This window comes from Pseudophryne corroboree, chromosome 3 (assembly GCF_028390025.1).
Source record: "Pseudophryne corroboree isolate aPseCor3 chromosome 3, aPseCor3.hap2, whole genome shotgun sequence".
NCBI lineage: Eukaryota > Metazoa > Chordata > Amphibia > Anura > Myobatrachidae > Pseudophryne > Pseudophryne corroboree.
Genome location: NC_086446.1, coordinates 502,432,936 through 502,505,024, shown reverse-complemented (window position 1 = coordinate 502,505,024; position 72,089 = coordinate 502,432,936). Strand labels below are relative to the sequence as shown.

At 47.8% G+C, this 72,089-nt stretch overlaps 2 protein-coding genes across 3 annotated transcripts in view; one reads left to right on the top strand and one right to left on the bottom strand.

Annotated features, from left to right (window-relative positions):
- The window catches only part of TRIM16 (tripartite motif containing 16), a 59,817-nt gene extending 57,926 nt beyond the window's left edge, over positions 1–1,891 (bottom strand). The window contains exon 1 of one of the 2 annotated variants that reach the window (XM_063961016.1): positions 1,031–1,891. In XM_063961016.1, the coding sequence (XP_063817086.1) occupies positions 1,031–1,555 (525 nt within the window). In that variant the 5' untranslated portion in view covers positions 1,556–1,891. The remainder of the gene's footprint in view (positions 1–1,030) is intronic. The other variant, XM_063961017.1, reaches the window with a different exon arrangement.
- A 23,664-nt stretch (positions 1,892–25,555) lies between these two features.
- LOC135057320 (E3 ubiquitin/ISG15 ligase TRIM25-like) lies at positions 25,556–61,552 on the top strand. Its single transcript, XM_063963210.1, has 2 exons — positions 25,556–26,803; positions 61,304–61,552. Exons 1-2 carry the CDS (start codon positions 25,556–25,558, stop codon positions 61,550–61,552), a joined length of 1,497 nt encoding a protein of 498 aa, XP_063819280.1.
- Positions 61,553–72,089: the final 10,537 nt, after the last annotated feature.

Below are 72,089 nucleotides of genomic sequence, written 5' to 3'. Positions count from 1 at the left end.
CTTTGGATGTGTCAGTGATTAGGCTTCAGCCTGCCCTATACTATTAATATGATCATTTTGAACCAACCAGTTGAGCTTCATAATTGAAGTTTTATGTTTGGTAAACAGATACCTATGCAACAAAGACATTCAAATACACTAATCTGCCACACGAAATTAACACAGTCCCGTTGTTTCTTGCAACTAATTTAAGATATGGGGGCTTATTTATAAGGGTTTGGGGTTTTTGTTTTTTGTTGTAAATACAATTATGTAGAAACAGCAGTTTCTGTATAATTTGTTTGAATTGTTGCTATGTAAGACATAATAATAATAATAATAATAATAATAATAAATAACAATAGCCTAAAGCATTAGATTTCACAGAAAACTCCAGCAGACAGTTCATTAGGGCTGCAGATAACAGTCCCCATTAGTTTACAGCATCTTCAGATAGAGTCTAAACAGCTTTTAGCCTATAGAGCAGGGATGGGGAACCTTAGGCTCTCCAGCTGTTGTTGAACTACACATATCAGCATGCCCTGCTACAGTTTTGCTATTTGGCTATGCTAAAACTGTTGCAGAGCATAATGGGATGTGTAGTTCAACAACAGCTGGAGGGTTGGAGGTTCCCCATCCCTGCTATAGAGGCACATGAGAGGATTCTTCCGATCCCACTCTGGCAGCCATTGGCTGGCTGCAGAAACGGACACTGTGCGCATGCGCTGTGTCAAGTTCCACAGTGGAATCTTTCATATTATAATATGCCAGAGAAGTAACTCACAGGGACAGCGGTTATCACTAGCGTTTCCACATGTGTAACAGGAACATTAGGAATAATGAATAGGTCCCTACAGGTTTTAAAAGACAATACACATATACAATTCCGTAATAGTTCTCACTATGAATAAAAGGCATTTATTGTTGTAAACCATTTCAACATAACAAGTGAAAGCAGAGACGGGTGCTGGAAAATGTTATAAATTAAAGCAGTAAGCGACAGACACACAGGGGAGGTAGATAAAGTGCAAACTACTGTAGTGGGGTTTACCTCCAACTGCTTCCGTGCTTCAGCGCAAGAGATGGGGTGATGATCTTTGTGGCTCTCCTCTGTGCACTCCTCACAGACACACATCAGGTCCACCTTACAGAACCACTCCAGTGGCTTGTTATGAGTGCTGCAAATTCCCAAGTCTATATCATTCCCAGGGTGCACCAGCTGGTGAGAGTGCAGTTTGGGATTATCTAAGTGGGGTCTGAGGTGCGTGCTGCAGTAATTGACCATGCAGGTAAGACACGTTTTCACAGCTCTCACCTTTTCCTCCAAGCAGAAATCACACAGGATTGTGTCAGCATCAATATCTTCTATAGGCGTTTTGTCTGCAGGAGTACGTACTTTTCCTGAATCCCCAGCTGTTGAACCATTAGCAGCAGGGATTATCACTGAGGACAGTCCTGCTATGGAGTGACTTTTACAGGTTTTAGTCACTATCTGGTCTTCTTTCTGTGCCGTGGATGAGAATTCTACACAGCTTTGGCATTTGGAAAAGCTCCTGGTAGAAACTGTGTCAGCCATGTTCAAGAAACTCACCCAGCTCCAGTGAGTAACTTTTCTGCTGCTGCCTCTGACTATCCTGCAGGATGTCAGGTTTCAGAAAAAGCCACACCTCACTGAGCAACCTTGCCAGAGGCAGTTAACTGTGTGCTAGCTAGTTACACATTACTCTGCGCTTCTCATTAAGGTCCTGTTTCTCAGGCAAAGTACGTCATTTTTATAAACTATGATTCTCTAATTCATTTTGCGGAATAACCGCTGGTGATTTTTGTTTTGTTTTTATGACTTAACAAAACGAAAGCACTGTAATTAGTGTTCGTCAAATTTTCTGCTTTGTTTTTCCATTATCACCTTCAATGCCCAAGGGAGTCCTATTGACTCTTTGTTATATCGTCCTACATATCTTCAAAATTTGGATGAATAATGTCAGTGTACAGATGTGTCCAATTACATCTAGCCTCCCTGCTCGTTAAACAGCCCTTCTAGTCTCTCCATGCTGTGGCGTGCATCGATAGCACCAAGCACCTTTTCGTGCAACTTTTTTCATTAAAATGGGTCTTAGGGGTCTATTTACTAAGCCTTGGATGGAGATAAAGTACCAGCCAATGAGCTCCTAGCTGTCATTTTTCAAACACAGCCTGTAACATGGTAGTTAGGAGCTGATTGGCTGGTACTTTATCTCCATCCAAGTCTTCGTAAATAGACCCCTAATTCACAAAACAATGTGAATATGATGCACAAGCAGCTTTTGCTGATAAAATGATATGCGGTATGCCTATTTTTGGACCGCGCTGCAGCAACCATTGGTGATTTCATGCTGACGAAGTTACTCCCCTTTATATGGCTGATACAGAGTTGAGCAAACTCTCATATGTGGAGTGTATCTTGTGTGAATTGCCACTGCTCATGCAAATGCATTTCAATCACATCTACACTTATGACCAAATAATGGGGGTGTGATGGCCCTTCTTACATTGGCATAGTTCAATAAGGGCATGATCATGCAAATGTGGCCCATAATGATCAGCAGTGGTGGAACTAGTGAGTAGTGGACCCATGTGCAATAATGTTTTGGGCCCCGTGCACCCCCACACAAAAAAAAAATTAAACAATTTATATTCTACTGTATATAATTTGGAGTAAGCTTCACTGTTGTTACCGGGAGGTGTGCCTGCATAATGTACAGTATATTAGAACATATTCCTCTGGCTGTCCCGAGCAAACTGCCAACATACTTCCACTCTCCCACACCACTCTAATTATCTCACTAGGTAGGGTGACCTAGGGGGCAGATGTACTAAGCCTTGAAGAGTTATAAAGTACCAACCAAGCGGCTCCTGTCACATGGCAGTTAGGAGCTGATTGGCTGGTACTTTATCTCTCTCAGGGGCAGATTTATTAAGCTTGGTGAAGTGATAAATTGGAAGGTGATATTAGGACCAGCCAGTCAGCTCCTAACTGTCATTTTTCAAACCCAGCCTGTGACATGATAGCTAGGATCTGATTGGCTGATGCTTTATCACCTTCCACTTTATCACTTCACCAAGCTTAATAAATCTGCCCCTCAATTTTATCATTCTCCAAGGCTCAGTACATCTCCCCCATAGGCCTGAACAGAGGCTCTTCCACAACACTGGCTGATAATTGCCACATAAAAAAAAGACAGCTGCAGCTGTGCATCGGGCTCCACATGCAGTGTTTGCTCAGGTGAAAAAGGACAGACGAGTGGAACAGGAAAAAACAGTAAGGGATGGTATGCACGTAGATGGGGGGTGCACAATGTGGATACAGTGGGAGAGAGAAGAGAGACTGACACTGGGGTAGATGAGAGGAAGACAGGGAGAGATAGGAGGAACAAAGAGAAGAAAAGTACAGTGGGAGATGGGAGGAACACAGGGGGAAGAACAGGCAGAGAAAATAGAAATACTGTGGAGATGGGAGGAACACGAAGGGGTGGGGGCGACATGGTGAGATGGGAGAAAGACAGGGAGATAGGAGGACAATAAGGGAAATGGGAGGCTCATCAATAGTAGAGTAGCTGTCACAGACGTTTTGCTCAGGTAAACAGGGAGAGCCGGAAGGAATGGAAAAGAAGTTAGAACAGGAAGAGATGGGAGGACCACAGGGGTGATGGGAGCTCCTCCCTGTTCCACAGGGTGAATAACAGGGTGAGGCAAGAGGAACACAGGGGGAGATGGGAGGAAAGAGAATGAAAAAAGTCCAAAGTATATACAGTACATACACAAAATAACAGTGACTGCCAGAGAATAACAGCCTTTGTTTTCCCACAGGGGAAAACTCCTTATGAAGTTTATTGGCAATCTGCCCCTGCTTACAGCCCTCTATTTAAAAAAAAAAAAATGTGCAAAACGACAGGTGGGCGTGCCCTCTCCCCCATACCCCTGAATACGACACTGCCTGTGTCCTGCCCAGCTTACGGGTGTGGTATTGAAGGTCGACCACACTTAGGTCGATAGTGTCTGGGTCGACAGGGTTTCTAGGTCGACAGGTCAAAAAGTCAACATGAGTTTTGTAATCTTTTTTGGTGTCGTTTTTGCCGTACAGTGTCCGTGAACCCCAATTTGTGCACCGTGTCCCCTCGCATGGCTCGCGCGCTTCGGGCAGGGGGGGTCATTCTGCAGTCATTCGTGGTGGTGCGATCGGGTGAGAACTACGCATGCGCCGTTAGGCAGAGGTGGGCGCTGGGCGGAGGGGTTGGCACAGTGGCATTTGGCTGCCATTTTCGGGACACGGTGCGACCAATGCAGGCGCCAGCCGCAGTGGCTGCTTGACGTCACACGCAGCCGTTGCGACCCAGGGCAGTGATGAGTAACTCCCGGCCAGCTGCAGTGCAATGCTTTTGTACTTGTGCAGGGGGAAGGGAGGCACCCGCCCCACCCCCCACACATGTCTGTGTAAGCGATTGTAGCTGTGCTAAATTTAGCACAGCTACAATCAACTCGGAATGACCCCCAAGGTTACAGTTCCCAATCGTAGTCCATGTGGATCGTAAACTATGAAAAAGTTTAAAAAAAAGAATAAAAATGTGAAAAACTCATGTCGGCCTTTTGACCTGTCAACCTACAACATGTCGACCTAGAGACCCTGTTGACCTAGTTACTAGTCTTGTCGACCTAGAGACCGAATACCCCAGCTTCCTGCTCCATAAGATTGTGGGGCTGCTGGAGAGTGTGGGGGCTACCTGTGCCGGCTCAGGGCCTGATTCATCAAGGATTGCAAATGCAAAGCCGATCGCAAATCAGATGAACATCGCAACCATCGGTCGCGATGTTCATATGCAATGGCAGGCTGAGTAAGCTTCAGCTTACTCGGCCTTGCCGTCGCAGTGCGGCTTGCGGGACCAAGGAAACTGTGACTCATGACGCAGTCCTTGGCCTCATCACTCCCGGAAACTGGGGCAATACACCCCCGTTTTCCCGAACGGCGGCTGCCCGCGAACGCCTCTGCCTGTCAATCAGGCAGAGGCGTTCGCATATGTATGACGCGACCACAGGACCCGTTCTGCACATGCGCAGAACGTGTCCTGTGCATGTGCAGTTTCCCCACCATAGGGATACGGAACATAGGATCGCATAAGCAATCCGTAATGAATCAGGCCCTCAGAGAAAGATGAGAGACATGAGACCGAATAATGCAGGAGAGCTGAAGGCCGCTATTGAAGCATCCTGGTCTTCCATAACACCTCAGCAGTGCCACAGGCTGATAGAATCCATGCCACTCCGCATTGAGGCAGTAATTCATGCAAAAGGGGCCCAAACCAAGTACTGAGTACATATGCACGATTATACTATTCAGAGGGATGACATTTCTGTATTTAAAATCCTTTTTTTATTGACTTTATGTAATAATCTAATTTTCTGAGATTTTGGATTTGGGGTTTTCGTAAGCTGTAAGCCAAAATCATCAAAATTATTACAAATAAAGTCTTGGAACTATCTCACTTTGCATGTAAAGAGTCTATATAATAGATTAGTTTCACCTTTTAAGTTGAATTACTGAAATAAATGAACTTTTGCACGATATTCTAATTTTCTGAGTTTCACCTGTATAGTATACACAGAGCTGCCCCAGTTTCCTATTATAGGCTACTAGCCTGGCTAAAGGGAGCCCAATATCGGATCGGTCCAGCACACCATTCATATCAAATATACTTAATTCTCAAAGTATTTACAGAATTTGATTTGCCTTGAGATCTCCAAAATGTTCCTGTAAAGGAAGCATATAAATCCACTGGAGATCATGCAGCTTGAAGCGCACCAGCAGTCTTGCAGGTCATCAGCAATGAAACCCCAGCTACACTTCATGTCCCTGCGATGACAGCTATTTAATAAGTAGGGTTACTACCTTCTTTTCTCTGACGTCCTAGTGGATGCTGGGAACTCCGTAAGGACCATGGGGAATAGCGGCTCCGCAGGAGACTGGGCACATCTAAAGAAAGCTTTAGGACTATCTGGTGTGCACTGGCTCCTCCCCCTATGACCCTCCTCCAAGCCTCAGTTAGATTTTTGTGCCCGACCGAGCAGGGTGCAATCTAGGAGCTCTCCTGAGCTTCTTAGAAAAAGTTAGTTTTAGGTTTTTCTCTATCGTCCTAAGTGGATGCTGGGGTTCCTGAAAGGACCATGGGGAATAGCGGCTCCGCAGGAGACAGGGCACAAAAAAGTAAAGCTTTACTAGGTCAGGTGGTGTGCACTGGCTCCTCCCCCTATGACCCCCCTCCAGACTCCAGTTAGATTTTGTGCCCGAACGAGAAGGGTGCAATCTAGGTGGCTCTCCTAAAGAGCTGCTTAGAGAAAGTTTAGTTTAGGTTTTTTTCTTTACAGTGAGTCCTGCTGGCAACAGGATCACTGCAACGTGGGACTTAGGGGGAAAGTAGTAAACTCACCTGCATGCAGAGTGGATTTGCTGCTTGGCTACTGGACACCATTAGCTCCAGAGGGATCGAACACAGGCCCAGCCGTGGAGTCCGGTCCCGGAGCCGCGCCGCCGACCCCCTTGCAGATGCTGAAGCGTGAAGAGGTCCGGAAACCGGCGGCTGAAGACTCCTCAGTCTTCATAAGGTAGCGCACAGCACTGCAGCTGTGCGCCATTTTCCTCTCAGCACACTTCACTGGGCAGTCACTGAGGGTGCAGAGCGCTGGGGGGGGGCGCTCTGAGAGGCAAATATAAACCTTATACAAGGCTAAAAATACCTCACATATAGCCCATAGGGGCTATATGGAGATATTTAACCCCTGCCTGACTGGAAAAATAGCGGGAGAAGAACCCGCCGAAAAAGGGGCGGGGCCTATCTCCTCAGCACACGGCGCCATTTTCTGTCACAGCTCCGCTGGTCAGAACGGCTCCCAGGTCTCTCCCCTGCACTGCACTACAGAAACAGGGTAAAACAGAGAGGGGGGGCACATTAATGGCTATATATATATATATTAAAGCAGCTATAAGGGAGCACTTAATATAAGGATATCCCTTGTATATATAGCGCTTTGTGGTGTGTGCTGGCAGACTCTCCCTCTGTCTCCCCAAAAGGGCTAGTGGGTCCTGTCTTCATTAGAGCATTCCCTGTGAGTTTGCGGTGTGTGTCGGTACGTGGTGTCGACATGTATGAGGACGATATTGGTGTGGAGGCGGAGCAATTGCCAAATATGCAGATGTCACCCCCCAGGGGGTCGACACCAGAATGGATGCCTTTATTTGTGGAATTACGTGATGGTTTATCTTCCCTTAAACAGTCAGTTGAGGACATGAGGCGGCCGGACAATCAATTAATGCCTGTCCAGGCGCCTCAAACACCGTCAGGGGCTGTAAAACGCCCTTTGCCTCAGTCGGTCGACACAGACCCAGACACGGGCACTGATTCCAGTGACGACGGTAGAAATTCAAACGTATTTTCCAGTAGGGCCACACGTTATATGATTTTGGCAATGAAGGAGACGTTACATTTAGCTGATACTACAGATACCGTAAAACAGGGTATTATGTATGGTGTGAAAAAACTACAAACAGTTTTTCCTGAATCAGAAGAATTAAATGACGTGTATGATGAAGCGTGGGTTGCTCCTGATAAAAAGTTGATAATTTCAAAAAAGTTATTGGCATTATACCCTTTCCCGCCAGAGGTTAGGGCGCGCTGGGAAACACCCCCTAAGGTGGACAAGGCGCTCACACGCTTATCCAAACAAGTGGCGTTACCCTCTCCTGAGACGGCCGCACTTAAGGATCCATCAGATAGAAAGATGGAAGTTATTCAAAAGAATATATACACACATGCAGGTGTTATACTACGACCAGCTATAGCAACTGCCTGGATGTGCAGTGCTGGAGTAGTTTGGTCAGAATCCCTGATTGAAAATATTGATACCCTAGATAGGGACAATGTTTTACTGTCGTTAGAACAAATAAAGGATGCATTTATCTATATGCGTGATGCACAGAGGGATATTTGCACACTGGCATCTCGGGTGAGTGCTATGTCCATTTCAGCCAGAAGAGCCTTATGGACACGACAGTGGACAGGCGATGCGGATTCAAAACGTCACATGGAGGTTTTGCCGTATAAAGGGGAGGAGTTATTTGGAGTTGGTCTATCAGACTTGGTGGCCACGGCTACTGCCGGGAAATCCACTTTTTTACCTCAAGTCACTCCCCAACAGAGAAAGGCACCGACCTTTCAACCGCAGCCTTTTCGCTCCTACAAAAATAAGAGAGCAAAGGGCTTGTCGTACCTGCCACGAGGCAGAGGAAGAGGGAAGAGACACCAACAGGCAGCTCCTTCCCAGGAACAGAAGCCCTCCCCGGCTCCTGCAAAAACCTCAGCATGACGCTGGGGCCTCTCAAGCGGACTCGGGGACAGTGGGGGGCCGTCTCAAAAATTACAGCGCGCAGTGGGCTCACTCGCAGGTAGACCCCTGGATCCTGCAGATAATATCTCAGGGGTACAGGTTGGAATTAGAGACGGATCCTCCTCATCGTTTCCTGAAGTCTGCCTTACCAACCGTCTCTTCCGAAAGGGAGAGGGTGTTGGAAGCCATTCACAAGCTGTACGCTCAGCAGGTGATAGTCAAAGTACCCCTATTACAACAAGGAAAGGGGTATTATTCCACTCTATTTGTGGTACCGAAGCCGGATGGCTCGGTAAGGCCTATTCTAAATCTGAAGTCCTTGAACCTCTACATAAAAAAGTTCAAGTTCAAGATGGAGTCACTCAGAGCAGTGATAGCGAACCTGGAAGAAGGGGACTTTATGGTATCCTTGGACATCAAGGATGCGTATCTACACGTTCCGATTTACCCCGCACACCAGGGGTACCTCAGGTTCATTGTTCAAAACTGTCACTATCAGTTTCAGACGCTGCCGTTCGGATTGTCCACGGCGCCTCGGGTCTTTACCAAGGTAATGGCCGAGATGATGATTCTTCTTCGAAGAAAAGGCGTATTAGTTATCCCATACTTGGACGATCTCCTAATAAGGGCAAGGTCCAGAGAACAGCTGGAGACAGCTTTAGCACTATCTCAAGAGGTGCTAAGACAACACGGGTGGATTCTGAATATTCCAAAATCCCATTTAATCCCGACAACTCGTCTGCTGTTCCTAGGAATGATTCTGGACACGGTTCAGAAAAAGGTTTTCCTTCCAGAGGAAAAAGCCAAGGAGTTATCCGATCTGGTCAGGAACCTCCTAAAACCAGGAAAAGTGTCAGTACATCAATGCACAAGAGTCCTGGGAAAAATGGTGGCTTCTTACGAAGCAATTCCATTCGGCAGATTCCATGCAAGAATATTCCAAAGGGATCTGTTGGACAAATGGTCAGGGTCGCATCTGCAGATGCACCTGCGAATAACCCTGTCACCAAAGACAAGGGTGTCACTTCTGTGGTGGTTGCAGAAGGCTCACCTATTAGAAGGCCGCAGATTCGGCATTCAGGATTGGATCCTGGTGACCACGGACGCCAGCCTGAGAGGCTGGGGAGCAGTCACACAAGGAAGAAACTTCCAGGGAGTATGGACGAGTCTGGAAAAGTCTCTTCACATAAACATTCTGGAACTAAGAGCAATCTACAATGCTCTAAGCCAGGCGGAACTTCTCCTGCAAGGAAAGCCGGTGTTGATTCAGTCGGACAACATCACGGCGGTCGCCCATGTAAACAGGCAGGGCGGCACAAGAAGCAGGAGTGCAATGGCAGAAGCTGCCAAGATTCTTCGCTGGGCGGAGAATCACGTGATAGCACTGTCAGCAGTGTTCATCCCGGGCGTGGACAACTGGGAAGCAGACTTCCTCAGCAGACACGATCTTCATCCGGGAGAGTGGGGTCTACATCCAGAAGTCTTCAACATGTTAATAGACCGTTGGGAAAGACCAATTGTAGACATGATGGCGTCTCGCCTCAACAAGAAACTGGACAAATATTGCGCCAGGTCAAGAGATCCACAGGCAATAGCTGTGGACGCACTGGTAACTCCTTGGGTGTACCAGTCAGTGTATGTGTTTCCTCCTCTGCCGCTCATACCAAAGGTATTGAAGATCATACGGCAAAGAAGAGTAAGAACAATACTAGTGGTTCCGGATTGGCCGAGAAGGACTTGGTATCCGGAACTTCAAGAGATGCTCACGGACGAACCGTGGCCTCTACCTCTGAGAAGGGACCTGCTACAGCAGGGTCCCTGTCTTTTTCAAGACTTACCGCGGCTGCGTTTGACGGCATGGCGGTTGAACGCCAGATCCTAAAAGGGAAAGGCATTCCAGAAGAAGTCATTCCTACCTTGATTAAGGCACGGAAGGAAGTCACCGTGAAACATTATCACCGCATTTGGCGAAAATATGTAGCGTGGTGCGAGGATCGGAGGGTTCCGACGGAGGAATTCCAACTGGATCGTTTCCTACATTTCCTGCAATCAGGATTATCTATGGGTCTCAAATTGGGATCCATTAAGGTTCAAATTTCGGCCCTGTCAATATTCTTCCAAAAAGAATTGGCCTCTGTCCCTGAGGTCCAGACTTTTGTCAAGGGAGTGCTGCATATACAGCCTCCTGTGGTGCCTCCGGTGGCACCGTGGGATCTAAATGTAGTTTTAGATTTCCTCAAATCCCATTGGTTTGAACCATTGAAAAAGGTGGATTTGAAATATCTCACATTGAAAGTGACTATGTTACTAGCCCTGGCCTCTGCCAGGAGAGTATCTGAATTGGCGGCTTTATCTTATAAAAGTCCTTATCTAATCTTCCATTCGGATAGGGCAGAACTGCGGACTCGTCCGCATTTTCTCCCTAAAGTGGTATCAGCATTTCATCTGAACCAACCTATTGTGGTGCCTGCGGCCACTAGCGACTTGGAGGACTCCAAGTTGTTGGACGTTGTCAGAGCCTTAAAAATATACATTGCAAGGACGGCTGGAGTCAGAAAATCTGACTCGCTGTTTATATTGTATGCACCCAACAAGTTGGGCGCACCTGCTTCTAAGCAGTCGATTGCTCGTTGGATTTGTAACACAATTCAACTTGCACATTCTGTGGCAGGCCTGCCACAGCCTAAAACTGTAAAAGCCCACTCCACAAGGAAGGTGGGCTCATCTTGGGCGGCTGCCCGAGGGGTCTCGGCATTACAACTCTGCCGAGCAGCTACGTGGTCGGGGGAGAACACGTTTGTAAAATTTTACAAATTTGATACCCTGGCAAAGGAGGACCTGGAGTTCTCTCATTCGGTGCTGCAGAGTCATCCGCACTCTCCCGCCCGTTTGGGAGCTTTGGTATAATCCCCATGGTCCTTTCAGGAACCCCAGCATCCACTTAGGACGATAGAGAAAATAAGAATTTACTTACCGATAATTCTATTTCTCGGAGTCCGTAGTGGATGCTGGGCGCCCATCCCAAGTGCGGATTATCTGCAATACTTGTACATAGTTATTGTTAACTAATTCGGGTTATTGTTAAGGAGCCATCTTTAAGAGGCCCTTTCTGTTGTCATACTGTTAACTGGGTTTAGATCACAAGTTGTACGGTGTGATTGGTGTGGCTGGTATGAGTCTTACCCGGGATTCAAAATGCCTCCCTTATTGTGTATGCTCGTCCGGGCACAGTACCTAACTGGAGTCTGGAGGGGGGTCATAGGGGGAGGAGCCAGTGCACACCACCTGACCTAGTAAAGCTTTACTTTTTTGTGCCCTGTCTCCTGCGGAGCCGCTATTCCCCATGGTCCTTTCAGGAACCCCAGCATCCACTACGGACTCCGAGAAATAGAATTATCGGTAAGTAAATTCTTATTTTTATTTTCAGTGAGACCTGCTGGCAACAGGCTCACTGCATCGAGGGACTAAGGGGAGAAGAAGCGAACCTGCCTGCTTGCAGCCAGCTTGGGCTTCTTAGGCTACTGGACACCATTAGCTCCAGAGGGACCGAACACAGGCCCAGCCTCGGAGTCCGGTCCCAGAGCCGCGCCGCCGGCCCCCTTACAGAGCCAGAAGCAAGAAGAGGTCCGGAAAATCGGCGGCAGAAGACATCAGTCTTCACCAAGGTAGCGCACAGCACTGCAGCTGTGCGCCATTGCTCCTCATGCACACCACACACTCCGGTCACTGAGGGTGCAGGGCGCTGGGGGGGGGCGCCCTGAGCAGCAATATAAACACCTTGGCTGGCAAAAATACATCACATATAACCCCCAGGGCTATATGGATGTATATTAACCCCTGCCAGATTCCATAAAAATGCGGGAGAAAAGTCAGCGAAAAATGGGCGGAGCCTATCTCCTCAGCACACTGGCGCCATTTTTCCCTCACAGCTCCGTTGGAGGGAAGCTCCCTGGCCCTCCCCTGCAGTTAATACACTACAGAAAGGGTTAAAAAGAGAGGGGGGGGCCACAATTTAGGCGCAGTATACAACATATAGGCAGCTATAAGGGAAAACACTTTTTTATAGGTGCTATCCCTGTGATATATAGCGCCCTGGTGTGTGCTGGCATACTCTCCCTCTGTCTCCCCAAAGGGCTTTGTGGGGTCCTGTCCTCTATCAGAGCATTCCCTGTGTGTGTGCTGTGTGTCGGTACGGCTGTGTCGACAGGTATGTGGAGGATAATGAGGTGGAGGCGGAGCGAATGCCTGTAAATATGTTGTCACCCCCTGCGGGGTCGACACCGGTGTGGTTGAACTTATGGAAGGATTACGTGAAAGTGTCAACTCCTTACATAAAAGGCCGACGACATGGAACAGCCGGCTACTCAGCTTGTGCCTGTTCCAGCGTCTCAAATGTCATGGGGGGCTCTAAAATCGCCCGCTACCTCAGATAACAGACACAGATGTCGACACGGACACTGACTCCAGTGTCGACATCGATGAGACTGGTGTACCCTCCAAATAGGTCCACCCGTTACAGGATTGAGACAATGAAAAATGTATTACACATTTATGATTATACCCCAGGTACCACATAAAAGGGTATTGTGTTTGGTGAGAGAAATCTATTAGTAGTTTTTCCTGCATCTGAGAAATTAAATGAGGTGTGTGAGGAAGAGTGGTCTTCCCCCGGTAAGAAATTGATAATTTCTACAACGGTTATTGGCAGCGTACCCTTTCCCGCCAGAGGATAGGTCACGCGGGGAAACACCCCATAGGGTAGATACAGCGCTTACACGCTTATCAGAAAAGGTGGCACTACCGTCTTCGGGTACGGCCGCCCTGAAGGAACCTGCTGATAGAAAGCAGGAGGTTACCCTATAAGATATGGTCACACACTAGGGCATTATATTGCGACCAGCCGTTGCTTCGGCATGGATGGGCAGTGCTCCCGCTGCGTGGTCAGATTCCCTGTCGGAAAATAACTATGGATAGGGACAATATTTTGCTGAAAATAGAGCATATAAAAGACGTGGTCTTATACATGCGTGATGCACAGAGGGATATTTGCCGGCTGGCATCAAAAATAAGCGCTAGGTCCATTGCCGCCAGACGGGGGTTATGGACTTGGCAATGGTCAGGCGATGCCGACTCGAATCGGCACATGGAAGTTGCCCTATAAGGGGGCAAAACTGTTTGGGGATAGTTTTTCAGACCTCGTTTCCACAGCTACTGCTGGGAAATTAATTTTTTGCCACAGGCTACCCCACAACAAAAGAAAGCACCGTATCATCAAGTACAGTCCTTTCGGCCCCAGAAATACAAGTGGGCTAGAGGCTCATCCTTTCTGCCGAGAGGCAAAGGTAGAGGAAAAAAGCTGCAACACACAGCTAGTTCCCAAGAGCAGAAGTCCTCCCTGCGTCCGGTAGGGCCACAGCATGGTGCTGGGGCTGCTCAGGCGGACCCGGGTACGGTGGGGGCCCGGCTCAGATATTTCAGCGGACAGTGGGCTCTCTCACATAGATCCCTGGGTCCTTCAAGTAGTATCTCAGGGGTACAGGCTGGAGTTCGAGACGTTCTTCCCCCCGCCGTTTCCTAAAATCTGCCTTACCGGCACCTCCCTCTGCCAGGGAGACGGTGTTGGTGGATATTCAACACTATAATCACAACAAGTGATTGTCAAGGTGCCCCTCCTTCAGCAAGGAAGGGGTTACTATTCCACAGTGGTTGTGGTACCGCAACGGTTCGGTGAGACCCATCTTGAAATTAAAATACTTGAACTTTTATATCAGAAGATTCAAGTTCAAGATGGAATCGCTCAGGGCGCTTATTACGAGCCTGGACGAGGGGGATTACAGGGTCTCCCTGGACATCAAGGATGCGTACCTGCATGTCCCCATTCCCCCCCCCCCCCCCCTCACCAGGAGTACCTCAGATATGTGGTACAGGACTGTCACTATCAGTTCCAGACGCGGCCGTTGGAGTTGTCCACGGCACCGAAGGTCTTTACCTAGGTAATGGCCGAAGTGATGATACTCCTTCACAAGAAGGAAGTTTTTATTATCCCGTACTTGGACGATCTCCTGATAAAGGCGAGGTCCAAAGAACAGTTGGTAGTGGGGGTAGCACTCTCTCGGGAAGTGCTACAACAGCACGACTGGATTCTCAATATTCCAAAGTCACAGCTGGTCCCGACGACACGTCTTCTGTTCCTGGGAATGTTTCTGAACGCAGACCAGAAAAGAGTGTTTCTTCCAGTGGAAAAAGCCGAGGAGTTGTCATCTCTAGTCAGAGACATCCTAAAACCAGGACAGGTGTTGGTACATCAATGCACACGAGTCCTGGGAAAAATGGTAGCTTCGTACGAAGCATAATTCCATTCGGAAGACTCCACGCAAGGACGTTCCAGTGGGACCTGTGGGACTAATGGTCCGGGTCCCATGTACAGATACAACAGCGGATAACCCTGTCAGCAAGAAACAGGGTGTCGCTGCTGTGGTGGCTGCAGAGGGCTCATCTACTAGTGGGCCGCAGATTCGGAATACAGGACTGGGTCCTGGTGACCACGGATGCCAGCCTTCGGGGCTGGGGTGCAGTCACACAGGGAAGAAATTTCCAAGGAGATTTCGCTTCACATAAATATTCTGCAGCTAAGGGCCATTTACAATGCCCTAAGACAAGCAAGGCCCCTGCTTCAGAACCAGCCGGTACTGATCCAATCAGACGACATCACGGCGGTCGCCCATGTGGACATGATGGCGTCCCGCCTCAACAAGAAGTTGAAAAGATATTGCGCCAGGTCAAGGGACCCTCAGGCGATCGCTGGGGACGCTCTAGTGACACCGTGGGTGTACCAGTCGGTTTATGTGTCTCCTCCTCTACCTCTCATACCCAAGGTACTGAGAATAATAAGAAGGCGAGGAGTGAAAACCATACTCGGGGTTCCGGATTGGCCATGAAGAGCTTGGTACCCGGAACTTCAAGAGATGCTGGCAGAGGACCCTTGGCCTCTGCCGCTCAGACAAGACCTGCTGCAGCAGGGACCCTGTCTGTTCCAAGACTTACCGCGGCTGCGTTTGACGGCATGGCGGTAGAACACCGGATCCTAAAGGAAAAGGGTATTCCGAAGGAAGTCATCCCTACCCTGATCATAGCCAGGAAGGATGTCACCGCAAGACATTATCGCCGCGTTTGGCGAAAATTTGTTGCTTGGTGGGAGGCCATGAAGGCCCCGACGGAGGAATTTCAACTATGTCGATTCCTGCACTTCCGGCAAGCAGGGGTGACGTTTGGGCCTCAAATTGGGGTCCATCAAGGTCCAGATTTCGGCTCTGTCGATTTTCAGTTCAGACTTTGGTTAAAGGAGTACTACATATTCAGCCTCCTTTTGTGCCTCCTGTGGCACTTTTTGGATCTCAACGTGGTGTTGGATTTCCTAATGTCGCATTGGTTGAGCCACTTAAAACCATGGAGCTAAAGTATCTCGCGTGGAAAGTGGTCATGCTGTTGGCCTTGGCCTTGGCCAGGCGTGTGTCAGAATTGGCGGCTTTGTCATGTAAAAGGCCTTATCTGATTTTCTGTATGGATAGGGCAGAGTTGAGGACTCGTCCTCAATTTCTCCCGAAGGTGGTCTCAGGTTTTCACTTGAACCAACCTATTGTGGTGCCTGCGGCTACTGGGGACTTGGAGGATTCCAAGTTGCTGGACGTAGTCAGAGCCCTGTAAATTTTATTTTTCCAGGACGGCTGGAGTCAGGAAAACTGACTCGCTGTTTATCCTGATGGCACCCAACAAGCTGGGTGCTCCTGCTTCTAGGCAGTCTATTGCGCGCTGGTTTTGTAGCACTATTCAGCTGGCACATTCTGCGGTAGGATTACCGCAGCCTAAATCAATAAAAGCCCATTCCACAAGGACGGTGGGCTCATCTTGGGCGGCTGCCCGAGGGGTCTCGGCTTTACAACTTTGCCGAGCAGCTACTTGGTCAGGGGCAAACACGTTTGCAAAATTCTACGAATTGATACCCTGGCTGAGGAGGACCTGGAGTTCTCTCATTCGGTGCTGCAGAGTCATCCACACTCTCCCGCCCGTTTGGGAGCTTTGGTATAATCCCCATGGTCCTTACGGAGTTCCCAGCATCCACTAGGACGTCAGAGAAAATAAGAATTTACTTACCGATAATTCTATTTCTCGTAGTCCGTAGTGGATGCTGGGAACTCCGTAAGGACCATGGGGGAATAGCGGCTCCGCAGGAGACTGGGCACAAAAAGTAAAAGCTTTAGACTAGCTGGTGTGCACTGGCTCCTCCCCCTATGACCCTCCTCCAAGCCTCAGTTAAGATACTGTGCCCGGACGAGCGTACATAATAAGGAAGGATCTTGAATCCCGGGTAAGACTCATACCAGCCACACCAATCACACCGTACAACTCGTGATCTGAACCCAGTTAACAGTATGATAACCGTAGGAGCCTCTGAAAAGATGGCTTCCAACAATAAACAACCCGATTTGTTTGTAACAATAACTATATACAAGTATTGCAGACAATCCGCACTTGGGATGGGCGCCCAGCATCCACTACGGACTATGAGAAATAGAATTATCGGTAAGTAAATTCTTATTTTCTCTGACGTCCTAGTGGATGCTGGGAACTCCGTAAGGACCATGGGGATTATACCAAAGCTCCCAAACGGGCGGGAGAGTGCGGATGACTTCTGCAGCACCGAATGAGAGAACTCCAGGTCCTCCTCAGCCAGGGTATCAAATTTGAAGAATTTAGCAAACGTGTTTGCCCCTGACCAAGTAGCTGCTCGGCAAAGTTGTAAAGCCGAGACCCCTCGGGCAGCCGCCCAAGATGAGCCCACCTTCCTTGTGGAATGGGCATTGACAGATTTTGGCTGTGGCAGGCCTGCCACAGAATGTGCAAGTTGAATTGTACTACAAATCCAACGAGCAATCGTCTGCTTAGAAGCAGGAGCACCCAGCTTGTTGGGTGCATACAGTATAAACAGCGAGTCAGATTTTCTGACTCCAGCCGTCCTGGAAACATATATTTTCAGGGCCCTGACTACGTCCAGCAACTTGGAGTCCTCCAAGTCCCTAGTAGCCACAGGTACCACAATAGGTTGATTCATGTGAAACGCTGAAACCACCTTAGGGAGAAATTGAGGACGAGTCCTCAATTCCGCCCTATCCGAATGAAATATCAGGTAAGGGCTTTTATAGGATAAAGCCGCCAATTCTGATACGCGCCTGGCTGAAGCCAGGGCCAACAGCATTACCACTTTCCATGTGAGATATTTCAAATCCACTGTGGCAAGTGGTTCAAACCAATGTGATTTTAGGAACCCTAAAACTACATTGAGATCCCAAGGTGCCACTGGAGGCACAAAAGGAGGCTGTATATGCAGTACCCCTTTGACAAACGTCTGAACTTCAGGCACTGAAGCCAGTTCTTTTTGGAAGAAGATCGACAGGGCCGAAATTTGAACCTTAATGGATCCTATTTTAGGCCCATAGACAATCCTGCTTGCAGGAAATGTAGGAAACGACCCAGTTGAAATTCCTCCGTAGGGGCCTTCTTGGCCTCACACCACGCAACATATTTTCGCCAAATGCGATGATAATGTTTTGCAGTTACATCCTTCCTGGCCTTGATCAGGGTAGGGATGACTTCATCTGGAATGCCTTTTTCCTTCAGGATCCGGCGTTCAACCGCCATGCCGTCAAACGCAGCCGCGGTAAGTCTTGGAACAGACAAGGTCCCTGCTGGAGCAGGTCCTTCCTTAGAGGTAGAGGCCACGGGTCCTCCGTGAGCATCTCTTGCAGCTCCGGGTACCAAGTTCTTCTTGGCCAATCCGGAGCCACGAGTATCGTTCTTACTCCTCTCCTTCTTATGATTCTCAGTACTTTTGGTATGAGAGGAAGAGGAGGGAACACATATACCGACTGGAAAACCCACGGAGTTACCAGAGCGTCCACCGCTATTGCCTGAGGGTCCCTTGACCTGGCGCAATATCTGTCCAGTTTCTTGTTGAGACGGGACGCCATCATGTCCACCTTTGGTTTTTCCCAACGGTTTACAATCACTTGGAAGACTTCTGTTTAAACTTTTACTTCTAAGCAGCTCAGGAGAGCCACCTAGCTTGCACCCTTCTCGTTCGGGCACAAAAATCTAACTGAGGCTTGGAGGAGGGTCATAGGGGGAGGAGCCAGTGCACACCAGCTAGTCTAAAGCTTTTACTTTTTGTGCCCAGTCTCCTGCGGAGCCGCTATTCCCCCATGGTCCTTACGGAGTTCCCAGCATCCACTAGGACGTCAGAGAAAATAAGAATTTACTTACCGATAATTCTATTTCTCGTAGTCCGTAGTGGATGCTGGGCGCCCATCCCAAGTGCGGATTGTCTGCAATACTTGTACATAGTTATTGTTAACTAATCGGGTTCTTGTTGTGAGCCATCTATTCAGAGGCTCCTCTGTTATCATGCTGTTAACTGGGTTTCATATCACAAGTTGTACGGTGTGATTGGTGTGGCTGGTATGAGTCTTACCCGGGATTCAAAATCCTTCCTTATTGTGTACGCTCGTCCGGGCACAGTATCCTAACTGAGGCTTGGAGGAGGGTCATAGGGGGAGGAGCCAGTGCACACCAGATAGTCCTAAAGCTTTCTTTAGATGTGCCCAGTCTCCTGCGGAGCCGCTATTCCCCATGGTCCTTACGGAGTTCCCAGCATCCACTACGGACTACGAGAAATAGAATTATCGGTAAGTAAATTCTTATTATTTCAAAATTCCCAGATAAGGGGTGTGGCTAGCCCTACATGCTCATTTATATGCCATCAGAGCCACATAAACCCCACTATATGTCTTCAGAACCCCACATTCCTCTTTATATGGCACCAGGCTACATCATGCCACTATATAGTCCAGATGCACCTTTATATGGTTATGGTGGCATCAGAGTCCTGAGTGATGCTCATGATGCCCTTTTATAATGATGTATCAGTCTGAGCCTCATCATGGCCTTTATATGCCATCATGATCAGAGCTGCGGTCCCAAGCCCTTGCCTTACCTACCTTGTACATACACTGTGACTAGTTGTTGGTACTGAGCTCAGCTCTAGGAATTCTAAATCGCAGCTGGCAGAATTAAGCTGTAAATAAGTATACTGTCTGCTTTTCTATGAATGCAGTTCCTGTGTCTCTGATGAGAGTCATCGTAAGGGCAGAAGTATGAGCTTGAGGACACAATGGGGAGCTGCAGTGCAGGCAGGATGAAAGGTGTACAGCGCTCACAAGATTGTGAGTGTGACCTGGGCTGACCAGTCACCTTAGCACCATATAGTGCGGCAGAAATTTTATTTTACATTCCAGGTGCTGCCCGCCCGGGTTTTCTGACAGTCCAGACTCCAGAAGATTTCATGAATTCCAAACTGTCCAGAGTAATCCCAGACTATAGTCAACCCTATGAATACAATAAGTCAGAGTTTAAAGTGTATCTACTGTATATGCGGAAGGTTTACTCGTAACAATCAGGAAACCCAGCCTCCCCTTTAATTTCTGATAAACCTGTGAAACTTTGGGCCTGATTCAAAGGTGGATGCAGAAGCAGCTGCATCTATTGGGGGTTGGCTGGCTGCAACTTTATGCAAATGCCACTAAACAGTCCTTCCCTGCTATACATTGCTGTGTATGAATGTGCAAGGTCTGAGACACCCACTTTGAGCATCTGTACATGGTGTAATACTATTAACATTTTCTCCAACCCTATGGCAGGTGCAGTTTCAATGCTGTACAGACAGAGGGGATCATTCAGACCCGATCGCACGCTAGCTTTTTTTGCAGCAGTGCGATCGGGTCTGAATTGCGCGTGCGTATGCACTGCAATGCACAGGAGCGTTGACCAGCGATCACAAGAAGATTGACAGGAAGAGGGCGTTTGTGAGTGTCAACTGACCATTTTTAGGGAGTGTCCGGAAAAACGCAGGCGTGCCCAGCCGTTTGGAGGGAGGATTCCTGATGTCAGCTCCTGACCGGATCATCGCAGTGACTGAGTAAAAGTCCTGAGCTGTGCAGAGACTGCACAAACTTTTGTTTGTGCAGCTCTCTGCACAAGCGTTCTCACCCCTGCACATCAACTACCCCCTCCCCCTGTAGGCGACAACTACCTGATCGCAGCACTGCAAAAAACGCCTGCGTGCGATCAGGTCTGAATCACCCCCACAATTGGGATGCACGTATGGTGCAACTTAAGCAGGGTACACACTTTTACAATCACTCCGCTTATCGCGTTTACTCTTCCGATCAGCAGAGCACTGTATCCCCAGCTTGACCCACTGTCAGCTGTCTGCGAGCCCCGTACAAACTGCTAGAAATACGTAGCTCAGTGTGTATGGGCTTCTATGGGATTTGGAGGTAGGGCCGACAAATATTAAACACTACATAAGATGCAACTTCCCGATCCCGGCAGTTGTAGGAGTCTTAAAAGCCGTTTTTCAGCAAACGCTCCTACAACGGTCCTGCATACCTATATCGGATGATCGGGCCATGGATTGTATAGGTGTGTACCCATCTTAAGACGCATGCTTAGTAGCAAAAAATCGTTCCACTGCTCCCAGCATCGGCAGTGCACCCATCCCTGAATCAGGCCCTACAACCAGGGCCAGCCCGATGCAATACGATGGGGTACGCGGCCAAATAGAGAGCCAGACAGTAGAGGGCGCTAGTGTAGACAGTGAGTCATAGTCACTCTCTACTGTAATGCGGCCGCCCTTTCCAGACACACTCCTCTCTGATCAACGGGGCACAGCTGTGCGTCTGCCCGGCTCCTAGCCTTCCACCGGTGTCCGGAAACAGGGAGAGGGAACTGTGTTTTTCGTCACTGTGGGGACATGCCAGTGCTCCAGGAGCTGCTGGCATACCCCAAGATCCTCTGTCTCCTGTGAATAGACGCATCTATTCACCATAGAGCAACGGGTGACAGGAGCCTCCTAACTGCCCCACTCCTACTGCGGCCTGCGGGTGGTACAGCGGGACAGTCACACAAAAACTGGACTGTCCTGTGAAAACAGTTGGGAGGTATGAGTAAGGGAAGCAGAAGACACATTTTAGGGCACTCATTGCTGTGCATCTTTTACAGAGTACTGTATTTCTAGGCATACTTTGAGCAATATAATAAGGAAATAATATTACACATATTTCACAGGTACAGTAATATAGGGGCATATTCATTATCCTTAAAATGTCACAATTTCTACACTCCCCAGGGGATGTAGAAATTGTGACATTCATGAAACTCTGGAAAAGTATTCCTGAGATGGCGAACAGCCCCCAAATCTCGGCACTAGCTGCCGTTTACACGGTCACGGCCGGCACATACTTTATGCCTGCGAGGGGGGGGGGGGGGCGTGTGGGGGTCCGCGGCTGCACAGCTCATTATACTAGGCAGCCCCAGCAATATGTGTGCCAACGGGGTCTGGGCGGAGGTGCAGTGACCCTATCTGCAGCTGGGCACCCCGGCAGCTAGAGGCAAAAATTACCACTGTTCAAACCACTGTCTTCTCCAAAAGCCCATTTTTTCGAAAGTGATAATTTTCTCATGCTGGCATAACGAATCATTAAATAATTGTGAGAATGCAATTCTCATTGCACATTTTTTCATGATGAATATGCCCCACAGACTCATGATTTAGTCATAATTGCAGAAGTTTCATTTAATTTAATGATACAGGTGTGGTGTGTTTCTAGAAGAGTATTGTTCATCCAAGCCCTGTGATTTGTCTGTGGATCCATGGGGGTCATTCTGACCTGAACGCTCGCTGCAGTTCTTCGCAGTGCAGCGATCAGGTCAGAACTGCGCATGTGCTGGCACCGCAGTGCGCCGGCGCATAGCTGACAGCCGACGGCTGTCATTGCCTAGTGATCGCCTGACAGGCAGAGGCGGGCGCTGGGCGGTGTTTGACAGCCGTTTGGTGGGGGCGCGGTCCGGCCAATGCAGGCGTGGCCGGACCATGCGGGTGGGGGCAGATCGCAGTGGCTGCGTGACGTCACACGCAGCTGCTGCGAGCCGGGCAGCGATGAGTAGCTCCCGGCTAGCGCGCAAAAGCTGCGCTGGCTGGGAGCTACTCCTGAAGTACAAACGCATCGCTGCTGTGCAATGCTTTTGTACTTCAGTGATGGGGCAGGGACTGACATCCCCCGCATGTCTGTGTTCCAGATCGTAGCTGTGCATCAACTCGGAATGACCCCCCATATACCAAGAGCTAGCTGGAAGTACCACACCACCCATTGCAGCACAGAAATACCACACCTAATAGACTGTAAATTCATTTGGGCAGCCCATCTTTACCTTCTGTTCTATGTCTCACTGCATGTTATTTATGTGTATAATGATTCCCTTAATGAACAGCACTGTGGGGGTCATTCTGAGTTGATCGCTAGCTGCATTTGTTCGCAGCACAGCAATCAGGCTAAAAAAGGCAGTTCTGCGTATGCGTATGTGGCGCAATGCGCAACGTACGGGTACAACAAACGATGTATTTTCACACAGGGTCTAGCGATGCATTTCAATCGACTGGCTGCCGCAGAGTGATTCACATGAAGAGGGCGTTTCTGGGTGTCAACTGACCGTTTTCAGGGAGTGTTCGAAAAAAATGCAGACGTGCCAGGGAAAATGCAGGCGTGGCTGGACGAACGCAGCGCGGGTTTGTGACATCAAATCCGGAACTGAATGGTCTGAACTGATTGCAAGCGCTGAGTAGGTTTTGAGCAACTCTGAAACTGCACAAATTGTTTTTGCTGGCGCTCTGCGATCCATTCGTTCGCACTTCTGCTAAGCTAAAATACACTTCCAGTGGGTGGCGGCTTAGCATTTACACGGCTGCTAAAAACTGCTAGCAAGCGATCAACTCGGAATGACCTCCTGTGTAACATGTTGGTGCTGAAGAACTAAAGGGCAGATACAATTTTAGTGGTGTCTGCACAATGGCACTCCGCAGGATATTAGGGTAGCCAAACATTGTTTATATTTGCTTGGGCCCCAGAGAGGTTGAGCAAAAATAAGCTACAGAATTTTTTACCTAATGCAGAACCTCCAACATGACCCGCCCCACTAGGTACAAAATGCTCTGTTTCTGGACTTCCCTCTTAATTTATGATTTCCATCACCTGTGTTGAACTAGTTACATGATAAGAAAGCTGTTTCTTTACAGGTGATGGCAATAATAAATTAAGAGGAAAGTCCAGAAACAGAGCATTTTGTACCTAGTGGGTCGGGTCATGTTGGAGGATATGCTAATGCAATACTCAGAAGTGAGTGCAACCGGAGCTCACAGCTAATGCAAACTGCCCTAAACAATAATAATAATAATGATACTGTAAGCAGTACATATCATTTTTCAGATTTTCTATGACTTTTTTGCATGTCATTTATTGACCTTTATTTATATATAGTTCAGACTGAACAGAAGCTGATTAAACTCCCAATATGTGTGTGGAATGGGAATCTGACAGCAGCAGCATAACAGGGTGGCAGTGCGACCAGTTAGCCAGAAGCAAGCTCTGTGCTCTATGTGGCGACACAGCTCGCACAGCTCTAGTTAAGGCCCTGATTAGCAACACCTTTGGGAGATTAAATCAAACTGACCTACATTCGCAGACTCCAGAATTTGGTGACGTTCTTCTGGTTCCCAGGAGAGTAAACAACAGCCCTACCACATCTCGTCCATCTTCTCCAGTGAAGTTGGCATTGCGGGGTGTGTTGTTGTCATCATACACCTGCCCCTCGGGGATGCAAAGCTGTTAATGGCAGCATTAGGAAGCAGCGGCTGAGGCGCACTGATGGGATTTGCAGCACCATACTCCACATAGGCCTTCCACTCCCTGGATCTCCAGGATACCATCTGTGTGGAGTTTGTATGCTCTCCCATATTTGTGTCGGTTTCCCCCGGTGCTTCAGCTTCCTCTGACTATGTGTGTGCATGTAGCCATGTACATGTGGTAGGGAATATAGATTGTAAGCTCCATTAGAGCAGGTACTGATGAGAATACTGAATAACTGAAATATTTTCTGTAAACCATACCTCCCAACATGACCCTCTCCAGGAGGGACACAATGCTCTGCTCCTGGACTTCCCTCTTCATTTATGATTGCCATCACCTGTGGTGAAACACCTTTCTTTTGAAATAACTAGTTCAACACAGGTGATGGCAATCATACATTAAGAGGGAAGTCCAGGAGCAGAGCATTCTGTTCCTCCTGGAGAGGGTCATGTTGGGAGGTATGGTAAAGCGCTGAGGAATATGTATGTGCTGAATAATAACTGTTAAAGAAAATATAGTTAAATTCAGTATGGATTAACCAAAACAACCCAGAGCTGTTAGGCAACAATTCTAGCAATTATGAAAAAAATGTTTTGAACACATAACACAGACCCTCCAACATGACCCGCCCCACTAGGTACAAAATGCTCTGTTTCTGGACTTCTCTCTTAATTTATGATTTCCATCACCTGTGTTGAACTAGTTAAATGATAAGAAAGCTGTTTCTACACAGGTGATGGCAATAATAAATTAAGAGGGAAGTCCAGAAACAGAGCATTTTGTACCTAGTGGGGCGGGTCATGTTGGAGGGTATGATAACACAGGTTCTAAAATGAGGTCCTCAAGGCACCCCAATGGTCCAGGTGTTAGGTATATTCATGGTTCAGCAGAGATGGTTAATTAAAATTGACTGAGGTGCTAATTAAGTCACCTGTGGCCAAGCATGGATATACCTAAAACCTGGACTGTTGGGGTGCCTGGAGGACCGCGTTTGAGAATCTCTGACATGGCACATCAGGTGACTACACACTGGTATTCAGGCCCAGATTTGTCAAGCCTTGGAGAGTGATAAATTGCACGGTGATATTGTACCAACCACCCAGCTCCTAACTGCCAAGTTTTACAGGCTGTGTTTGAAAAATGACAGGAGCTCATTGGTTGGTACTTTATCACCGTGCAATTTATCACTCTCCAAGGCCTGATAAATCTGGGCCTAAATGTTTTTGTGCAATTTCCAATGTTTCCCTTGTCTGCTCTAATGCAAACAACAGTCCAGAACCTTGTGGGTTAACAGAGTCTTCCTGCTTTTAAAGTAAACCTACCACACCCACAGCAGCTTTTACTTTCACTTTTGCTGCTAGCAAGCAGTGATGGCGTCTGCCGAGCTAAGAGAGGAGCTGGACTGTTCCATCTGTCTGAATATTTATACAGACCCTGCAACACTGAGATGTGGACACAACTTCTGCCGAGTCTGTATTGATCATGTGCTGGATACACAGGAGGTGTCTGGAGTTTATTCCTGTCCTGAATGCAGAGAAGAGTATATGGAGCGGCCTAACCTGACAAAGAACAGGAAACTGGGTAACATAACGAGGCACTTCTTATCTGCTCAGCCTAAGAAAGAGGAGGTTTTGTGTACGTACTGTATTCACTCTTCAGTGCCTGCTGTGAAATCCTGTCTGATGTGTGAGGCTTCTCTGTGTGACAGTCACCTGCGGGTACACAGCAAGTCAGCAGAACATGGAATAACTAAACCCATCAGTAATTTTGGCAAAGTAAAATGTGCTGTCCACAATAAAATGTACATGTATTACTGCTTTGAAGACGCTGCCTGCTTGTGTGCGCTTTGCTACCTATCCCCAGAGCACAGGGGACACGAAGTGAAGCTGCTAAGTGAGTCTTCTGACCGCAGAAAGGAAAAGCTGAAGAAAATTATGGATAAACTGAAAGTAAACAGAAAGAAGACTGAGGAGAAAATTCAGAGGTTGCAGCTGCCCAAGAAGAAACTGCAAGATAAAACCACTGGCATAAAACAGAGAGTCAGAGCCCTCTTTAAGGACATCAGGAAACAGTTAGATGACTTAGAGAAGAGGGTGTTGGGGGAGATTTCCGCGCAGGAAAAGCAGGCTATGTTCAAAATCAGCGATCTGATCCAGCAGCTGGAAATAAAGAGAGATGAGCTGTCCAGAAAGATGAGTCACATTGAGGAGACGTGTAACTCCACAGATTCAGTAACCGTCTTACAAGAGCCAGAAACAGGGGACTTGTGTGACACTGATGATGAGGACAAAGAGCAAGATGATAAAAGGATCCAAGAAATAGGAGACCTGGATGAGGAACATATCTCAATGACGTTGCATGCAGAATTATCCGATATTATGATCAATGTAAAGAAAGAGATCTGCATCAAAGATGTCGCAGATATATTACTGGATTTAAACACAGCTGCAAATAATGTATATATATCGGATGACTTAAAGACTGCTTCTTGGTTAGTAAATCAGGGTCGCCCCAAAACACCACAAAGATTCCAGTATCATCAGGTTTTAAGTACAAAGAGTTTCAACTCTGGACGACTTTACTGGGAAGTGGAGACCAGTGGGTCAGGGAACTGGATGGTGGGGATGACCTATTCTAGTATAGACAGGGAGGGGAGTCAGGCTATAATTGGAAAGAATAATAAGTCTTGGAGTTTGTGCAAGTGGAATAATCAATATTTTGTGCTACATGACAAAAAACAAACACTGTTACTTATAAAGTTTGCCTGTCACAAATTCAGAATATGCCTAGATTATAACACAGGACGTCTGTCTTTTTATGATGTTAATGAGCTAAGCAGACCCTTACACACCTTCACTGCCACCTTCACGGAGCCTCTTTATGCTGCAATAAGTGTGTGGGAGAGTGCTTGGGTGACAGTCAGAAGCCAGGAAAACTAATTACTGACCTTCCTGTTAATATATATAGTTATTTTGTTACCTACAGTAATACTTTATTTTTGTACATTTTTTCATCTTTTAACTTGAATATACACATATATTCACAATGTTTCGGGGGTGACCCCTTTATCAAGATCTCTTGATAAGGGGTCACCCCCGAAACGTTGAAGCTTAGCTACCTGTCTCTGCCTCCCGTTTGTTAACCTGAGTGCCGGACATCTCTTGTGAATATACATCATTACTAGTCAGGGCAACAGGGATTGTCGTTTCAATAGCGGAGTGCTGTATATATAGTCGCTATATAACCATTATCCTGCATCTGTTCCAGAGAAATTAACATGTAAATGATCTTCCTGAATACCACTCTGTTAAGGTGCATATACACTGGGTTTTTGATCAGTGTGTATGCACCGCGATGATCGTGAACACTGAGCTATTTTCCTGTGCCCAGCGATGTTCACAGGGGGGTGAAGCACTTTCCACAGTAGGAGACTGCAGAAAGTGCTTCACTCGGCTGTTCAAACAGCCCCGACGGACGGCAGTGGCCAGCGATGATTCAGGAGCGCTCACCGCTCATCGCCTGGTCATACACCCTGGCCAAGTTTGAGCTCAAAGTAGCTCAAAACGCCAAAAGTTAGCTACTTTGAGCTCAAAATCGCCCAGTGTGTATGAGCCTTAAGTAAGACCAAAAATCAATGTGGTTTAAGAGAAGGAGCTCATCTTTTTTTCTCTATCTAAATTCAGAAGAATATTATTTTGATTGTGAAAATTAATCTATGAAGACTGACTTTCTCCTTTGATTAGAGTGTAATATTTAGTTTGTTTTCTTTTCCACCGTATAGACACCCTTAGACCACTTATCAATATGTATACACCCTTTTAGATGCAAACATATATTAAAACACATATATATATAAAATAAACATACAGGTTATTAAAAATATGGCCCCCGTTCAGCATCAGTTGCAGTGAAGCCTACCTGCCTCTGCAGCCTGGCTGTGAAGGCAGTCGGCCCGCCGCCATTTTCTCCGTCACAGCGGCCACATGTGATGTCACACGGCCACCCTGAAAATGGCCCTGCCCTGCACACACTGATGTGTTCACTGCTGAATTGGGCCGTATGTTCTCACATAGGGGGTCATTCCGAGTTGATCGCTCGCTAGCAGTTTTTAGCAGCCGTGCAAACGCTATGCCGCCTCCCACTGGGAGTGTATTTTAGCGTAGCAGAAGTGCAAACGAAAGGATCGCAGAGCGGCTACAAAGCTTTTTTTTGTGCCGTTTCAGAGTAGCTCAAAACCTACTCAGCGCTTGCGATCACTTCAGACTGTTCAGTTCCTGTTTTGACGTCACATACATGCCCTGCGTTCGCCCAGCCACGCATGCGTTTTTCCTGGCACGCCTGCGTTTTTTCGAACACTCCTTGAAAACGGTCAGTTGCCACCCAGAAAAGCCCACTTTATGTCAAACACTCTGCGGCAACCAGTGCGACTGAAAAGCTTTGCTAGACCCTGTGTGAAACTACATCGTTCATTTTAATAGTACATCGCACGTGCGCATTGCGCCGCATACGCATGCGCAGAAGTGCCATTTTTTTGCCTCATCGCTGCACAGCGATTGAATGCAGCTAGCGATCAACTCGGAATGACCACCGTAGTACTATAATAAAATTTATACAATACACATTTTGACTGTTTTATCCAAAGGCCCTGCACATCTGAATAACTGATGTCATTTACAATTCATAGTCAGATTTTTTTTAGTGAATGTTTAAGCAAATTAAATAACAAATTTACAAAAGTTAAATAATGTAAAAATAATAAACTGGCACATTGGATGTGGCAGAATGTTTCTACTGGCTCTCTGATCTATATTCACACTATGGATATATTTAAGTCTTTTTCTTATACTGTATTACTATTAAATTGTCAATGTTTAACTCTCAAAGGGGCCTATTTATCAACCCTATTTGTCCTGTTAATCATGCATATGTCTACCACTAAATTAAATAACAAGACCATTTACAGTATTAACTATCACAGAGATCTACAGCGGGTGTGTATCATAGGGTCGGCAGTCATTAGGTAGACCACTATTGGTCAACAGTGACTCGGTCGACACCTGAAATATGTCGACACGGTCATTAGGTCGACATGGAAAATGTCAACATGGAATAAGGTCGACATGAGTTAGAAAAAAAATTGGTGTCGTTTTCGTAAAGTGACTGGGAACCCCAATTAGTGTTTCGCGTCCCCTCGCATGGCTCGGTTACTATTCCCAATCGTAGTCCACGTGTATCGTAAAGTACAGTATGAAAAAAATGGATTTTAAAAAAAAAAACTGATATCAACCTTTTCATGTGTCGACCTTTGCCATGTCGACATAGTGATCACGTCGACCTATAGTGGTCGACTTAATGTGTCGATCTAAGTGCTGTCGACCTAAAGACCGGAAACCATCTACAGCATAATGGAACACACCGAAGTCCCTATGCAATGTTATTTTGATTGTGAAAATGAATCTCAATGAAGACTGACTTTCATCTTTGATTGTAGTGTAATATTTAGTTTATTTTCTTTTTCACTGTATAGATGCCCTAAACGCTTATCAATATTTATACACCTGACCTGTCAGTCATGTGACCGCTGACATCATGTATCGCACCCAACGATATAGTGCATGATCGCGTGCTATATTGTTCATGGCCACATTCAGCTATCTGGTCGTCTCATTTGCCATGCAGCACAACTGATGGGATGAGACCCGGATGTCGGCACGTGGATGTGTGCGGTGGTGCATATACAATACCCGATGTGCACGATATTGATCTGACAACATATCGCCTAGTGTGTTCCCAGCTTTAGGCTTGTTGGAGGAGTTGTCTTGTCACTGGGGCACATCACTATATTGATAACTTGGATTCTTATGCAGCCAGTAAACCATATTAATAGCCTTTCTCTGAATTTGTAATTCACTACTGTCTTTTGTATATTAGTCCTAAAAAGCAGCACAGATACAGCTAAACTACGAAGAATATTTCATGTTTCCGGAGTGTATAATATGATGTTTTTATATGGTGATTTGTGTTTGTATTGATTTTCTTTTCTAATTGAAAATTTTGAAAGCTTTTTTTTTTAAAAGGCACAAAAAAAAATAATTAAAACCTTTTATTTTAAACCACAGTGCAAAAAATATTATTTAATACATATAAAAGTGTATTTTCTAATTGTCAGTCCTGCAGTGTAACAGGGAAATTTACTAAACGTCGGTTTTGCAGGGGTTTTGAAACCAACGTGATCAGCTGCGGGTAGACAGCTGTTTTTAACATTAAAACACAGCATTAACGGTTGATTTGACCTTCAAATAAGAGCCCATCATCAATTCATGCTGGGTTTTAAGCCCTATCTCCACAAAGCTACTAGAAAACTGTTATGTCTAAGTCCCAACAGGCTGAAGGACCCATGATATCACAATCACGTGACACGGGAAAACAGAGGAAGGACCAAAATCTGAACATGGAAGCCCAAATGTACCACCCCGGGCTTGCTTTGGGCACGGTGGCTCACTTCTCTCGCCACCTGGTTACTAAAGGCAATAGATGGTGATTTGAATAGTGACAGTGCTATCCCACCGACCTTGCTCCTCTCCCTGCCAGCGCTTGTTACCTTGTTGAGAAGCCGGAGGTCCTTTCGGCCACTAGGATTTAGCAACAACCACCAGAAAACCACTGTCAAACTTGACGTACTTTGAACGCCTACACAGCCCTAACCATAGACAGATTCAAAGGGGGGCGATCAGGGTAATCGTCCCCTCCATAACACACAGCTGACACCTCGCTCACGCCACTTGTCTTGCGCGGCACCGGAACCTGGTTGTCACAGCAATCATGGTTGGCTCTGTCCTCCTATGTGCATGCACGGGCGTGATGTCAGAGCCTCTAGACTAGAGGCTCTGACATCGAGGCTTCGCATAAGAGGACAGGGGCAGCCGTCATCGCTGTGACAGCCAGGTCCCGACAACGTGCAAGAGAAGCAAGTTGCGTGGGCAAGGTGTCTAGGACGCTGATATCTGAAAGCACTGAGTTTCCCCCAGATCAGTCTCCGTTCAGGAGTTTCCGCTGCTGCTCCAGGCTCAGGTCTCCTGCCTGCCGCTGATACAGCAGGTTCGCCACCAGCCAGGTACACACGCTGCCCGCTCCATCCAGGGCAAAGTTGTTAGTGGGGGGCAATGGGCACGGTGCCGTGGAAGGTCAGCTCTTCCTCCCAGAGCCTTGCTGCATAGCGTCAGCTGGCTGCCTGGTGCCCTGAGTTTAACACACTCTCCACTGTCTGTCTCTTTTTCCTCTACCCATTCTTCTGACGCTATTTCACAGTCTGACTCCCTGATTTCTTTCTCTCTCTCTCTCTCTCTCTCTCTCTCTCTCTTTCTCTCTCTCTCCCCTACTATCTCTATGAATTCCCTTAGGCCCCTCTCTCTCTCACCCCTCTCCTATTCTCTCTCCCCTTATTCCCCTTAACCCCCTCTATCTCCCCATCCCCTCTCTCTCACCCTTCTCCCTCTCTTCTACCCCCCCACCCAACTTAAGTGTCTCTCTCTCCAGCTTCTGTCTCTCTCCCCTTATCTCTCTTAATTTCCAGCTTCTGTCTCACTCCCCTCCATCCCTCCTCTCTCATTACCAGGCTCTCTCTGTCCTATCAGCCTTTGTCAAATATGATTAAGTACTGTAATATGATATATATATATTTCTCTAACGTCCTTGAGGATGCTGGGACTCCGTAAGGACCATGGGGAATAGACGGGCTCCGCAGGAGATAGGGCACATTAAGAAAGCTTTGGATTCTGGGTGTGCACTGGCTCCTCCCTCTATGCCCCTCCTCCAGACCTCAGTTTTACACTGTGCCCAGAGCAAGATGGGTGCACTGCAGAGAGCTCTCCAGAGTTCTCTGCCTGAAAGCATTTTTGTTTGGATTTTACTTTCTACTTTTTACTACTTTTCACAGGGAGCACTGCTGGCAACAGGCTCCCTGCATCGAGGGACTGAGGAGAGAGGAGCAGACCTTCTTGTCAAAGATAGGCTCTGCTTCCTCGGCTACTGGACACCATTAGCTCCAGAGGGGGTGAACGCAGGTTCAAACTGGGCGTCCACCCCCGGAGCTGCGCCGCCGTTCTCCTCAGAGAGCCAGAAGTACAGAAGTCAGAAGACGTCTCAGGCGGCAGAAGCCTTCAGCTTCACTGAGGTAACGCACAGCACTGCAGCTGTGCGTCATTGCTCCCATACACCTCACACACTCCAGTCACTGTAAGGGTGGGGGGGGGGGGCCCTGGGCAGCAATATAAACCTCTGCATGGCAAAAAAGACTATATACATGTACAGGTGGGCTCTGTACATGTATATAAAAGAGCCCCCGCCATATTTTCCTAAGTATGAGCGGGACAGAAGCCAGCCGCTGAGGGGGCGGGGCTTCACCCTCAGCACTCACCAGCGCCATTTTGTCTCCACTGCACTGCTGAGAGGAAGCTCCCCGGACTCTCCCCTGCTTACACACGGTGAAAGGGTGCTTAAAAGAGAGGGGGGGGGGGCACATAATTGGCGGTTTACATATTACACAGCGCTGCTGGGGGAAAACATTTTGTGTTGGTCTCCAGGGTTGTTGCGCTGGGGTGTGTGCTGGCATACTCTCTCTCTGTCTCTCCAAAGGGCCTTGACAGGGATACTGTCTTCAGAAAAGGGGTTCCCTGTGTGTGTGTGAAGTGTGTCGGTACGCATGTGTCGACATGTTTGATGAGGAAGGCTCGCTTACTGTGGAGGGGGAGTGTTTGAATGTCAGGTCGCCGTCGGCAACGCCGACACCGGAATGGGTGGATATGCTGAATGTCTTGAATGCAAATGTCAATCTTTTGCATAAAAGGTTAGACAATGCAGAAGCTAGGGATCAGTCAGGTACCCAGTCCATGCCTGTCTCTGTGGCGCCAGGCCCGTCGGGGTCTCAGAAGCGCACCATATCCCAGATCGATGACACAGATACCGACACAGATTCTAACTCTAGTGTCGACTATGAAGATGCAAAATTACAGCCGAAGGTGGCAAAAGGTATTCGGTACATGATTATGGCCATTAAAGAGGTTTTGCATATTACTGAGGTACCCCCTGTCCCTGACACGAGGGTACACATGTATAATGAGAAAAAGCCTGAAGTCACTTTTCCATCATCATTTGAATTAAGTGAATTGTGCGAAAAGGCTTGGGACTCTCCAGATAGGAGAACACAAGTTCCCAAAAGGATTCTTATGGCGTATCCTTTTCCACAAACTGATAGGATACGCTGGGAATCTTCACCAAAAGTGGACAAGGCGCTGACACGCTTGTCCAAAAAGGTGGCACTGCCTTCTCAGGATACGGCTTCCCTCAAGGAACCGGCCGATCGCAGGCAGGAAATTACATTGAAGCACATTTACACTTACTCCGGTACTATTGCTAGACCGGCTATGGCGTCGACCTGGGTTTGTAGTACGGTTGTGGCATGGGCAGATTCCTTATCTGCGGAGATTGACACCTTAGATAGGGATGCCATTCAAATGACCATAGAGCATATCAGAGATGCTGCCTTGTATATGAGAGATGCTCAGAGAGACATTTGTTTATTAAGCTCCAGAATAAATGCTATGTCTATTTCTGCTAGGCGACTCCTGTGGACCCGGCAGTATACGGGAGATGCCGATTCTAAGCGGCACATGGAGTCCTTGCCGTACAAGGGGGAGGAGTTGTTTGGAGACGGCCTCTCGGACCTTGTCTCTACGGCTACGGCTGGTAAGTCGAATTTCTTACCTTATGTCCCCCCGCAGCATACTAGGAAGGCACCTCATTATCAAATGCAGTCCTTTCGTTCCAATAAAAACAAGAAGGTGCGGGGATCGTCCTTTGTTACCAGAGGAAAAGGCAGGGGAAAGAAGCTGCACACAGCTAGTTCCCAAGAGCAGAAGTCCTCCCCTGCGTCTGCAAAGTCCACCGCATGACGCTGGGGCTTCCCGGGGGGAGGCGGATCTGGTGGGGGCTCGTCTTCGGTTTTTCAGCCACGTCTGGGTTCAATCGCAGGTGGATCCCTGGGCAATAGAGATTGTTGCTCAGGGATACAGGCTGGAATTCGAAGACTTGCCTCCTCGCCGGTTTTTCAAATCGGCTCTGCCGACTTCCCCGTCAGAGAGGGAGTCAGTGTTGACAGCAATCCAAAAATTGTATGTTCAACAGGTGATTGTCACAGTTCCTCATCTCCAGCAGGGAGAGGGATATTATTCAACCCGGTTTGTGGTCCCGAAACCGGACAGTTCGGTCAGGCCCATTTTAAACCTGAAATCTCTGAACTTGTACTTGAAAAGGTTCAAGTTCAAAATGGAATCACTTCGGGCGGTCATCGCCAGCCTGGAGGGGGGGGGATTGGATGGTGTCCCTGGACATAAAGGATGCATACCTTCATGTTCCAATATTCTCCCCCCCCCCCCTTCCCCCCCATCAGGCATTCCTGAGATTTGCAGTGCAGGACTGTCACTACCAATTTCAGACGTTGCCGTTTGGGCTTTCCACGGCCCCGAGGATTTTCACCAAGGTAATGGCGAAAATGATGGTGCTCCTGCGCAGGCAGGGGGTCACAATTATCCCATACTTGGACGATCTCCTAATAAAGGCGAGATCTCGGGAGAAGTTGCTGGACAGCGTGTCTCTGTCCATGAAGACGTTGCAGCTGCACGGCTGGATTCTCAATATACCGAAGTCCCAGCTATTTCCTACAACGCGTCTGACCTTTCTGGGCCTGACCCTAGACACAGGCCAGAAAAAGGGTTTTCTTCCGATCGAAAAGGTTCAGGAACTCATGACCATGGTCAGGAACCTATTGAAACCAAAGAAGGTTTCAGTGTATCAGTGCACGCGGGTCCTGGGGAAGATGGTGGCTTCATACGAGGCCATCCCTTTCGGCAGATTCCATGCGAGGACTTTTCAATGGGATTCTTGGACAAGTGGTCCGGGTCCCATTTACAAATGCATCAAAGGATCACCCTGTCTCCCAGGACCAGGGTATCTCTCCTGTGGTGGCTGAACAGTGCTCACCTTCTAGAGGGTCGCAGGTTCGGCATTCAGGACTGGGTCCTGGTAACCACGGACGCAAGCCTCCGAGGCTGGGGAGCAGTGGCACTGGGAAGAAATTTCCAAGGTCTCTGGTCAAGCCTGGAGACTTGTCTCCACATCAACGTCCTGGAGTTGAGGGCCATATACAACGCCCTGCGTCAAGCGGAGAACTTACTTTGGAGAAGACCGGTTCTGATTCAGTCAGACAATGTCACGGCAGTGGCTCATATAAACCGCCAAGGTGGAACAAGGAGCAGAGTGGCCATGGCAGAAGCGACCAGGATTCTACGCTGGGCGGAAGGCCATGTAAGCGCGCTGTCAGCGGTGTTCATCCCGGGGGTGGACAACTGGGAGGCGGACTTCCTCAGCAGGCACGACCTGCATCCGGGGGAGTGGGGACTTCATCAAGAAGTCTTTGCACAGATCGCGGATCGGTGGGGCCTGCCTCAAATAGACATGATGGAGTCCCGTCTCAACAAAAAGCTAAAGCGGTATTGCGCCAGGTCAAGGGACCCTCAGGCGGTAGCGGTAGACAGACACCTTGGGTGTTCAGATCAGTCTATGTGTTTCCTCCTCTTCCTCTCATACCCAAGGTGTTGAGAATTGTAAGAATAAGCAGGGTCAGAACAATCCTCATTGTTCCAGATTGGCCACGGAGGACTTGGTATCCGGAACTGCAAGAGTTGCTCACAGAAGATCTGTGGCCTCTTCCTCTAAGGCAGGACCTGCTGCAGCAGGGGCCCTATCTGTTCCAAGACTTACCGCGGCTGCGTTTGACGGCATGGCGGTTGAACGCCGGATCCTAGCGGAAAAAGGAATTCCGGAGGAAGTCATTCCTACCCTGATCAAGGCTAGGATAGACGCGACGTTGAAACATTATCACCGTATATGGCGGAAATATGTTTCTTGGTGTGAGGCCAGAGCTGCTCCTACGGAGGAGTTCCATTTGGGCCGTCTACTTCACTTCCTTCAAACAGGAGTGACCTTGGGCCTAACATTAGGATCCATAAAGGTCCAGATTTCGGCCTTATCCATTTTCTTTCAAAGAGAATTAGCCTCTCTTCCTGAGGTACAGACTTTTGTGAAGGGGTGCTGCATATTCAGCCTCCCTTTGTGCCTCCGGTGGCGCCTTGGGATCTTAACGTGGTGTTACGTTTCCTCAAGTCACCTTGGTTTGAACCACTTAAAACTGTGGAGTTGAAATACCTCACGTGGAAAGTGGTCATGTTGTTGGCGTTAGCTTCGGCGAGACGTGTTTCAGAATTGGCGGCTTTATCGCATAAAAGCCCATACTTGGTTTTTCACGTGGATAGGGCAGAGTTGAGGACTCGTCCTCATTTTCTGCCAAAAGTGGGTGGTCTCATCTTTTCATGTGAACCAACCTATTGTCGTGCCTGTGGCTACAAGGGACTTGGAGGATTCTGAGTCCCTGGATGTAGTCAGGGCTTTGAAGATTTATGTGACCAGAACGGCTCGGATCAGGAAGACTGAAGCTTTGTTTGTTCTGTATGCGGCCAACAAGGTTGGCGCCCCTGCGTCAAAGCAGACTATTGCTCGCCGGATCTGTAACACGATTCAGCAAGCGCATTCTACGGCAGGATTGCCGTTACCGAAATCAGTTAAGGCCCACTCCACTAGGAAAGTGGGCTCTTCTTGGGCGGCTGCCCAAGGGGTCTCGGCATTACAGTTGTGCCGAGCAGCTACTTGGTCGGGGACAAACACCTTTGCAAAGTTCTATAAGTTTGATACCCTGGCTGAGGAGGACCTCCTGTTTGCTCAATCGGTGCTGCAGAGTCATCCGCACTCTCCCGCCCGTTTGGGAGCTTTGGTATAATCCCCATGGTCCTTACGGAGTCCCAGCATCCTCAAGGACGTTAGAGAAAATAAGATTTTACTTACCGGTAAATCTATTTCTCGTAGTCCATAGAGGATGCTGGGCGCCCGTCCCAAGTGCGGACTTCTTCTGCATGACTTGTATATAGTTATTGCTTACATAAGGGTTATGTTATAGTTTTCGGTGATACCGTGGCTATGTTGTTGTTCATACTGAAAACTGGGTAAGTTTATCTTAAGTTATACGGTGTGATTGGTGTGGCTGGTATGAATCTCGCCCTTAGATTTACAAAAATCCTTCCTCGTACTGTCCATCTCCTCTGGGCACAGTTTCCCTAACTGAGGTCTGGAGGAGGGGCATAGAGGGAGGAGCCAGTGCACACCCAGAATCCAAAGCTTTCTTAAAGTGCCCTATCTCCTGCGGAGCCCGTCTATTCCCCATGGTCCTTACGGAGTCCCAGCATCCTCTACGGACTACGAGAAATAGATTTACCGGTAAGCAAAATCTTATATATATATATATATATATATATATATATATATATGTGGGTAATGTGTAGAGAGCAAAAGAGTCAGTATTTTTAAACCGCCCCCCCCCCCCCCCCCCCCCCTACCCTAAAAGTAAGGTCTAGATCCTCCACTGGCCCTAACCAACCCTGACTAATTGAGTCTAGTGCTGCTTAGTGAAGAACTAACCAGCTCCACTCCCCCTTCCCCCGCACTGACTATTTTTCACTTGCAATCTAGGTTAAATGGCTTAGGGCTGGTCAACAATTTGCAGGGCATCCCCATGGCACTTATTTTTTTCTTCCTTTAAAAAATAAAAATTCTACAGTCTGGATTCTCTGCGGTTAATCTGGCAGTTTGGCCTTTAGTAAATCAATGGAATGCCGCCACGAATGCCCCCAACGCGGATTACTGTGTTTAAGTCTCACTTCCTGTTGCCTACATTTTAAAAACTGTAATATACAAATAGGTATTAGTGATACACAGAGCCGTAACTAGACATTTTGGTGCCCTATGCCAGAAAGAGAATTGGTGCTCCCCCCCCCCGTTTAAAATAGGGACAGTGCACGCTGAAGGCGTACACCAAAAACATAAGTTTGTGGCTTCGTAGGGAAGGTGTGTGGCCACAGAATAGTGCTAATCCACATTACATCACACAGTAGTGTCCGTTAGTCACATTACACCACACAGTAATACCTCTTATACTTGTTACAGTAGTGCCCCTTATACACGTTACGTCACAGTAGCACCCCTTATCCACATTACGTCACAGTTGAGCCCCTTATTATTATTGATTTATTTATTTACAGTTTCTTATATAGCGCAGCATATTCCATTGCGCTTTACAAGTGGAAACAATGATAAGACAAACTGGGTAATAACAGACAGACATAGAGGTGGAAGCCCTGCTCGTAAGCTTACAATCTGTCACCGTAGAGCTCATTATACATGTTACACCACAGAAGAGCACCTTATACACATTATGCCAGGTAGAGCCCCTACACATTGTGCCATGTACAGCCTCTAGACCTCATTCCTTTTCTCCTCCTCCTCATTCTTCCTTCTCCGCATTCAACCCCTCTTTCCCACAGGGTGTAGTTGTGATAAACTGTAAAGTGCTAAAGTATTGGCCGTACCTGTTTTCCTTGATGTCTGCCTCTTCTGGATCTCTTTTATGAGCTTTAGGCAGAAGGATCAGGAACCCCCTGAGTAACCCCACATACACAGTCACTACACCGTAGAACAGTGACTCACTTTTTATTAACTGGTGCAGTTGTCACTGTTCTGGGAACTTAAAGGGTTATCATTTCACAAGCATACACAATCACCTTCAATGGCAATTAACGTAAGATTATTACAGGTTATCTATACTCAGCAATGTACATTAGAAGGAATATTTATCATTAAGAATTAACAGTGCTCAATATTACCAATGCTGTTCAGCATTAAAATGTTCAATATGTTTGAATACATACTTGTTAATTCATAAGAAATAAATTACACTACACAGCGTAAAATAAATAAAAATCCTATCACTAAAATCAAAAGCTAAGCGTCAGTCACCGCTAGATTACTTATTGGGGCCCCTTTAACTGCTATAATGTTCAGTTCGCTGAAGTATATAGTGCACTTTTCAGTAAATGTAATATCCTGGAGACAAATGAACTAGTTGCAGCCACTGTTCTGTGCATCTCCCTGCGAGGACTGACAGGGAGATGCACGCTGCTCTGCTAGGGAATGTCTGCTTACCCCTGTTCAAATTAGTCATGACATTGCCTTGATCTGTAGCTGACAAATACGGTATAAGTTGTTGTGTGTCCCCAATAAATTGGCTGCTGTGTAAAGTAACTGGTAGTTGAAGCTGCATTTCTTACGGCACTTAAGCAGTTTACTGTCTCTAAATTAATCTTGCTGGGTGTATACACTATCGGATATAGGTGGTCATTCCGAGTTGATCGCTAGCTGCTTTCGTTCGCTCTGCAGCGATGAGGCAAATAACTGCACTTCTGCGAATGCGTATGCGGCCCAATGCGCACGCGCGTCTTACAATTGCAACGAACGATGTAGTTTCACACAGGGTCTAGCGAAGCTTTTCAGTCGCACTGCTGGCCGCAGAGTGATTGACATGAAGTGGGCGTTTCTGGGTGTCAACTGACCGTTTTCAGGGAGTGTTCGGAAAAACGCAGGCGTGCCAGGAAAAATGAAGGCGTGGCTGGGCGAACGCAGGGCGTGTTTGTGACGTCAAAACAGGAACTGAACAGTCTGAAGTGATCACAAGTGCTTAGTAGGTATTGAGCTAGTCTAAAACTGCACAAAAAAAGTTTGCCGCCGCTCTGCGATCCTTCTGCTAAGCTAAAATACACTCCCAGTGGGAGGTGGCATAGCGTTTGCACGGCTGCAAAAAACTGCTAGCGAGCGGAACAACTCTGAATGACCACCATAATCTACTGTAAGCAGCAATGTAAAACAGTCGCTGTCCCTGTTAGAAGCACTCTCCCTCTCTTTCTATCCTTGAGGAAGCGTGTGATGCATTGTTAGTGCAGCAGTGTTACCAACCTGCGTTACAAGGGTTAGGTAGGCCTCAGTTAACCACTGTGAGCTGACCTCTGTCTGCAGCTGCAACAAGATACTGTCTCTTCTCCTCCCACCATCTGTTACTTCAAAGTAAGGCTACCTCCAGGGCTGTCCTTCAAAAAATAAGAATTTACTTACCGATAATTCTATTTCTCGGAGTCCGTAGTGGATGCTGGGGTTCCTGAAAGGACCATGGGGAATAGCGGCTCCGCAGGAGACAGGGCACAAAAAGTAAAGCTTTAGGATCAGGTGGTGTGCACTGGCTCCTCCCCCTATGACCCTCCTCCAAGCCAGTTAGGTACTGTGCCCGGACGAGCGTACACAATAAGGGAGGAATTTTGAATCCCGGGTAAGACTCATACCAGCCACACCAATCACACCGTACAACTTGTGATCTAAACCCAGTTAACAGTATGATAACAGCGGAGCCTCTGAAAAGATGGCTCACAACAATAATAACCCGATTTTTGTAACTATGTACAAGTATTGCAGATAATCCGCACTTGGGATGGGCGCCCAGCATCCACTACGGACTCCGAGAAATAGAATTATCGGTAAGTAAATTCTTATTTTCTCTATCGTCCTAGTGGATGCTGGGGTTCCTGAAAGGACCATGGGGATTATACCAAAGCTCCCAAACGGGCGGGAGAGTGCGGATGACTCTGCAGCACCGAATGAGAGAACTCCAGGTCCTCTTTTGCCAGGATATCAAATTTGTAGAATTTTACAAACGTGTTCTCCCCTGACCACGTAGCTGCTCGGCAGAGTTGTAATGCCGAGACCTCTCGGGCAGCCGCCCAAGATGAGCCCACCTTCCTTGTGGAATGGGCCTTAACCGATTTAGACTGTGGCAGGCCTGCCTCAGAATGTGCAAGTTGAATTGTGTTACAAATCCAACGAGCAATCGACTGCTTAGAAGCAGGCGCACCCAACTTGTTGGGTGCATACAGTATAAACAGCGAGTCAGATTTTCTGACTCCAGCTGTCCTGGAATATATTTTCAGGGCCCTGACAACTTCTAGCAACTTGGAGTCCTCCAAGTCCCTAGTAGGTGCAAGGCACCACAATAAGCTGGTTCAGGTGAAACACTGACACCACCTTAGGGAGAGAACTGGGGACGAGTCCGCAGCTCTGCCCTGTCCGAATGGACAAACAGATATGGGCTTTTTTGAGAAAAAAACACCAATTTGACACTCGCCTGGTCCAGGCCAGGGCCAAGATCATGGTCACTTTTTATGTGAGATGCTGCAAATCCACATATTTGACTGGTTTTAAACCAATGTGATTTGAGAAATCCCAGAACTACGTTGAGATCCCACAGTGCCACTGGAGGCACAAAAAAAAAAGGGGTTTGTATATGCAATACTCCCTTGACAAACTTCTGGACTTCAGGAACTGAAGCCAATTCTTTCTGGAAGAAAATTTACAGGGCCGAATTTGAACCTTAATGGACCCCAATTTGAGGCCCATAGACACTCCTGTTTGCAGGAAATGCAGGAAAACGACCGAGTTGAAATTTCTTTGTGGGGCCTTCCTGGCCTCACACCACGCAACAAATTTTCGCCACACGTGGTGATAATGTTGTGCGGTCACCTCCTTTCTGGCTTTGACCAGGGTAGGAATGACCTCTTCCGGAATGCCTTTTTTCCCTTAGGATCCGGCTTTCCATCGCCATGCCGACAAACGCAGCTGCGGTAAGTCTTGGAACAGACATGGTACTTGCTGAAGCAAGTCCCTTCTTAGCGGCAGAGGCCATAAGACCTCTGTAAGCATCTCTTGAAGTTCCGGGTACCAAGTCCTTCTTGGCCAATCCGGAGCCATGAGTATAGTTCTTACTCCTCTACGTCTTATAATTCTCAGCACCTTAGGTATGAGAAGCAGAGGAGGGAACACATACACCGACTGGTACACCCACGTTGTTACCAGAACGTCCACATCTATTGCCTGAGGGTCCCTTGACCTGGCGCAATACCTGTCCCGTTTTTTGTTCAGACGGGACGCCATCATGTCCACCTTTGGTATTTCCCAACGGTTTACAATCATGTGGAAAAAACTTCTCAATGAAGTTTCCACTCTCCCGGGTGGAGGTCGTGCTGAGGAAGTCTGCTTCCTAGTTTCCATTCCCGGGATGAAAAACTGCTGACAGTGTTATCACATGATTTTCCGCCCAGCGAAAAGTCCTTGCAGTTTCTGCCATTGCCCTCCTGCTTCTTGTGTCGCCCTGTCTGTTTACGTGGGCGACTGCCGTGATGTTTTTCCCACTGGATCAATACCGGCTGACCTTGAAGCAGAGGTCTTGCTAAGCTTAGAGCATTATAAATTTACCCTTAGCTCCAGTATATTTATGTGGAGAAAAGTCTCCATACTTGATCACACTCCCTGGAAATTTTTCCCTTGTGTGACTGCTCCCCAGCCTCTCAGGCTGGGCTCCGTGGTTACCAGCATCCAATCCTGAATGCCGAATCTGCGGCCCTCTAGAAGATGAGCACTCTATAACCACCACAGGAGAGACACCCTTGTCCTTGGATATTGGGTTATCCGCTGATGCATCTGAAGATGCGATCCGGACCATTTGTCCAGCAGATCCCACTGAAAAGTTCTTACGTGAAATCTGCCGAATGGAATTGCTTCGTAGGAAGCCACCATTTTTACCAGGACCCTTGTGCAATGATGCACTGTTTTTAGGAGGTTCCTGACTTGCTCGGATAACTCCCTGGCTTTCTCTTCCGGGAGAAACACCTTTTTCTGGACTGTGTCCAGAATCATCCCTAGGCACAGCAGACGTGTCGTCGGGATCAGCTGCGATTTTGGAATATTTAGAATCCACCCGTGCTGATTGTAGCAGTATCCGAGATAGTGCTACTCCGACCTCCAACTGTTCCCTGGACTATGCCCCTATCAGGAGATCGTCCAAGTAAGGGATAATTAAGACGCCTTTTCTTCGAAGAAGAATCATCAATTCGGCCATTACCTTGGTAAAGACCCCGGGGTGCCGTGGACAATCCAAACGGCAGCGTCTGAAACTGATAGTGACAGTTCTGCACCACGAACCTGAGGTACCCTTAGTGAGAAGGGCAAATTTGGGACATAGAGGTAAGCATCCCTGATGTCCCGGGACACTATATAGTCCCCTTCTTCCTGGTTCGTTATCACTGCTCTGAGTGACTTCATCTTAATTTGAACCTTTGTAAGTGTTCAAAAAAAATTTTTTTTTTTTTTTTAGAATAAGTCTCACCTAGCCTTCTGGCTTCAGTACCACAATATAGTGTGGAATAATACCCCTTTTCTGTAGTAGGAGGGGTAATTTAATTGTCACCTGCTGGGAACACAGCTTGTGAATTTTTTCCCATACTACCTCCTTGTCGGAGGGAGACTTGGTAAAGCAGACTTCAGGAGCCTGCGAAGGGGAAACGTCTCGACATTCCCATCTGTACCCCCGGGATACTACTTGTAGGATCCAGGGGTCCTGTACGGTCTCAGCGCCATGCTGAGAACTTGTCAGACGCGGTGGAACGCTTCTGTTCCTGGGAATAGGCTGCCTGTTGCAGTCTTCTTCCCTTTCCTCTATCCCTGGGCAGATATGATCTTATAGGGACGAGAGGACTGAGGCTGAAAAGACGGTGTCTTTTTCTGCAGAGATGTGACTTAGGGTAAAAAACGGTGGATTTTCCAGCAGTTGCCGTGACCACCAGGTCCGATGGACCGACCCCAAACAAGTCCTCTTCCTTTATACGGCCATACTGTGCCGTTTGGAATCTGCATCACCTGACCACTGTCGTGTCCATAACATCTTCTGGCAGTTATGGACATCGCGTTTATTCATGATGCCAGAGTGCAAATATCCCTCTGTGCATCTCGCATATATAGAAATGCTCTATAGTCAATAAAATACTGTCCCTGTCAAGGGTATCAATATTTTTAGTCAGGGAATCCGACCAAGCCACCCTAGCTCTGCACATCCAGGCTGAGGCGATCGCTGGCCGCAGTATAACACCAGTATGTGTGTATATACTTTTTATTATATTTTCCAGCCTTGTCAGCTGGTCCTTGAGGACGGCCCTATCTATAGACGGTACCGCCACTTGTTTTGATAAGCGTGTGAGCGCCTTATCCACCTTAAGGGGTGTTTCCCAACGCGCCCTAACTTCTGGCGGGAAAGGGTATACCGCCCATAATTTTCTATCGGGGGGAACCCACGCATCATCACACACTTTATTTAATTTATCTGATTCAGGAAAAACTATGGTAGTTTTTTCACATCCCACATAATACCCTCTTTTGTGGTACTTGTAGTATCAGAAATACGTAACACCTCCTTCATTGCCTTTAACGTGTGGCCCTAATAAGGAATACGTTTGTTTATTCACCGTCGACACTGGATTCAGTGTCCCTGTCTGTGTCTGTGTCGACCGACTAAAGTAAACGGGCGTTTTAAAACCCTTGACGGTGTTTTTGAGACGTCTGGACCGTACTAATTGTTTGTCGGCCGTCTCATGTCGTCAACCGACCTTGCAGCGTGTTGACATTATCACGTAATTTCCTAAATAAGCCATCCATTCCGGTGTCGACTCCCTAGAGAGTGACATCACCATTACAGGCAATTGCTCCGCCTCCTCACCAACATCGTCCTCCTACCTGTCGACACACACGTACCGACACACAGCACACACACAGGGAATGCTCTGATAGAGGACAGGACCCACTAACCCTTTGGAGAGACAGAGGGAGAGTTTGCCAGCACACACCAAAAACGCTATAATTATATAGGGACAACCTTATATAAGTGTTTTCCCTTATAGCATCTTAATATATATATATAAGCATATCGCCAAATTAGTGCCCCCCCTCTCTGTTTTAACCCTGTTTCTGTAGTGCAGTGCAGGGGAGAGCCTGGGAGCCTTCCCTCCAGCCTTTCTGTGAGGGAAAATGGCGCTGTGTGCTGAGGAGATAGGCCCCGCCCCTTTTTCGGCGGCCTCGTCTCCCGCTCTTAACGGATTCTGGCAGGGGTTAAATATCTCCATATAGCCTCCGGAGGCTATATGTGAGGTATTTTTAGCCAAAATAGGTATTCATTTGCCTCCCAGGGCGCCCCCCTCCCAGCGCCCTGCACCCTCAGTGACTGCCGTGTGAAGTGTGCTGAGAGGAAAATGGCGCACAGCTGCAGTGCTGTGCGCTACCTTTAGAAGACTGAGGAGTCTTCTGCCGCCGATTCTGGACCTCTTCTTACTTCAGCATCTGCAAGGGGGCCGGCGGCAAGGCTCCGGTGACCATCCAGGCTGTACCTGTGATCGTCCCTCTGGAGCTGATGTCCAGTAGCCAAGAAGCCAATCCATCCTGCACGCAGGTGAGTTCACTTCTTCTCCCCTAAGTCCCTCGTTGCAGTGATCCTGTTGCCAGCAGGACTCACTGTAAAATAAAAAACCTAAGCTAAACTTTCCTAAGCAGCTCTTTAGGAGAGCCACCTAGATTGCACCCTTCTCGGCCGGGCACAAAATCTAACTGGCTTGGAGGAGGGTCATAGGGGGAGGAGCCAGTGCACACCACCTGATCCTAAAGCTTTACTTTTTGTGCCCTGTCTCCTGCGGAGCCGCTATTCCCCATGGTCCTTTCAGGAACCCCAGCATCCACTAGGACGATAGAGAAAGGAGGGTAGGTTGTGTCACCTAGTTCCCAGCCACACAGTCAGTACAGCCTGTCACTGCTCCGCCCCATCAGATGCCTGTCAGCCAGCACCGCCGGAAACAGTGTGATCTCTCGCAGGAGGCTGGTATTACCGATCGGTTGCTACAGTGATGATCTCTGGTCACTGAGAATATAAACTGGCTCTCTGTAAATTGTGCAGCACTCCTGTCACACACCGCTAGCATACCCTCCAACTGTACCTTTTTAATAGGTACAGTACCTTTTTTTCATGGTCTGTACCGATTTTTGTCTCTTCAAACTTCCATTGAAAGTATAGGAAAAGGGGCGTGGCCACGCCCCCCTTTACCCGCGGCCACGCCCCTTTTTCGGATTTGTACCGATTTTTCAGTGTAAAATGTTGGAGGGTATGCGCTAGCTGCCTCTGCTTCAATATGCTGCTGTCTGTCCTCCTAAGATGGCCGCTGCCCAACTGTCCCAGAACACATCTGTAACTGCCACAGCACAAACCAACTCTCCCTCCCTAGGATCCATACGCCTCTTGCTGATTGGCCAGTGTCTCCCTGCCAGAGGCATCACTCAGGGTGCAGTTAACTCTTTCCCTGCTGCAAGTTTAATAGTGTCCAGCCAAGGGTGCATTCAGCAGGGGAAAGGGCATAAAAGTAACACTACAGTTTGTGTCTTCACCGTTGGGGTGCCACATACTCTCTGCTGAAATTATGCGTGTCCCCACGCAACCTTAACAGTCAGTTGAGAGTCCCGAACAAGTCTTTTTCCTTGGTTCAAGGAATTGGCAATTCCAACATTTAACTTTACAACAATGAGCATATATACATGCAGGTAAACACATACATTCAAGAGCGCCCTTTACATCATAGGCTACTGTCTACACAACACAGGAAGGTCTTTTGTTATTTTTCTTAGACCTCGATATAGCTTGCTGCACCATGAAGGCAAATTCACCAGTTATCGTGGTGTACCCATTATTTGCACTTTACTTCTCTACATAAGAATGTGGCTTTGTCTCCCTATGTACTCTAGGGGTTCCTGCAGGGACCTTAGTTTCGGATGGTGACTTAACCGAATCTGCACTTTTGGGTTTAAGGGGCCCTGATCCCTCTGCCATGGCCATTTGGACAGGTGTTTCAGTGTCTCCTTCCCGGTCAGGGGTACTTGAGTCTGCCTGACCGGGGCCGGCCGTGCTGCAATCGGTTTCTTCCCCTTTAGGTGTGCTGTCACATATTGGCTCTGGAGGGAGTTCAGGTCTAACTGCATCCTGCAAGCTCAATTGCATCATTTCATCCTGTTCCTTCACATCTTTTCGCCCATCCTTCCCAACGATTCATTGTGCACTGGGACACCACGTTCTTGCCATCTGGGTTCCTTTGGTCTCGTTTGGTCAGATGGTAGGTAACAACTCCTTTGATGAGGCCATCGAAAATGAGCATTTTCTTCCGCACTTTGAATTTCTTTTGGTTCCTCTCCATTTCGATTGCTTTGGTAGATCTGCCGATAGTAGTAACCAGTAGTTGCATAGTGTCAGTGAACAGTGTGTGTGTGGGGGCAATGTGTAGTGTCAGTGAGCAGTGTGTGTGTGCGCAGACTATAGTGTCAGCAGTGTGTGTGAGAGCAGGGTGTAGTGTCAGTGAGCAGTGTGTGTGTGTGCGCAGGGTATAGTGCCAGCAGTGTGTGTGAGAGCAGGGAGTAGTGTCAGTGAGCAGTGTGTGTGTGTGAGCAGGATATAGTGCCAGCAGTGTGTGAGAGCAGGGTGTAGTGTCAGTGAGCAGTGTGTGTGTGTGCGCGCAGGATATAGTGCCAGCAGTGTGTGTGAGAGCAGGGCATACTTACCTACTCTCCCATATTCTGCAGGAGACACCCGGTTTTTCAAGTAGTCCCACTCATCCCCGGAAGAGTGGGCACACCTCCCGCATTCTGCCCACTTCCTAGTGAAGTGGGCAGAATGTGAAGAAAGACACAGCGAAATCGCGGACTGGTGGAGGGGACAGAGCCTAATGACACGGTTATTTGCTAATCACGTCATTTTAGCTCAGCCCCCTATGCAAATATTAACCAACTGTGCACTTTTTACTGGCGAGTAGGTGGGGCTTAATGAGGTAATTATCTCAGCCCCACCCTCATCGCCGCCCACCTGCTTCTCCTCTCTGGGCATCTCCCGGAGAGGAGATTTGAAATGTCGGTAAGTATGGAGCAGGGTGTAGTGTCATTGAGCAGTGTGTGTGTGTGTGTGTGTGTGTGTGAGAGCAGGATATAGTGTCAGCAGTGTGTGTGAGAACAGGGTGTAGTGTCAGTGAGCAACGTGTGTGAACAGTGTGGAGAGACTGTTTGTGTGTGTGATCACCCCCTCCCCAGAGCAGCTATGCTGTAACTTACATTACATGTGCCTTATGATAAGCAGCAGCCAGCTCCTCTAACCAGGAAGTCCCTCCACATTCAGGAGAGAAGGAGGGGGTGCGGGTCGAAGTACACAGGGGAGAGACTCCCACTGCCCAGTACTGCCTACTGTAATTAATACAGCGGCTAGCACTGCAGCAGTCTGCACATGGCGAAAGCCCAATTGTCCCGCCAACAGTCAAGGGACAGTCCAGTTTTTAAAAAAACGTCCCATAGTTAGTATGCGTGGGAGGGGGGTAGTTAGGAGGCCCTCTGTCACTCGCTGCCCTGCTTAGCAGAACAGCAGTGAATAGATGCTGTGCGCGTGTGCACAGTATCTATTCATGGGAGGGAGGGACAGGATGTATACCAGCAGCTCCCACCGCACTGGGAATGACCCCACAGGAGTGATGTGTGGTAGCTTGAGGCAGGTGAGGCAGAGCCTTTCCTGCCATACTAACGTATACGCAAGAGTTTTGACTATAAAAAGTTTATGATAAATATAAAGAATATATCAGAAATATCTCTTTGTATTATTCTAATCATTTATACTCAACGCTCTGGAGTAAAAAGTCTATGGCAGGTGATGCAGTGCCTCCCCTGCCTACCTTGTCTGCACATCTCTGATCAAATCTCACCAAATTTCCACATTATATACTGTTGCACCTGTGTATAATGCCCATATGTACCCTTTGCCTCCTCTATTGTGTGTAAATCTGACTCTGATACTAGCCAGTGCCACCTCAACTATTTACCTCACCGTACGTCACTGCCCACAGTGACGGCAAAAGCCACACCCCTTTGTCATGGCCACATACCCTTTTTGGGTGCGTGTGGCTTCACCGCAAACAGTAGTCCCTATTTATTTATTTATTTATACACTTACACTATTGCACAGATGGACTTAGGACTACACTATTTTATGCACTTGTTGTTTTCTTCTAGTAATAACAATAGCAGACAAGATGATAGGAAATGGGCATAAATGTAGATCAAACAGCTTTCGGTATGTAATGTGATGGCAAAGAAAGGACTGGGACTTTCACCGTGCAGATAGAGCTCAGAGGGGCATTGCAAAGCCTCACTGCTCACTATGGGGGGTCATTCCGACCCGATCGCTCGCTGCAGTTTATCGCAGCGATCGGGTCGGATCTGCGCATGCTCCGGCACCGCAGTGTGCCGGCGCATGCTGGGCGGCCGTAGGGCGTTGTAGTGTAGCGATCGCCTCTGCCTGATTGACAGACAGAGGTGGTCACTGGGCGGGAGGGGGCTGGATGGCGGCGTTAAGACGCCGTTTAGGGGGCGCTGTTCGGCCAACGCAGACGTGGCCGGACCGTTGGGGGGGGCGGGCCGCGGCGGCTGCGTGACGACCCGGGCAGTGAGGAGGTTCTCCCGGCCAGCCGCAGGAGCTGCGCTGGCCGGGAGTTACTCCTCAAATGCAAAAGCATCGTCGCTGTGCGATGCTTTTGCATTTCTGCGGGGAGGGCTGGCACTGACATGCGGGGCGGACTAGCCTTGTGCTGGGCGTCCCCCTGAATGTTTGAATGCCTGATCGTAGCTGTGCTACATTTAGCACAGCTACGATCAACTCGGAATGACCCCCTATATCATTTGCAGTCTGACTGTGGTTGTCCATGGAACAGTAGAATTATTTTTTCAAACAAACTTTTATTGAATATACAATATAAGCAAATTGGAAACAATCACTACAAACAAAAAGTATGTATTATAGAGCATTGAGGTAGCATATAATAATGAACAAAGCGACAAAAACAAATACAGAAAACAATATGTGAATAGAGAGGAATAGGCATAAGATATTAAAAGGAACCACAAGTGTAGACTACAGAGCTACAGGAGTGTCTTGCGAGTACAGTAGACTAGAGTTTCATACCAAAAGATACAGTAGAGTGGAAGCAAAGCCAAATGCTTTCCTTGATGGGGCAAATTGCACTTATCAAAATTTTCCTAAACTGCAAAGAATTGTTGTGTAAGTATTTATTTTTGAAGCGAGGCCTCTGAATCCATCCACATTAGGAAAACTGCTTTTCTTAAACAGATAAAGAGGAATGGTCATTTGGATCCAAATATGGAGGATGCAATTACAAGATGCTGCTGAAATGGCCTAAACCATTCCCTCCCTTTTAAGATATTCCTAGCAAATCTCCAGACAAGGATCTAAAATCCTCTAATAATGAGGCAAGCCCAGAGGCAATGAAACAAATCACCCTGAGGGTCAGCATATTTGGACTATTAAAATGCATGTTTTAGAACATCTCTACATAGAAAGATGAGGGGAGTACTTCAATGGAAAAAATGTAGTGTTTTTAAAAATGTCTCCCTATCCATTGTTGTAAAGTGAGACAACTACTATATTAATTTAGAGGAGCACCATATGATCCAATGGTTCCCGTAGGAGAACCATTGTCAATAGTTTGTCAATCGGTGAGAAAAACTGAAGAATACAATGAGAAAGTGTTCGGAACCAGTCTAAAGCTAAAGAGTAATGTAGAAGTCACTTTGAGGCCATATCTAGCATTTGGCCTACTGGCCTCAAACCCTGGGCAGCCCATAAAGTGAAGAGGTGGGTCGCCATGCTAATCTTGTTTCAAAGTCCAAATAGCAAGGGTGACATTAAAACTATATAAATTCATCATATTTTTTCTGTCTAGATAAGTAATTTATTGAGCTGGCCAGCTCAAAGGATTTACAGCTCACGAAGGACAATTTCCGCCAGTTGTTAAAACTAGATTTGTCAATATTCACTTAAAATCCAGATGCCAATTTAAATTCAGCAGTCTGGTTCATTCATAAGAGGGTGCCACACAGAAAACAAGAGCTCACCAGTGACAGCAATCATTTTCAAAGATTCGGCCCCCACTTGGGTGCCCTAATAGAGGCCAGTTTTGCAATATGCGATGTATAGGATCCAATTAAAGATTAAACAATAAGGGCAAAAACGGAAAGCCCACAATAATGCCTCTAGACCAGGCATTTCAAACTCTTAATCTCTACCAGGCCGAATAATCAAGGTCTAAGTTTGTGTGGGCTGCAACAAATCCTCCTGCAATTCACGGGCAGCCGAGTACACACACACAGGGCATGGACAGTGTGACATCTTAAGTGCTAATGCTGCTGAGCAGGCAGGATGCGGCGGTGGACAGAGCATTGTGAAGTGGGAACTGCAATGGTGCTGAGCAGGCGGTGGGAGCAGAGTCTTGAATAGTAGGAGCAGCAAAGGCAGCCTGGCAAGCACAGCACATGCCACCCCGTGGACATTTCCCCATCTGTACATAGACCACAAATTAAGCAGCACAGTAGTGCAACCTTATTCACATTACACCACTGTAGTACCTCTTATACAAAATACACCACAAGGTAGTACCCCTTATTCACAATATGCCACACCATAGTAATGCCCTTTATAGCACATTATGCCACACAGAAGCATTCCTTATACATGTTATGCCACACAGTAGTTATGCTCCTTATAAACAGAATGCCACACAATGGTAGTGCCCTTTGGCTCAGGTTCAGAACAGGGACCCCTGGTCCAGCAGTTTTATTATCCACGTGGACATCTATTGGGAACAGTGCTCAAAGCGTGGCAAGGGAAGCGAGGATGTTCTGAAGCAGTTTAGTTAACACACCATCAATAAACAGTACATATATACACAGCCCCTGAATATAGCCATACTTACCCCACATATACAGGGTAACACTGCAGTGCTCCAGCACGCACACACAGTAGTGATATTGCTTACCCTGCCTTTCCCTATTACACACTGCCAGTGTCCAGTAGTGCTTTCTCCTCTAAGTCCCCTGTGCTTGGGGCATCAGGTGCTTGGTTGCAGGTGCTGGACCTCTAGCGTTGGTCAGCTATGTCGAATGCCACTCCCCTCTTAACCGTCTCAGTTGTTCACAGCGTCGGCAATGCAATATGTGAACTGTAGCACTATCTGCTATGTCAGACACTACTCCCCTCCTCTCTGTCCCACTTGCTGAGGTGACGCTGGTACCGAAGTAGAAAGTCCATGTGTGCCTGTTTCTGTCAGCAGGGAATGGAGCAGTTTGCATGCCACCGCTGGCACTTACCCCTTAATGCCTTCCGCTCTAGTTGCAGCCCTGTAATATGGCTTCCCTATGGCGGAGGGCCGCATTCAACTACTTAGTAAAGCAAGAGTATGTGTTAGGGACCGCATTCAGGCCGCAATTTTGACATGTGTGCTCTAGACATTTCAAATTGAAGGCAGTAAGAACCATTAATTAAAAAGAAAATACATGAAATACAGTATGTTCCAAACTCTTTGGCCAACAACACAGACTGGACATTCGACCAGAAAACGGTAATGAATGCTTTATAAGCATTTAGACTTAGCACCACCGTCCTGAGCCCCCTAACCAAATGGCGAATGTGCAACAAATCTAATTGATGGTCAGTAAGTAAAAAAGGAAAAATACTTCTGTAATCTGTTGTCCATAATATACAATTTAATATTTAAGAATGTGATGTGGTGAATGACTTGTTAAAAGGGGTCTGGGACTCAAGGTCGACACCAATTAGGTCGACACCACTTAGGTTGACACACATTAAGACCGTCGGTATTGTGTCCATCGGTAAATCATACTGGACCCACGTGTATTTGCTGTGGCAGTCTATGAGAAAAATTGTGGTATTTACACTTTGTCCAAGTGCCGCAGCAACCCCTTTACTCAACTTTTAGCGCTATCTGGACTTCAGCTCGACACCAATTAGGTCGACACCACTTAGATTGACACCACTTAGGTCGACACATCCCGGACAATAACATATACCTCAGTTTTTATGGTATTGTTGTTTTAACTTTTAGGATGTTTAAGTTTTGACAAGTATTTATTTATTTATTTATGTATTAACAGTTTCTTATATAGTGCAGCAAATTCCACTGCGCTTTACAATTGGAAATAACAATGATATAACAAAACGGGGTAATAACAAACAGTCATAGAGGTAGGAAGGCCCTGCTCGCAAGCTTACAATCTATAGGGAAATAGGCATGGCTGCACAAGGATAGGTGCTATCTATTGCAGAGTTGTCCACCAGATTCCAAAGGTTCTTGGTGGGCTGTATGATATGGTCATACAGCAATGATTTCCCGGGGTCGAGAGGAAGGGAAAGTGAAGAATGAGAAGACATGTGAGGATATGTGTGGACTGTGCAGAGTGGATGCAATTTGATAGGAAAGTTTATGAAAGTTATGTGGGCGGTTCTGGAATTTGACATGCTTGCCTGAAGAGGTGAGTTTTCAGGGAACGCTTGAAGGTTTGGAGACTAGAGGAGAGTCTTATTGTGCATGGTAGGCCATTCCACAAGTGGGTGCAGCCTGAAGAAAGTCCTGCAATCGTGAGTGGGAGAGAGTAATGAGTGTGGATGAGAGACGCAGATCTTGTGAAGAGCGAAGAGGTCGGGTTGGGAGATATTTTGAGATAAGCAAAGTGATGTACGTTGGTGTAGTTTGGTTAATGGCCTTGTATGTGAGTAAAAGTATTTTATATTGAATACGGTAGAATACAGGTAACCAATGGAGGGACTGACAAAGTGGATCTGCAGATGATGAACATCTAGTGAGGAAGATTAGCCTCACAGCTGCATTCAGAATGGATTGTAGTGGTGAGAGTCTCGTTTTGGGAAGACCAGTTAGGAGACTATTGCAATAATCAATGCGGGAGATAATGAGAGCATGGATTATAGTTTTAGCAGTGTCTTGTGTAAGGTATAGTTGTATTTTGGATATGTTTATTAGATGCATGTAACATGATTTTGAGACAGATTGAATGTGGGGAACAAAGGACAGATCAGAGGATTTTTGTTAATCCAAGGGCAAGATTCATACCAGCCCACACCATTCACACCGTATAACTCGGGTAATACAAACCAGTTAACCGTATGAAACAACACAGCCTCAGTCTGAGACTGAACAAACTGTAACATAACCCTTATGTAAGCAATAACTATATACCAGTCTTGCAGAAGCAGTCTGCACTGGGACGGGCGCCCAGCATCCTCTACGGACTAGGAGAAAAAGATTTACCGGTAGGTTTAAAATCTTATTTTCTCTTACGTTCTAGAGGATGCTGGGGACTCCGTAAGGACCATGGGGATTATACCAAAGCTCCCAAAACGGGCGGGAGAGTGCGGATGACTCTGCAGCACCGATTGAGCAAACATGAGGTCCTCCTCAGCCAGGGTATCAAACTTGTAAAACTTTGCAAAGGTGTTTGACCCCGACCAGGTAGCTGCTCGGCACAACTGTTATGCCGAGACGCCTCGGGCAGCCGCCCAAGAAGAGCCCACCTTCCTAGTGGAATGGGCCTTAACCGATTTTGGTAACGGCAATCCAGCCGTAGAATGAGCCTTCTGAATTGTGTTACAGATCCAGCGAGCAATAGTCTGCTTAGAAGCAGGAGCGCCTACCTTGTTGGCTGCATACAGGACAAACAGTGCCTCTGTTTTTCTTACACGAGCCGTTCTGGCCATGTAAATTTTCAAAGCCCTGACTACATCAAGGGACTCGGAATCCTCCAAGTCTCGCGTAGCCACAGGCACCACAATAGGTTGGTTCATATGAAAAGATGAGACCACTTTGGGTAAGAATTGAGGACGAGTTCGCAATTCAGCTCTATCCACATGGAAAACCAGATAGGGGCTTTTGTGAGACAAAGCCGCCAACTCCGACACTCGCCTAGCCGAAGCCAAGGCCAACAACATAACCACTTTCCAAGTGAGATACTTTAATTCCACCGTGTTAAGTGGTTCAAACTAGTGTGACTTAAGGAAACTCAACACCACGTTAAGGTCCCAAGGCGCCACCGGAGGTACAAAAGGAGGCTGAATATGCAGCACTCCCTTCACAAAAGTCTGTACTTCTGGGAGAGAAGCTAATTCCTTCTGAAAGAAAATGGATAGGGCCGAAATCTGAACCTTAATGGAGCCTAATTTTAGGCCCAAATTCACTCCAGTTTGTAGGAAGTGAAGGAAACTGCCCAGATGGAATTCTTCCGTAGGAGCCTTCCTGGCCTCACACCAAGAAACATACTTCCGCCATATACGGTGATAATGTTTAGCTGTCACGTCCTTCCTAGCCTTTATCAGAGTAGGGATGACCTCATCCGGAATACCCTTTTCCGCTAGGATCCGACGTTCAACCGGCATGCCGTCAAACGCAGCTGCGGTAAGTCTTGGAACAGACAGGGCCCTTGTTGCAACAGGTCCTGTCTAGCGGAAGGGGCCACGGATCTTCTGCAGATCTGGATACCAGGCCCTTCGCGGCCAGTCTGGAACAATGTGAATTGTCTGTACTCCTCTTTTTCTTATGATTCTCAACACCTTGGGTATGAGAGGAAGAGGAGGAAACACATAGACCGACTGGAACACCCACGATGTCACCAGGGCGTCCACTGCCACCGCCTGAAGGTCTCTTGACCTGGCGCAATACCTCTGTAGTTTTTTGTTGAGGCGGGACGCCGTCATGTCTATTTGGGGCAGTCCCCACCGACTTGCAATCTGTGCGAAGACTTCCTGATGAAGTCCCCACTCTCCTGGATGTAGATCGTGTCTGCTGAGGAAGTCTGCTTCCCAGTTGTCCACTCCCGGAATGAACACAGCTGACAGAGCGCTGACATGATTTTCCGCCCAGCGAAAAATTCTGGTGGCTTCCGTCATTGCCACTCTGCTCCTTGTGCCGCTGTGGCGGTTTACATGAGCCACTGCGGTGATGTTGTCTGACTGAATCAGAACCGGTCGATTGCGAAGCAAAGTCTCCGCTTGACGAAGGGCGTTGTATATGGCCCTCAGCTCCAGGACATTGATGTGAAGACAAGTCTCCTGGCTTGACCAAAGACCTTGGAAGTTTCTTCCCTGTGTGACTGCTCCCCAACCTCGGAGGCTCGCGTCTGTGGTTACCAGAATCCAATCCTGAATGCCGAACCTGCGACCCTCTAGAAGGTGAGCACTCTGCAGCCACCACAGGAGAGATACCCTGGCCCTGGGGGACAGGGTGATCAACTGATGAATCTTCAGATGTGACCCGGACCACTTGTCCAGTAGGTCCCATTGGAAAGTCCTTGCATGGAACCTGCCGAAGGGAATGGCCTCGTAAGACGCCACCATCTTTCCCAGGACTCGAGTGCAGTGATGCACTGACACCTGTTTTGGCTTCAATAGGTCCCTGACCAGAGTCATGAGTTCCTGGGCCTTTTCTAATGGAAGATAAACCCTTTTCTGGTCTGTATCCAGAATCATGCCTAAGAAGGTCAAACAAGTCGAAGGAACCAACTGTGACTTCGAGATATTGAGAATCCGCCGTGTTGCTGCAACACCTTCATTGAAAGTGGCACGCTGTTCAACAACTGCTCTCGTGATCTCGCTTTTTTGAGGACATCGTCCAAGTACGGGATAATTGTGACACCCTGCTTGCACAGGAGCACCATCATCTCCACCATCACCTTGGTGAAAATCCTCGGTGCCGTGGAAAGCCCAAACGGCAACGTCTGAAATTGGTAATGACACTCCTGTACCGCAAATCTCAGGTACGCCTGATGAGGTGGATAAATGGGGACATGAAGGTATGCATCCTTTATGTCCAGAGATACCATAAAATCCCCCCCTTCTAGGCTGGCGATGATCGCTCTGAGCGATTCCATCTTGAACTTGAACCTTTTCAAGTATAGGTTCAAGGATTTTAAATTTAGAATGGGTCTGACCGAACCGTCCGGTTTCGGGACTACAAACAGGGTTGAGTAATACCCCTTCCCTTGCTGAAGCAGGCGAACTTTGACCACCACCTGTTTAAGACACAATTTGTGAATCGCATTTAAAACGATCTCCCTTTCTGGGGGAGAAGCTGGCAGGGCCGATTTAATAAACCGGCGAGGAGGCACCTCTTCGAATTCCAGCTTGTACCCCTGGGAAACAATTTCTATTGCCCAGGGATCCACCTGTGAGTGAACCCAGATGTGGCTGAAAAGTCGAAGACGTGCCCCCACTGGGGCGGACTCCCTCAGCGGAGCCCCAGCATCATGCGGTGGATTTAGTAGAGGCCGGGGAGGACTTCTGCTCCTGGGAACTAGTTGTGGTAGGCAGCTTTTTCCCTCTGCCCTTACCTCTGGCAAGAAAGGACGATCTTCGTACTTATTTGACCGAAAGGACTGCATCTGATAATGTGGCGCTTTCTTAGGCTGTGAGGGAATATAAGGCAAAAAATTTGATTTACCTGCCGTAGCTGTGGAAACAAGGTCCAAGAGACCTTCCCCAAACAATTCCTCACCCCTGTAAGGTAAAACCTCCATATGCCTCTTTGAGTCGGCATCACCTGACCATTGCCGGGTCCATAGGACTCGTCTAGCAGAAATCGCCATAGCGTTGACTCTAGAACCCAGTAGGCCAATATCTCTTTGAGCATCTCTCATATATAAGACAGCATCTTTAATATGACCCTGGGTCAATAACATGGTATCCTTATCCAGGGTATCAATTTCCCCCGATAAGGTATTTGTCCACGCTATTACAGCGCTACAAACCCAAGCCGACGCTATCGGTAGCCTGAGGGTAGCCGTATCTTGGGATGGCAGCGCTACCTTTTTGGACAAGCATGTCAACGCTTTGTCCACCCTTGGGGCGGAGTCCCACCGTATCCTGTCCTTATTCGGGAAAGGATGCGCCATAAGAATCTTTTGGGAATCTGCAGTTTTTTGTCTGGAGATTCCCAAGCCTTTTCAAATAACTTGTTCAGCTCATGAGACGGGGAAAGGTTACCTCAGGTTTCTTTTCCTTATACATGTGAACCCTCGTGTCAGGGACAGGGGGGTCCTCTGTGATATGCAAAACATCTTTTATTGCAATAATCATATATTGAATACTTTAAGCCAATTTTGGCTGTAACTTTGCATCATCGTAGTCAGAATCCGTGTCGGTATCCGTGTCTACTATTTGGGATAGTGGGCGCTTTTGAGCCCCCGAAGGTCCCTGTGACATAGGGGCAGGCAGGACTTGACACCCTGTACATCCCTTGGACTCAGCTTTGTCCAACCTTTTGTGTAATAAATTCACATTAGCACTTAAAACATTCCACATATCCTACCAGTCAGGTGTCGGTGTTGCCGACGGAGACACCACAGTCATTTGCTCCACCTCCTCCCTAGGAGAGCGTTCTACCTCAGACATGCCGACACACGCGTACCGACACACCACACACTCAGGGAATCCTCTTAACTGAAGACAGTTCCCCCTTAAGGCCCGAGACAGAGAGAGAGTATGCCAGCACACACCCAGCGCTAATGACCCAGGGAAAAAACACAATATGTTTACCCAGATAGCGCTGTTATCATCAATTTTTGCGCCAATTATGTGCCCCCCCCCCCCTTCTTAAAAACCCTCTTTCACCGTGGTAAGCAGGGGAGAGTCCGGGGAGCTTCCTCTCAGCGGTGTGCTGTGGAGAAAATGGCGCTGGTGAGTGCTGAGGAACAAGCCCGGCCCCCTCAGCGGCGGGCTTCGGTCCCGCTGAAAATTTGAAAAAACTGGCGGGGGTCTCATATATACAGTGCCCAGCCTGTATATCACTATTTTAGCCAGATTTGGAGGTCCTTATTGCTGCCCAGGGCCCCCCCCCCCCCCCCTGCGCCCTGCACCCTTACAGTGACTGCCCTGTGTGTGCTGTGTGGGAGCAATGGCGCACAGCGTTACCGCTGTGCGTTACCTCTATGAAGATCTGAAGTCTTGTGCCGCCTCTGAAGTCTTCTTTCTTCACATACTCACCCGGCTTCTATCTTCTGGCTCTGCGAGGAGGACGGCGGCGCGGCTCTGGGACAAACGGCGAGGGTGAGACCTGCGTTCCGTTCCCTCTGGAGCTAATGGTGTCCAGTAGCCTAAGAAACAGAGCCTAACATTAAAGTAGGTCTGTTTCTCTCCCCTCAGTCCCTCGATGCAGGGAGTCTGTTGCCAGCAGGCTCCCTGAAAATAAAAAACCTAACAAAATACTTTCTTTTCAGGAAACTCAGGAGAGCTCCCTGTAATGCACCCAGTCTCCTCTGAGCATAGTAATCAACTGAGGTCTGGAGGAGGGGCATAGAGGGAGGAGCCAGTGCACACCCATACCTAAAGTTCTTTTTTAGTGCCCATGTCTCCTGCGGAGCCCGTCTATCACCATGGTCCTTACGGAGTCCCCAGCATCCTCTAGGACGTAAGAGAAATACCAGTAGAGAGAGAGAGATTACAGATGTTAGTTAAGGTTGGGATGAGCACTGGAGACTGAACTTATTTATTTATATTTACTTATTTGTGAGGGTAAAGGATCAAGAGGAGAGGTAGTAGAGAAGCAGGATGAGAAGAGTGAAGATACTTCATCTTCATTTGTGGGATCAAATAAAGAGAAAGTGCCATAGGGTTCAGGTAAAGAACTCAGCAGGTCACTGGCTGATCAAGAGCATACCATTTCATCTCGGATCTTATCAATCTTCTCCTTGAAGTAGGAAGCAAGATCTTGTGCCTTCATAGTGGCTGGTGGGGTAGGTGAGGGATGATTCAGAAGTGATTTAAATGTATTAAAGAGTTGTTTGGGGTTAGAGGCTTAAGCAGACAAGTATGAATAATAAAATATGCAACCTTTTGCAAAATTGTGCATCATTTCCCCTTTTCATCATACCATGTTGCCCAAGGTCAGGGGAACTATGGTAGTATTTTGTAATGCTAATTCATTGTACAATCTCATTTCCAACTTCACAATGATACATATTGCAGAGGCTCATTGCAATTTTTATAATTGTGGCAGAGTGTATCTCCCCCACATTTCAGGAAAAGGTTAACCTGCTGTGTCTCAGGGAAGAACCACACCCTTTCTTCCATTAGGAAGAGCTAAGATACTGTATAAAAACCTGATTATGTGAGTCAATCAGTGTGAGAGACTGGAAGGTATACACCTTTAGCCACCCTCTGGATGTTGGAAACTACAGACTCTGACATGCCTGTGAATACCATGCTCCTGAGCATGCTGTTCCATTTAAGCTGTACGTTTTAGTTTCCTGAATGGCTATTGGTAATCCTGTATAAGAAGTAATTGCACTTGCTCTGCCTTTCTATTGCTGGAATAAAAGCTTACTTACTTTGATGCACTTCAGTCTCTTATGGTCACCTAAGAAAATCCCATTACAGTGTGATGTTAGAAGTGGGATAAAGTGGGTCTTGTGTTAAGGATTCTAACAAACCACCATGGAGGCCATGATGCAACAATTTTTGATCTTTTTGCAAAAACAGCAGCAGGACTTTTGGGTAGAAATAGCCGCCCACCATAAGGAAAATAACTGCTCCAGGCCTAGAATGATGTTGAGGCTTTTCTTGCAACTTTTCACTATCTTGCAAGCATAGTCCAAATATTCCTGGGCCGTACGGATTGCCCCGCTACTAACATATGCGACCCTCACCTTGATGGATGCAAAAGATTATAAACGAGTGTAGGCTGCTATGGTGGACCACTTTGCTCTCTATCTGGAAGCTTACCGGTGGAGGTTCAGGTCTGTACCCTGTGTATTGATGTTAGACCTCAGGTCCTGGCCTAGAAATTGACTGACCTCACAGTTAAGTGGCTATGATCAGAACATCATATCGCTGCCCAGCTGGTAAAGTTGGTCAGACTGGAACAATTTACTGGACTTTTACCTGCCAATACTGCGTGATAGGTCTGGCTTTATTTGGCCAAGAATTTGGAGTCTGCTGTCTGGCTAGTGGAAAATGGTTTGCTAGCAAGCGAAAGTATGGAGAACCTTTCTTGCTTATTTAGGCTGAAGTCTCCCTGCTTGGCTCCGCAGTGAGTTGCTTCAGCCCAAGATGTCACCACGCCTAGATACAGACAGGCGCCAGTTCCCTCCACAGACTGCGTCCCTGGGAAAAGCCAGGTGCACTTCTCTATAGGCTAGGAGGCCTTTTGCCCCAAAAATTGTACTAAAGGGAAGGTAAAGGCCGCTCATTTCCCAGAAATTGGAGAACCAGAGCTGCCCTGTACCACCTCAAGGAGAAGACTGCCAAATTGTGTGTGTGTCTGTGGTCACCAGGCACTGTGTTAATAAGTTGTGACTGTTCTTACTTTCAGACTCTTGTCTTGCCTGATGAACAGTTGCCTGCAAGGGTGCTCATAGTGACCCTTGGAGAGACATTTCCCTTCTTCCTGCATTTGTTTCCATCTCGGGTAAAGATCTCTAAATCTAAGAAACAAAAGAGAAAGGATCACACAGACTGGCTCACTCGTGATGTTCTGGTAGGGCAAAAGGTGGTTCCCCGTAACAATACTGCTCATAATGTGCATATACTAAATGCTGATGTTCCTGCCATGTTTATGTAACAATGAATGCTGATTTTCTGTATCTAATCATGTGATACTGTGCCTGCTAATACTGATATACAGGGCCGGACTGCCCAAGGGCCGATGGGCCAGTCCTGTCAGGCAGAGAGCCGGGAAAGCTGCACGCAGCACAGCCTCCGGCTCTCTGCTCTGTCCGCTCCCATGTTGTATCCATCGAAATGGAGGCGTGCCGCGCATCCATGCCCCCATGACTCGCGGCACACCCCTGTGTGCTGGTCGCGCGTCCCCGCCCATCTTCATGGAACGAGGGCGTGCCATGAGTCCCCCTGACTCGCGGCACGCCCCCAACTTTAGTGCCCGAGTGCCCCAACGGGAAGATACTGTTCTAAAAGAGGCCTTTGAAAATGTGCTTTCAGTGGATGGTGTCATGTTATCCCATATAACATAACTAAGAGATCCCTATTTTGTGTTGCTCAGAGAGATTTTATTTAAGCTAGACAAGCACAAACAAACAGCGGAGGTGGTATGGCAGCTGGTGGTCCCAGCCCTTTCAAAAAGCAAGTTTTGGTTTTAGCCCATGCAATTCCTTGGGTTATACATTTGGGACATGAAAAGATGGTGGACACAAGATTTTGAGTCGAGTTTCAAAAAATCAATGCCACGTCCAAAATTTGACGCTAACCCAATGCCAAGGATGGACAAGCTGCTTGACGGATTAGACTTGGACAGGTATATTTGTACCCTTGATCTTATAAAGGGATATTGGCAAATTGAATTGACAGAGGAAGCTAGGTAGAGAACGGCTTCATCAGTTTAAAACAATGCCTTTCGGTCTGCATAGTGCTCCTGCCTCTTTTCAAAGATTAATGGACTATGTGCTTCATCCTCACCAGAATTATGCTTCAGCATACCTGGACAATATTATCAAAAATATTGTGTTTGGCATTGGAATGGCCATGTTAACAGACTTGGGGTGTCATTCTGACCTGATCGCACGCTAGGATTTTTCGCTGCGCTGCGATCAGGTCAGAACTGCGCATTCGTATGCACCGCAATGCACAGGCGCGTCGTACGGGTACAAAGCGGATCGTTGCTGAGCGATGGATTTTATGAAGAATCTATTCGCACAGCCAATCGCAAAGAGATTAACAGGAAGAAGGCGTTTGTGGGTGTCAACTGACCGTTTTCTGGGAGTTGCTGGAAAAATGCAGGCGTGTTGAAGCGTTTGCAGGGCAGGTGTCTGATGTCAATTCCAGGCAAAAACAGGCTGAAGTGATCGCAGCGGATGAGTAAGTTCTGAGCTACTCAAACTGCACAAAACTTTTTGTAGTGCTCGGCTGCACATGCGATCGCACACTTGCAAAGCAAACATACACTCCCCTATAGGCGGAGACTATCGATTCGCAGCGCTGCAAAAAAATAACTAGCGAGCGATCAACTCGGAAGAACCCCCATAGTTCTTAAGTCCTTACAAGAGGCAAGTTTAACTGCTTATTTAAATAAAAGTACTCTAGGTAAGAATGAAACCAAGTACCTAGAGTATGTGATGGGTACTGAGTGTTGAAGGCCCTTCTGATTAATGTGCCGGCACTAGCCAATGCCCCGATTTTAGCCTTCTAGCGGGCTCTTACAGGAGGTTCTTGCCCCTGTATTCTACATTAGCAGCCCCATTGACAGATCGTTTAAGAAATTCTGCACCAAATAAACTTGAGTGGTCTAAAGAATGACAGTGTGTGTTCACCACAGTTATAAAAAACTTTTGTAAAAAAGGAGATTTATGGTAAACTTACCATAGTTAAATCTTTCTGCGAGGTACACTGGATTACACAGGGAATACATCGGGGTGTAGAGTTGGATCTTGATCCGAGGCTCCAACAGGCTAAAGCCTTGACTGTTCTCAGGATGCACTGCACCGCCTCCTCTATTACCCCGCAATGGAGCTCAGTTTCGTTAACCAGTCCAATGCAGTAGCAGGTAAGAGAGACGGTTCACATAGAACCACATGCTCACGACAGGAGAAGGGACTAGCAGCTAATGCCATACAAACCCAAAGAAGCTAAGTGCGTCAGGGTGGGCGCCCTATGGAATCCAATGTACCTCGCAAAAAGAGATTTAACTATGGTAAGTCTCCTTTACTGCAGTGGGGTACGCTGCGATTCCACAGGGAATACATCGGGGATGTCCTAAAGCAGTTCCTCATGGGAAGTGATGCACCGTAGCGGGCACAAGAACCCGGCATCCAAAGGAAGCATCGGGGAGGTGGAAGTATCAATGGCATAGAACCTAATGAACGTGTTAACGGAGGACCACGTAGCAGCCTTGCACAATTGTTCAGCGGACGCGCCACGGCGAGCTGCCCAAGAAGGTCCAACAGACCGAGTAGAATGGGCTATGATAACAGCAGGAGCTGGTAGACCAGCCTGCGCATAAGCTTGTGCAATGACCATTCTAATCCATCTGGCCAAGATTTGCTTATTCGCAGGCCAGCCACATTTGTGAAAACCAGGAAGAACAAAAAAGGTATCTGAACTCCGAATAGAGGCAGTCCTCTCCACGTAGATATGGAGAGCCTGTACCACATCCAAAGACCGTTCTTTGAAAGACAAACCAAAAGAGCTAAAAGCTGGAACCACAATCTCTTGGTTAAGATGGAAAGAAGATACCACTTTAGGTAGATAACCGATGCGAGTTTGAAGAACTGCCCGGTCACGGTGAAAAATAAAAAAGGATGGACGATAGGACAAAGCGCCTAAGTCCGACACCCTCCTAACAGAGGCAATAGCCAGCAGAAGCACGACCTTAAGCATAAGGCATTTAAGGTCCTCAGACTCAAGAGGTTCAAATGGAGACTCTTGTAGGGCATTTAAGACAACAGACTGATCCCATGGAGCCACAGGAGGGACATAAGGAGGCTGAATCCGTAAAACACCCTGAGTGAAAGTATGAACATCAGGAATAGACGCAATTTTTCTCTGAAACCACACCGATGAGGCAGATATATGAACCTTGAGGGAGGCCAGACAAAGGCCTAAATATAGACCTTGTTGCAGAAAAGCCAAAAGCCTGGAAGTTCTGAACAAATAGGCATCATATTTCTTAGCAGCACACCTTGTGAAGTAAGAGTTCCAGACCCTGTAATAAATCTGTGCAGAAGCCGGTTTGCGGGCCTTCAACATAGTTTGAATAACCACCTCGGAGAATCCTTTGGCCCTCAGAAGTGAAGCTTCAAAAGCCACGCCATCAAAGCCAGTCTGGCCAGGTCCAGATAGACACAAGGGCCCTAAACAAGGAGGTCTGGGGGTTGAGGAAGTACTATCGATAGACCTTGCAGATCTGAGAACCAATGCTGTCTGGGCCTGTTAGGGTCTCCTGCCCTGTGCTGCCACGTCGTCATGGCAACCGGGAGACAAGTGCTAGCGGAGTAACCTGAGCGCAGCTGATACTCCGGTTCGGGTCTTTTGCTGTGCAGTGGTTACAGGCTCTGTGCACGGCAGGGGATCCGGTGCTGGTTTTTGTGCTCACAGTCTGTGAGGTCTGAGTGGGGCGTGGACAGCACCTGCTTTATAAGGCCTCTTCTCAGGTTAAGCAGATGCTGCTGAATCTTTGTTGGTTAGTCAGTTCCTGAAAGTTAGCCAGTACTGTGTAGCTTTGTATTTGTTGTTGCTTACTGCAAATAGGCCTGGGGATTTGGTACTACACTCTGCCAATCCAGACCTAGCAGTAAGACTGGAGTCAGTCGTTTAACTTGCTGGGGTTCTTTTACTACTCTGTGAACTTAGCAAGTTTGCGGCTGTATTCTAAGACTTGCCTGCCTAAATCCTGTCTCACTGTGCAAGGTGTCAGGTGTCAGTTTAGTGGCAGTAAGCTGAACCTGTGCACTACAAGTGAGAATTAGGATTGTGGAGACTCTCCTTGTGTCTATCATTCCATCTCTGACCAAGGAGTTTACTGCCACACCCGTTGGTAACCCTTTAGGGTTTTGCTGTTGCCCTTAGCAACAGCATTTCGGGTTCTCTACGTATTAAAACACAACATCTTGCTTTTCCCATCTGAGCATTACTAATACTAGGGAGACACCCAGTTCCTTAGCCTCTGGGCTTCTCTGTTCACTTTGTGTGTATTTTGTTACCCTATCACCTTCTGTGTACGTAATGTCATATTCCCCAGTCTGTCTGTGAGTTCATTTGTTTTGCATACCTATCCGTTCAGACACCAGTACATTTCTGCAGGCACCGGTGTGCATAACAGTTCAAACACCAGTACATTCCTGCAGGCGCTGGAGTGCATAACAGTTCTGACACCAGTACATTCCTGCAGGCACTGGTGTGCATAACATATTCAGCAGCCTAATACTCCTGTTGAAATTTTGTGGGAATATGGAGCATACCCCTCAAAATACGTTGCAACAGGTGGTCGATCAGGTGCAGGTCCTGACTCGACAATTTAATGATTTGTCCATTAAAATGCACACCTCCCAGGCCGCTGGCGGAGCTCCCGCAGCAGCAGCACCTTCAGGGGTTAAGGAGCCGAAAGTAAATCTCCCGGATCGTTTTTCTGGAGATCGCTCGCAGTTCTTTTGTTTCAAGGAGAGCTGCAAGCTATACTTCCGGCTTAGGCCTCAGTCTTCTGGGTCGGAGATTCAGCGGGTGGGCATAGTGATTTCCTTGCTACAAGGAGACCCACAGGTCTGGGCATATGGGTTGCAGCCTGACTGTCCGTCGCTTAAAAGTGTTGATGCTTTTTTTACGGCACTGGGCATGTTGTATGATGACCCTGACAAGACGGCCTCAGCCGAGGCTCAGATTTCGATCCTTAAGCAAGGGCGAAGACCAGTTGAGATTTACTGTACGGAGTTTCGGAGGTTGGCCCATGATACCCAGTGGAATGACCCAGCCCTGAGACACCAGTACCGAAGAGGTCTTTCTAACCAGATAAAGGACCAACTGGTACAATATCCCTTGCCTGATAGCTTGGATCAGCTCATGCAGTTATCCATCCGGGTGGATAGACGGCTGAGAGAGCGTAGGCTTGAAAGGGAGACTGAGGTTTCCTTCTTTCCCAAGGGAACCTCAGACTCTGAGGAATTTTCTGAGGAGCCTATGCAGATTGGGGCTACCCGCCTCTCCTCGCGTGAGAAGACACGGAGGAGACAGCAGGGGTTGTGTTTGTACTGTGGGAATAAAGGTCATGTGGTAGTATCATGCCCAGAAAAGCCGGAAAACTTCAGGGCCTGAGGGTGATGGGAAATATCCTGTCAGGCCAGAAGTCAGAATTTCCCAAGAAGACTTTTATCATTCCGGTGACCTTGAAGATCCTCGGTCAAACTGTCAAGACTGAGGCCTTTGTGGACAGTGGGGCCGACGGGGTTTTTATGGACCGCCAATTCGCCCTGAAACACTCTGTTCCCTTAGTACCCTTGGCATCGGAAATTGAGATTTGTGGATTAAACGGGGAACCATTATCCCAAGGTAAAATTACCTAGCCAGATTTCTTTGTTTATTGGAGCCACACACTCTGAAAAATTGTCCTTTTATGTGACTGTCTGTACTTTTGCCCCATTGGTGTTGGGGTTACCCTGGTTAAGGGCCCACAATCCTCAATTTGACTGGGTCTCTGGGGAGATTTAGTTGGGGTACTGATTGTTTCAGGAGTTGCTTGAGCCTTCCAGTCAGGCTCTCGCAGCTAAGTTTGCCAGGATTGCCAGGGTGTTATGCAGATTTTGCGGACGTGTTCTCCAAAAAAGTTGCAGAGGTACTACCTCCCCATCGCCCCTATGACTGTGCCATTGATTTGTTGCCAAATGCTAAGCTTCCCAAGAGCAGGTTGTACTCCCTGTCACGTCCTGAGACTCAGGCTATGGCAGAGTACATTCAGGAGAACTTGGCTAAGGGATTTATCAGACCTTCACAGTCTCCAGTTGGGTCGGGGTTCTTCTTCGTGGGTAAAAAGGACGGTTCGTTGCGACCCTGCATCGACTTCAGGGAATTGAACCGTATCACGATTAAAAACTCATACCCACTGCCCCTCATTTCGGTCTTGTTTGACCAGCTTCGTACTGCCACCATTTTTTCTAAGATTGACCTACGCGGTGCGTACAATCTAATCCGAATAAGAGAGGGGGATGAATGGAAGACTGCCTTTAATACCCACTCAGGGCATTATGAATATTTGGTGATGCCTTTTGGGCTCTGTAATGCCCCGGCAGTCTTCCAGGATTTCATGAATGATGTGCTCAGGGAATATTTGGATAGATTCTTAGTTGTATACTTAGATGACATCCTAATCTTCTCCCATTCCCTGGAGGAACATCGGAAGCATGTACGCTTAGTCCTGCAGAAACTCAGAGACCACCGGCTTGGGGCGAAGCTGGAGAAGTGCGAATTTGAAGTTCAGCAAATCGCATTTCTAGGATATATTATCTCCCCAGAAGGTTTCCAAATGGAGGGTTCCAAGGTACAGGCAGTCCTGGATTGGGTGCAGCCCACTAGTTTGAAGGCGCTTCAGCGTTTCCTGGGCTTTGCGAATTTTTATAGACGATTTATCGCTGGATTTTCGTCTATAGTGGCGCCCTTGGTGGCACTCACTAAGAAAGGGGCGGATGTTGCTCACTGGTCTTGTGAGGCTAAAGCGGCTTTTGCCCGTCTCAAAAGGGCATTTGTATCGGCCAAGGTGCTGCGACACCCAGATCCAGAGCGTCCTTTTGTGGTGGAGGTGGATGCCTCTGAGATGGGTATTGGGGCAGTGCTTTCTCAGATGGGAGTGTCTGATAATCGCCTTCATTGCTGTGCTTACTTTTCCCGTAAATTTTCGCCTGCCGAGATGAATTATGACGTGGGTAACCGGGAATTGTTGGCTATTAAGGATGCACTCGAGGAGTGGAGACACTGGCTTGAGGGGGCTAAGTTTGTGGTCTCAATTCTCACCGACCATAAGAATCTGGCATATTTAGAGTCAGCGAAGCGTCTCAATGCCAGGCAGGCACGATGGGCTTTGTTTTTTGCTCGCTTTAATTTTTTGATAACATATCGCCCTGGGTCAAAAAACATCAAGGCTGATGCGCTCTCGCTGAGTTTTGCTCCAATCCAGGAGACCACCGAGGAGCCGTTGCCCATTGTGTCCCCATCATGTATTAAAGTGGGCATTACCCAGGACCTCTTATCATTAGTTCTTAGAGCACAGGAGCAGGCTCCTCCAGACCTTCCGGTAGGTCTTTTGTTTGTGCCTCCTAGGTTAAGACAGCGAGTCTTCCTGGAATTCCATGCCAAGAAGTCGGCAGGTCACCCGGGTATTGCCAGAACTCGGGAGTTGCTATCTAGGGCGGTGTGGTGGCCCTCGGTGGCTAAGGATGTGGATCAGTGGGTTCGGGCATGTGACATCTGTGCCCGGAATAAGACTCCTAGAGGGGTTCCTGTTGGCCCATTACATCCACTCTCTATCCCATCTAAGCCATGGACCCACATTTCAATGGATTTTGTGGTGGACTTGCCCAAATCCTCGGGGATGACAGCCATCTGGGTTGTCGTTGACAGGTTTTCGAAGATGGCGCACTTAGTTCCACTGGTTGGGCTGCCATCGGCCAGATGCCTGTCTGAATTATTTATGCTGCATGTTGTGCGTCTCCACGGGTTGCCACTTGATGTGGTCTCTGACCGCGGATCCCAGTTTGTGGCCAAATTCTGGAGGGCATTTTGTTCCGATCTCCAGATTTCTGTCAGCTTGTCGTCAGGCTACCATCCGCAGTCTAATGGGCAGACTGAAAGGGTGAACCAGTCCTTGGAGCAGTTCCTCAGGTGTTATGTCTCCAAGTGTCAGACTGACTGGGTTGCTCATCTGTCCATGGCGGAGTTTGCCTATAACAATGCGGCTCACTCTGCTACAGGGATCTCTCCCTTCCTTTGTGTGTATGGGCATCATCCTAAGGCCAATTCTTTTGACCCCCTGGACTCCACGCCTGGTGGTTCCTCTGTGGTTTCGGTCCTTAGAGGTATTTGGCGGAAAGTGAAGAAAGCCCTTGTGTCTGTGTCATTAGTGACCAAAAGGGTTTTTGATAAGCGGAAAAGACCCTGCAGCTTCAAATTAGGAGACTTCGTCTGGTTGTCTACCAAGAATTTGAAGTTGAGACAGCCATCTCATAAGTTAGGCCCCCGGTTCATCGGCCCTTATAAGATCACCAGGGTTATCAATCCGGTGGCATTTCAGTTAGATCTGCCCCGTTCTTTGGGTATCAATAAAACATTTCATTGTTCCCTTTTAAAACGGGCGATTAGTAATCCTTCTTCCAGTGGAAGACCTTCCCCTCTTCTGATACGTGGCCAGAGGGAGTTTGTTGTTGAAAGGATTCTTGACTCCAAGATGGTTCGGGGTCGGCTGTCATTTTTGGTGCACTGGAAGGGGTATGGCCCGGAGGAGCGGTCGTGGGTGCGCAGTTGTGATCTTCATGCCCCCAGACTGATACGCTCTTTCTTCTCGCAGTTCCCCGATAAACCCGGTGGTAGGGGTTCTTTGACCCCTCGTCAGAGGGGGGGTACTGTTAGGGTCTCCTGCCCTGTGCTGCCACGTCGTCATGGCAACCGGGAGACAAGTGCTAGCGGAGTAACCTGAGCGCAGCTGATACTCCGGTTCGGGTCTTTTGCTGTGCAGTGGTTACAGGCTCTGTGCACGGCAGGGGATCCGGTGCTGGTTTTTGTGCTCACAGTCTGTGAGGTCTGAGTGGGGCGTGGACAGCACCTGCTTTATAAGGCCTCTTCTCAGGTTAAGCAGATGCTGCTGAATCTTTGTTGGTAAGTCAGTTCCTGAAAGTTAGCCAGTACTGTGTAGCTTTGTATTTGTTGTTGCTTACTGCAAATAGGCCTGGGGATTTGGTACTACACTCTGCCAATCCAGACCTAGCAGTAAGACTGGAGTCAGTCGTTTAACTTGCTGGGGTTCTTTTACTACTCTGTGAACTTAGCAAGTTTGCGGCTGTATTCTAAGACTTGCCTGCCTAAATCCTGTCTCACTGTGCAAGGTGTCAGGTGTCCGTTTAGTGGCAGTAAGCTGAACCTGTGCACTGCAAGTGAGAATTAGGATTGTGGAGACTCTCCTTGTGTCTATCATTCCATCTCTGACCAAGGAGTTTATTGCCACACCCGTTGGTAACCCTTTAGGGTTTTGCTGTTGCCCTTAGCAACAGCATTTCGGGTTCTCTACGTATTAAAACACAACATCTTGCTTTTCCCATCTGAGCATTACTAATACTAGGGAGACACCCAGTTCCTTAGCCTCTGGGCTTCTCTGTTCACTTTGTGTGTATTTTGTTACCCTATCACCTTCTGTGTACGTAATGTCATATTCCCCAGTCTGTCTGTGAGTTCATTTGTTTTGCATACCTATCCGTTCAGACACCAGTACATTCCTGCAGGCACTGGTGTGCATAACAGTTCAAACACCAGTACATTCCTGCAGGCGCTGGAGTGCATAACAGTTCTGACACCAGTACATTCCTGCAGGCACTGGTGTGCATAACAGGGCCATGCTGGAGCGACTAGAAGTAGTATTCCTCTTTCTTGCTTGAACTTCCGTAGTACCCTGGGCAGGAGTGACACTGGAGGGAACACGTATGGCAGCCAAAAGTTCCATGGAATTGCCAGTGCGTCCACGAACGCTGCTTGAGGATCCCTTGTCCTTGATCCGAAGACCGGAACCTTGTGATTGTGTCAAGACGCCATCAGGTCTACATCTGGTAGGCCCCACTAGGAGTTGAAAGACTTCTGGATGAAGACTCCACTCTCCGGCGTGAACGTCCTGACGACTGAGGAAATCCGCTTCCCAGTTGAGGCCTCCGGGAATGAACAGTGCCGATATTGCTGGCAGATGGCGTTCCGCCCAATGAAGGATTTTTGATATCTCCAACATTGCCCTGCGGCTTTGAGTGCCGCCTTGATGATTTTTGTACGCCACCGTGATGGCGTTGTCTGATTGTACTTGAACAGGCCTGTTCTGTACCAGATGCAGGGCAAGCGTCAACGCATTGAACACTGCCCGCAATTCCAGAATGTTTATTGGGAGAAGAGATTCCTCCCTGGTCCACCGACCCTGGAGAGAGTGTTGCTCCAACACCACGCCCCAACCCCGCAGACTGGCGTTCCTTTGTTAGGAGGACCCACTTGGAGATCCAGAAGGGACGGCCCCTGCTCAGTTGCTGGTCCTGTATTTACCAGCTCAGTGACAGACAAACCTCCGGAATCAATGATAGCATTTGAGACCTGATCCGATGGTGCCGGCCACCCCACGTGGAAAGGATTAACCTCTGCAGAGGTCGGGAATGAAATTGAGCCATGAGGCCTAGTACTTGCATTGCCGAGTGTATCAACACTCTCTGGCGAGAGAGGAAGTATCTGGTCCTGTCCTGAAGCTTCAGGACTTTCTCTGGAGACCAGAACAATCTCTGGCTGTGTGTGTCCAGCAGTGCCCCCAGGTTCACCATGCTCCGAGCAGGGACCAGAGAGGACTTTTCCAGTTGATGAGCCACCCGTGAGCCTGTAGGATTTGGACCGTCAGTTCCAGATGACTGAGAAGAACATCTTGGGAGCTAGCC

Bases quoted from the DNA above. Each gene is read 5' to 3' on its own strand.
- LOC135057320 (XM_063963210.1), top strand. From the start codon at position 25,556: ATGGCGTCTGCCGAGCTAAGAGAGGAGCTGGACTGTTCCATCTGTCTG. The intron at 26,804-61,303 runs GTGGGGATGACC...TCTTACTTTCAG, and splicing joins GTGGGTCAGGGAACTGGATG to ACTCTTGTCTTGCCTGATGA.